Here is a 51,267-nt window from a genome sequence, read left to right as displayed (position 1 = left end):
TCATTCATTTAATTCAGCCTTAACCTCCCTCATTTTATGGCCTCCTCAGTTCATCAACTTCATTACTTCACCCAAATCCATTCTAATTACCAAGTATTTGATTCTCATTTCAATTTCGATTTCGATTTCTATATTCAAACTAAACACATTCTTAGATCAGTGATTCATCTTGTCATATTATACGATATAACAATTGGTGTCATATTATACGATATAACCCGATAGATCAGTGATTTATACATATTTTAAATCAGGTATCATTCATTTAATTCAGCCTTAACCTCCCTCATTTTATGGCCTCCTCAGTTCATCAACTTCATTACTTCACCCAAATCCATTCTAATTACCAAGTATTTGATTCTCATTTCAATTTCGATTTCGATTTCTATATTCAAACTAAACACATTCTTAGATCAGTGATTCATCTTGTCATATTCAAAATGGATAGCTCGTTTCCATTTTATACAGAGAGAGATTGGGGGCAGTGCTGGCATCATAAAGATCTGTGGTGGGTTTTAATGACCCTACGGGCTTGGCCCACTCAAACACTGATCTGGACCATTCAAAATTCTTGTGGGGCCTCTGTTAATGGGCTCACTGAATGATTAGTTTCAGAGTTAAGAGAAATGTATAGAATCTAGAGGGTCTTTTGAGCCCCCCATGTCTCCCTTCCCAAATAATTTTTGGATGGCAAATTGTTACCCCCCCCCCCCCCCCCCCAAAAAAAACAAAGTTATATTGTTCAAATTTTAGAGATACTTCTGACTAAATAGAGGTTGAAATCTTATACCGCACGAGTTTAAGTCACTAGTTCAGTAAATAGTATTTGGAAAAAAAAGATTGAAATTTTACGGTCTTCTTATTTTCAGGTTATGCATTTTGTTTATAGGTTTACAAATTAGAACAAAGTATTCTTTTAACAAAATAATTAATGCTATATTTAATTTTTAGAATATGTGATATGTTTTAATATTTGGTAAAGGTGAGACAATAAAAAAAAAAAAAATTCTTTTTAATGTTTTTGAATAAACAATGACCATTATTAAATCATATCACATCATGCATGTCACTCTGCATTAAATAGGGCCACGAAGGGAGGAAAATCATCTTGCATAAAATATATTGCTTAATTTAATTTTATAATGATGACTTCTGGCATTGCCAAGTTTAGAATTTATAATACGATATTCGCCAAAGCTGAAATAATTAAATTTTCCCTTTTTGAAAAATAAAGAAGCACCATTATAAAAGAAAAATTTTGATAATAATATTGTACATGGTGGTGGTGCATTATAATAAGGCGATTGAGCCCGCATGTGTAGCTCAGTTGGTCACATGGATGATGATCTGGGATCGAGTCACACCAGCGACAGTGTGGGAGAGATCTCTCAAAGTGAGGGGAGCTCCTTGGGCTCCTCTGCATGTGTTCAGCTGAGTTACCACGAAACGGCACATGTTCCGTGCCATTCTGCATAAAGTAGCTCTGTTTGTATAACATATTCAATTTCATTTTATATACACTGCGGTTTCATTTCAACACAACTACAGTTTCGTTTCGATATAACTACAGTTTCATTCGACATTATACACTCAAATATGTGAAACTGTTATTCAGTTTCATTGGACAATATACACTCAAATATGTGAAACTGTTATTCAGTTTCATTTTATATACACTGCAGTTTCATTTCAATACAACTACAGTTTCATTTCAATTCAATTACAGTTTCATTTGATAATATAAAAACAATATATGGGACGGTTTCATTTTAGATACACTGTAGTTTCATTTTGTAATTAACACATAAAAAATACAGGCTCCGTTAATATGTAACCGCAGATGTTTCTTTACTTAAAGAAACATCGTTGTTTTTGGATCATGGTCCACGATATAATGACTGGGTCGGGTTGTGGGGGCTATTGAATTGGAAATTCAACCTTTTAGGAATAATAATAAGGCCATTAGAGGAAAAAAAAAAAAAAAAAAAAAAAACTTTTTTGCAATACAACTTTATTATATTGACCAAAAGTTTTATTATAAATTTTATCAATTACGCATATGGCATTATGCTATTAGCTAATATATCATTACTATTATAAATTAGCTAACGAATTGATTGAGTAGGCAAAAACTAATCGCTTCACCAAAATGATTTATATTTTTTCTTAATTGGTGGATAACTGATAATAAAATTTATCATAATTTTTTTAAATAGACAAGGGAGACCTCATCAAAATTAAATGTTACAGAGTACACACTTAAGACGCGATACACCCTATGAATCTTCGTGTCCAATCTCCAATATTAGATTGAGTAACCTCCTTATTTTCAAGTAAACTTTTATTATTATTATTATTATTATTATTATTACTAGAATTCTACTAGTGTGATGCACGGACAAAGAATAAAGTGTGTGTGCGTGTGTGTGTGTGTATGTATATATATATATATATATATATATATATATATATATATATATATATATATATATATATATCGAAATCAAACAATTGTTGACAATAGAAAAACTCAAACAATATGCGATTGAATCTCAATACAATTGGATGTCACATTATTTGCATTTGTAACCATAAATATAAATTTCAATTAATTATTTAATTATTAATTCAAATTGTAGCATTTTAAAACAAATTTTAAAACAAAATGCTTAATGTGATATAGAATAATCTATACTAATGTGATTTTGTTTTGTTTTTTATTAAAAAAAACTTTGAATTTACATGAAAAATGACACATCAAATTGATATATAAATACCCAATTAATTTTCCTATACGAAGGACATATATATTTTAAAACTACACATGTAAAGAAAAACAAATGTTTATAATAATTTATAGTAAGACTAATAATTTTACATAGATTTTTCATCAATAAATTGAGTTTGTAAATTTAAATATAAATTCATAAATGATATTTACAAATTGGAACATAAAAAATTTTAAAAAATTATTAATTATAAAATATATTTCAATTGTAGTTACCATTATTATTAATGGGCGCTATTATTATTATTATTATTGAAAGTCTTTGTAAAGCAACAACTCACTGTCCACATCAAGTGGTACATAAATTAGAAAGCCAACCTATCATCTTTTTGACACCCCGAAAAAGGAATAAAATCTAATAAAGATTTAAATTTAAATTCTGCAGCTGTCAAAATATTTTAGAATTCATTATTAATACAATATTTGTTTTGAATTTTCAAACCAAAAATATTTACATTACTATACTGTATTTGTACACTAATCTAGGGTGATAATTAATTATTAATTTTTTTGAGGGATAATTAATTATTAATTGTTCATCAAATGTCCACCAAATATGAATTCTGATGTTAAATGTAAGAGTGACTTTCCTGTGAGACCGTCTCACGGATTCTTATTTGTGAGACGAGTTGAGTGAAGATAGAAATGTAATACTTATACTAGAAAAATGTAATACTAATAATGAATAATGTGTTTGTTAATTATCATGTAAAGTGTAAATGTTTTTCAAGAAAAAATGTACTTTTTAAAATCAAAATGAAAAAAAAAAAAATATTACATTTTTCTTCAAAAGTGTGAAACTTTCCCTTATAAGTAACAAATATTTTATTTTTCATTAGTATTACATTTTCCAGTATAACACTGTTGGAAATAATGTAATTTTCGACCACCTGAAAGTTATCTTAAATCAAGTCAAAAGCCTTAGCTTGTTCCGACCACTTTTGGTATTCGGAAAAATCTTTGTTGCTATTTCTGACCACTTTTTGACTTGATTTTTTTTTTAGGTGGTCGGAAACTCCATAATTTACAGTAGTGTAAGTATTACATGTTCATTTTGACCCTACCCGTCTCGCAGAAAAGGATTCATGAGACGTCTCACACAAGTTTTTGCCTAACTGTAAAAATTATACAAGTAGAAATATTGTAATTAAAATAAAATCAAATTTCAAATTGAATAGAGTGAAGAATTACACTATGTGAGAAGTCAAGCTCACACTTTTAACATCGAAGTTAATGGACCTATCTCTTGTCTACTGAATTTGAAGTCATTTTTCATACATTAAAGTTTAGTTATTTAGATGATGGGAGGGCATCTTGATCTACGACGCTGACATGCCACCTATCTAAGAAGGTTTATAGCAAAACTTATAATAATTTGTCTCTCATCATAAAAGACGTTATTAATCATAATTGAATCTAAATCATTCTGAGTGAAGTGAACTTAACTAATTCCTGGGCTTAATCTCGAAGCCTTTGGCGGATGGAATGTATAAAAGGATCATAACATTTTCAAATTTTGTATTTAAATAATTTTTTTTTTTTTTTTGAGTTGGGAGGAGTTATTATTGTTGGAGGTGTCATAATATCGAAATAGAAAATTGTCATGGTAGTACAAAAAATGGCACATGGGTTGAAAGCACAAGGTACAACACAGTGGTCCCCTAGAGAGAAAATCTTGTAAACCTTGAAATAGTATGATTGAAACTTGCCCAAACCCTCCCACAACTGTCTGGTTATTGGCACGTAATCCAACAAATCGGCATCCAATTTGGGAGCAAAAATCCCCCTTTTTATCTCCTTAATACTCATCAATTTTGCTAAATTTGGCCTCCTACCCTAAAGATACCTATTAATCACCCCCACCCCCTTATTATTATTGACTTGATGTATGTCTCACTTGCTCCTTAATCTACATTTTTGTTTCTACATGTTCCCATACACCCCTCCAAACCACAATGTAATGTCACAATATAGTTTAACATTCTTTTCACTATTTAATACGGAATATATGTTAAAGCAATGTTGAAGAAGGGGCTAGTCAGACATCAGGGGATCGCTTAGCACTTAGGCGGCTAAAATTTAAAAAAATGAGCAAATGAAGGGTGTATAATAACTAATAAGGTCTACCAAACTAGCACTTAGCAACTACATATGTGATATTGCATTTGCTTGTTGAGTACTTGCTGGAGGGCTATCGAAAAGGAGCAGTCGAGCAGGCGAATTCGCGCGCAATGGCTGGACGGTTGGACGATTGGGGGACGCCAAGTCAGCGACTAAGCTTTGCTGCTTTGGTAGTTTTAGCCGACTTAGACACTAAGGTTTTACTATTGGTTTAAAAATTAGAAAAAAAAAAAAAAAAAACACTCGACTGACTCGGCCAAGGGTGTCTAGTTGGCTGACCGACTAAAAGCCACCTAGGATTGAAATCCACTCAGTCTAGGGGTGCTTTGTACCTAATCAGTGTCTAGGCAATCACCTAAGTCGATTTTTACAATACTGTGTTAAAGTAGTACTATACGATTTATAAAAATTTCACTCTCAGAGTTACGCCATTGTGAGATTATAAGATCAATATATATATGTCTACTCAAAATTGGTTGATTCACAGACAACCCCACTATACAGTGTTATGTTATACTAGTAGTAGTGTAACACAGTGTTGGTGACATTTGTTGAATTCCATCAAAGATAAGAATTTCACATGGCATTCATTCTCTCTCTCTCTCTCTCTCTCTCTCTCTCTCTCTCATGTATAGCATTTAAAGTGAATATAATTAAGTTAACCTACTGAAATGTGTACGAGTGCGAATTCATGATTGTTAGGGTACAAGACAATAGAAGATGCCCTACCAGCTAGCACCACCATATTGTACACCTACTTGCCCTGCACTTGAAGCTGTCTGGCACAAGGACTCTTTCTACCTCTTACTCCACTTGCCTCATCTACATGTGCCCTTATTTTTACAAATTAAACCTAATTCAATACCTTCAACTTCATTTTCAGGTGGTGATTATATCTTTTTAACGTTTTACATCTTACTCCATCCTAAGTTTAGTAATCTAAGGTTACAATGCAAGTTTGAATGCTTGAGCGGCATATTGGCTTTCTTGGTTGAGTCATGCCAGTCAGCTATGTATAACCTAGGCTGGTTTAGGCTGTGGCGGTTTCTCTTGCCACTCTCTGGTTTATTACCCCTTCTTGGTTTGATCTTGTCACTCTAGTTTACCTCTTCTTGGTTTGAGCCTGGCCAACACGTTCAAATAGTGGTTGTGGGTTTCTCTTGTCACTCTCTAGTTTATTGCCTCTTCTTGATTTGATCTTGTCAAACTCTAGTTTACCTCTTCTTGGTTTGAACCAGGCCAACATGTTTAGATAGTGGCTGTGAGTTTCTCTTGTCACTCTCTGGTTTATTGCCTCTTCTTGGTTTGATCTTGTCACTCTAGTTTACCTCTTCTTGGTTTGAACCAGGCCAACACGTTTAGATAGTGGGTGTGGGTTTCTCTTGTCACTCTGGTTTACTTCTTCTTGGTTTGAGCTAGGCCAGTGGTTCTTAGTCTGCTATGGTCCCAAGGCGGGATTATTAATGGGTATATATATTACACCAACAAGCTAAATTAGGCGCAACTTTATACTCTTATACCACTTGCTAAGATTCGAGTGCTTACCCACTGCACAAAAAGTTATAGCTTACAGATAAGACGCAACTTTATTTCCTTATATATCATTACCACATTTTCAAGAGGCAGGGTACTGGACTTAACACTTCACCGACCTTTGTTTAACAATCTCCCTAGCCACTAATTACTGGACTTGTTCCTTTACCGGCCTCTATCCAACACTACCTTATTAAAAAATAAAAATAAAAATCAGTTTACAATAAATAAATAAATGAATGAAAAGGTGGTTGAGAATGCTTGGTGAATATCATGTATGTCTGACATCCTTCATGTTAGCTTCAAATTCACTACTGCAATTCTGACGTGAATGTTTGTAAATTGACCATTTTCGATCTGGAGTGACCGAGGCTTGACAAGAAGTATTATAATTGTGTAAATTTGAAAAGATGTAACAAACCAATAATGAATATATAAAATAAAATTTTCATCATTCGAAGAAATTAAGAATGACTAGCATGTCTGGAGAATATCATGCCTACATTTGACAAAAAGTAATATTACATTTTTCAGATCTTTTGTGTCCAATTTTACATCACATGATTGTGCATGATACATTAGGTAATTTACGGATAATTATTAATGGTAAAAAAAAAACACATTTATTTTTTACCGTAAAAAGATTTAATTAACTTACGTGACTATTTATTAAATGAGTGAGTAACTTTACAATTTCTCCTAAATTTATCTTACGATATGATTATTTATGTATTTAATTACTCAATATATTATATATTTTTAATTCATAATAGAATCAATATCTACTATACTATATATATTATATACTAATAAGAGCCCAAGAAAGTTAGGCCTATAATGGATAGAAAAAATGGCGGTCACAGATTTTAATCAAATGAATGGCTCAGATTGATTAAAAGATTGATCAGATTTAAATTTTACACTAAAATTTCCTAAAATACCCACACACCGTTACTAATTCCGTTAAAATTTTAAGAATTGCCGTTAGTTCACCGTTAACTTACTCATTGATTTCAATAAAAAAAAGGTCTTAGGTTCGAACCTCATCCAAATCAAAGTTGACATAATTAGTACTCTATTTTACTCTTATTAAATTATATAAATAATAATTTAGTAGTTACAACAAAAAATAATACATATGCATTTCTTTAATTTAGAATAATGTGTCCACAATGCCTTTATTCAAAAAAAAAATTATTCATTATCAATAAATTAAATAAGAGAAATAATTTTATTAGTTATATTGTCTTTATTTTTCTTCAATATAAAAATTCTTTATATTCAAATTTATTAATTGATTATATTAATTAAAAGAAATATTTTCATTAGTCATATTGTCTTTATTTTTCTCAAATGTAAAAATTTTTACATTCAAATTCATCAATTGATTATATTCACTACATTATCTATTATCTTTTTTGTGCACTATTTTTCTAATTAAATATCAAAGTTATAATACAAAATAATGCTATATATTTATTTACCAAGTATTTTATTAATACCATGAAAAAATTAAAAAAATATAATTAATAAAGCCAACCATATTAACTACTTGAGAGATTTTGTGACAAAGAGAGTATTCAAATCACACAACAAATTGAAGTAAGAACTACCTCGCAATGTCCTTGTTTGACAATCAGCAGTTAGCGGTTAGCGTTAGCGGATTATACCAGCGGATTTGACCAGCGAATTTATTTAATTATTAACATTGGGTAGAAAAAATGACCGCAAATTATTAAATCAAATGAATGGTTCATATTGTTCAGGTTTTAATTTTTTTCTTTTAAGATTTTCTAATTTATCCTTAATTATATGATTATCCATTTAACTTTTCCGTTAATTCACCGTTAGCCTAATTCTAATATTAAAGTCTAATATAGAATTATAACTACACCATTAATCTAATTCTAATATTAAAGTCTTAATAGAACTTAACCACAAATCCTAATGTCGGAATCTCCTCAAACAATATTAGTATATATTTAATATTTTATGCCCTAATTTTTATTTGTTCTCCCTTATGTCCCGTATTTGGTTTCAACCATACCTATACAATTATTTTATTGACAATTATAATCAATCTTGACTATATTATCTTGCATTTGTAAATTTAGAATTACCTATTTAACCCGCACGGGCTTAGCTCAATGGTTTAGTGGGTAGTATTTGGGAGAAGAGACCAATATTTGAACCTCGGCGGCGGCAGTGCGGGAATTATGTCCAAAGTGTGCAGATTCCTTGTGCGTATCAGCATTTGGCCCTGTCTGCTGAACCATTGAGTCACCGTGATTTACAACTTCCCACAATGCTCTGTCAGGTCGGAGTGTGGGGGGTCCCTTGGGGTTGGGAACTCAACCTTTGGGAGAAGAATTACCTATTTAAATACGCAAATTCAACCTTCAATTATCTATGCATGAACAATTTCAATATAATCCTGCCTTAATATACTTTAAAATACTTATTTTAAAAAAAAGTATTGGGCATTATCCCTTCGCACAATGCGCGTAAAAAACTAGTTCAATTTATAAGCAACAAGCAAATATAAAAAATTTTATTATTATTTCAAAAGAGAAGAATATTTGAAATTAGATTCAACTCGGAAATTAATATTTTCCGTATCAAATTATAATGCCATTTAATTAAACATTCATCAAAGTTTGTACCACTCTTTGTTTGAGGTAATGATGAAATCTTTATAGTTCCGATTAAAAATAAAGGGTAATTCTATTTACACCACCTATTTTACTATTTGCACCACCTACTTAGTAGGTCAAATAGCTTTATAGGTGGTGTAAATGCCAGCATTAAATATGGTCAAAGATTTTTATTTATTTATTTATTTATTTTAATTACAAAAAAAAAAAAAAAAAAAAAAAACCTTCTCCATCCAGTCACCTTCTCGGGTGAGAAGGCAACTGGGCTGCCTTCTCCGGTGAGAAGGCAGCCCAGTGGGTTGCCTTCTCACCGGAGAAGGCAACCCAATGGGTTATTTAAAAAAAAAAAAAGATCCGTCACCTTTTCCGGTGAGAAGGCGATGGACTGCCTTCTCACCGGAGAAGGCAAATGGGTTGTCTTCTCCGACGAGAAGGCAGCCCACACAGTGGGTCGCCTTCTCGCCGGAGAAGGCAACCCACTGGGCTGCCTTCTCACCGGAGAAGGCAGTTCGTCGCCTTCTCACCGGAGAAGGCAATGGTGTGTTCTTCGTTTATTTTTTTATTTTTTATTTTATTTTTATTTTAAAGAATTAAATTTTGACCTCATAAATGCAGTTTTAATAGGGTGGTGCAAATAGCATTTTGACGACCCATTAGGCTATTTGCACCACCCATATATTTATTATAATTTACCACCTTTTTACATTTTCAATGATACTTTATACCATATTTGGTCAAAGGGTGGTGCAAATAGCAACACCCAAAATAAAATAATAAAAGAAAACTATTCTTACCTCTCAGCTTCTAATATTTTGCTTCTTAAATTTTCTCTATGACATGGATTATAATTATTGGATGTCATTATTGACTATTTCATTAATTTTTAATAAAAAAGTAAAGTAATCAATCAAACTATGTCATGTCATGAAAGAAAATTATAAGGAAAATTTTTTTATGAGTAGCATTACTCAAATAATAAAACAATAGTTAGTATATCTCCGCTTTCTAGCGCTCAAACATCTCCGAGAAAATATATATATATATATATATATATATATATATATATATATATATATATAACTAGTAGCTAAATTATCAAGCATGTAAAGTTTCAAGCAAATCTCTAAACGCTAGGGCATTTGGTAGTCAGTAAAGTTCAAACTTTCCTGAAAATTTAAAAGATAGAAATAATTTCCACGTTTGGTACAATCTTTTAATTTAGAAAAATTTTGATCAATGCATTGTGCTCAGATGGTATGTAGTGACCCACCTAACATATTAATTAATTTTTCAGGTAATTTAATTGTTATATTTCCAGTGTAACACCAAATTAAACATGCTAATTAATTTTCCTAGTAAAGTTATTCCCCTCAAATATATTTATGAGAAACATTTTCTTGGGAATTTAATTGATAGAAAAGTACCAAACTCTCTAAGTGAAGTTTATTTCAAGTTATGTAATATATACTATGTAGTTAATGTAAATATAGTGATGTTATGTATGTGATTCCTCTTTCATCCTAAATATTTTTAGTCCCTTGATTATAGCGCGTCATTTGTTAATTTGTGTCATCGTCTTTTTTAGCTTCTTAGTTGTCCTCTGACTATAAAATTAAATTTGTACTAAAGTTTGGGTGAATCAAGTGTTAAAATGAAGGACAAATCCATCATTTCAGTTGTTCCCCTCCATTTTCCTCATTTCTATTGGTTTATAAGACCTAAAGCAGAATGATAAACCCTAGAAAGATAAATGTTCATCTCTTCTCAATTTCATTAATTTCTCCAACATTTGCCTCGTTTCTCCACTATCACCGCTTCTTCTTTCCAAACTTCATCTCTATGACCAATTGAGCTGCCCATGTAGGCTCTATCTCCTTTCTTTATTATATTGCACGATTGAGAGCAAAGAAATCTAAAAATTTTAAAATTCAAAACCAAATTAAAGTAGTGCATAAGTAATTGTCATTCAAGAACTACCAGTTTACATAGAGTTTACCATTGGCATTCAAACTAATGGATTTCTAACATATCCAAAACTAGATATTACTTCGATTTGTCTTTAACATAGCAAGGCAAAATATTTGATTACATTTGAAATCATTCAAGTTCAATATCGGGTCATTGGCATTCCCAAATAACTTGGTTTTCAAGCTTGTAGAATTGAAGCCCTTGTCTGATATTTTCTTTGTGGAGCAAAATTTGCCTTTGATGTTGAACCACTTGATTTCTTAGGCATAGCATTTGTCTTCTTAATCAATCCAAGTGTTTTTTTGTTTTTTGAAGATGAAGGGGTTCCTTTGTTTGTTGATATCTTTGTAATTTGTACTGGTCTAGTTGTTTCCCTTTATGTTGGGGCAGTCCTAACCACTTCTGGTCTAAGTAATTCATCTTCAGAGCTATGTTCGATCAGGTTCCTATATATGGTTGTCTTGACACAGGTATGACTTCAACTATAACTTAAGTTGGTATTTCAAGTACCTAAATCAACAAACACCAGAATTTGGGCATAATTCTATATGACTTTTAATCAAAGTTCTATATTTATTGATTACTCTTGTATTATTAGAACACTTATTACACAATGTGATGTTATTGATCCTGGTGTTGTGCTTTGAACAACTTGTTCTACAGTTGGTGTTTGTGGTGATGTGCTTTGAACACTTACTTGAACCTGATGCAGAGTACTTTAGTTCACACAAAAGAGAAAAGAACAATTATATTAACTAGAACATGATTGACCTTGCTGGGTCATTTTGTTGTCTTAAATTATTGGCAAAAATATAAAATTCCAATCCCAGTGAAAATAGAATAATCAAAGACCTAAAGTCAGAATACAAGTCCAGTTGATGTACGAGAAAGTGATGGTGAGTATACGGGTGTAAATTGTCGTTCCGCTAAGAATTGGGACTATGACACGTACTTGAGTGACAGCTAAAGTTCTAGGCACCAAAGCATTGGAACCCACAAGAATCCAAGCAAATTCATAATTAAAGTTGAGTAAATGTCAACCATTAGAGGCTAAAAGTCTAGTTAAGATAAAGCAATTTAAACACGAGTAAACACAATAATAAAAGATGGGATCAAATTAGGGGAATATGCCTTCTAGATGCTTTAACAACTTAGGGATTAGGGAGAACATCAACCAAAGGTACATAAAGGCAATGCACATAGAAATCATAGCTTAAAGCCACTTTCATGAGCTAAATAACAAGGATTAGAGCAAGGATTGCCCCACTCTCGTGGTGTATCAATCCTTAGCTCTTAAAGCATACATAAGCATTTAGGCACCCAATTCTTCCCTATTTTCATAGAAAGAAAATGGAGTTTGAGAAAGGAGAGGCTTAAGTTCTTCACCCAACTTTCATTATGGAGAAGAACTATCCAAAAGCAAGTTAATAAGAGTTACGTACCAAATATTAACAAGATTCAACATAAATCCTTCACAAACAAATGAACCCTAGGTTAGATATTTTCCCCCTTATGCAATAATCACCTATTTAGCATCTAGGTTGGCAATAACTCCCTAATCCAAGCCCAAAAATGGACTACTCACACTTCATAAGCATAAATAACAAGAAAGCACAAGAAAATATCATAAACATTGCACAAAAGCTTAAAAGAAGAGTAAGAAACTTCTCTATTGAAGATGAACTCGTGGTTCAATCCCACTCCAATCCATGATTACAAGCTTCGTAGATGAATTAGAGATGAAATACTAGACTAATCTAAGCTATGGAAATGAAAGGAGGTAAAGAGGAATCTAATTTCTAGAGAGAAGGTAGAGAGAATTCTAACCTAAAAACCCTAGAGTGAGAAAGTTGCAAGATGAATAATGAAGTGTAGAATGATGCAAATCTGAAAATTTTGCCTCTTTAAAACTGCCTTCAGCCCATTATTTTTCATTTACGCGCGCCTTACAGCGTGACGCGGTGCGTAAATGGGAAATAACATTATTTCCCATTTACTCCGCCGTTACTGCGTGACAGCTCGCGTAAATGTGTCTTCTGATGCTTTATTCGCTGAGTTCAACTGCTTATATGTCCAAATCAGCCTTTGTAGTCTTCATAAAAGTTGTAGATCATTTCGATGCCGATCCATGACCACCTGAATCACCTCGATCGAACACTCCTAGCTTCAGATATGTTCATATTACCAAACAGTGATCAGTTTTAAACTGTAAGTTTGAGACTTCAACTTCAAGGACGATTTTGACCCTTGTGGCTTCCTTTTTAGGATTTTATGACTTTATAAGAATTGTAGCTTACTGAGTCTTCTTTCCAATGACACAAGAATCACTTAATTTGGTCATTTCTAGGCCGAGATATGGTCCAATCACTAAGGTGTCGACGTGCAGGTCGGGAATCTCAATTCCATGATCTTTTGCTTCTCTTTTGCTTTAGTTTGTCCAAATGACTAAAACCATTAAAAGCACCAACCTAGATTCCTTTGGAAGTGTTACATCCATCTCCATAACTTCACATTTGGCTCTTATTGACTCTCAATTCATCCAAAATTCCTCAAAAGCACACAATTGCCTTCAACTCTACAATTTATGCATCAAAAGATATAAACAAGGGAATTAAAACACTTCTTGCATAAAATCAAAGTGTTTATCACTCAAAATATGTCTATACAAGGGGTAAAAATATAAACATAAATGCACTTATCACCAGTCAATTATTGTAGGAAATCACATTCCCATCCATACGGATTAAAGATAAAGGATCTCTTCAAAGACTATATAAAGATCTCCAACCAGCAAGGAAGGGTGGCCCTTCAATTCCCAATATTCTGTCTAGAGAGCATAGAAGAATTGAGGTGAGAGAATTTCATTTAGGAATGGTATTAGAGTTAGGTTTCAATAGAGAGATCAGATACTGAGATCTAAGATTCTATTGTGTAAAAGTATTCCTTAGCTATGTACTTTCAATTGTGCTATCCACTCATAGTGGATTTAAGCTTTTTCTCAATACGAGAAGTGTCTCGAATATTAGGGATCTCCCGAACTGCGTTAAAAATCTTTTGTCACAATCGGTGTTTTAAACAATCACGTGATCCTCACAAATTTTCAGACCTCAACAAGTTGTATTGATTCTAATGGTAGAACTGATTGAGGTAGCCTATGATCTGTAGTAGACACTCTTCTTGGTGGCATTCTATTTGCCTATAAGTAATAGATGTAATGCAGTAAAATCACGTCTAATAAAAGCAAATCAGCTACTTGTGTGGGATTTTGAGGGCACCTCCTACTATTGTGGTCTACTTGTTTACATAATTACATTGATTGCAATATAAACTCACGTCTTTATTCTCACAACAATAAAAATTTAGGCTTGATGCGATTATAGAACCTCTAGTCCTAACGTAATGCTCCAATGAAAACGGAGTAATAAACTTCTACTCCTAAAATATCTTCACTATCCTTTTTGGGTCTAAATGGATTATTATCTTCTTCAAAAGATTGGACAATTGTTAAACAATGAACTCAACTTGTATATTTTTATATGTTCTGTGTAGATGTACAAGAAAGTATAGAGCTATTTATATAAGACAAGAGCTAATCCTAGCCAAAGATTTCAAACACCTAAACCTAAGGCTAAGAGATATGTCCTCGACTAACACCCTATTCCTCTAACACTCCCCCTCAAGTTGGAACATCCAACTTGTTACATATGTATCACATGAACCATAGGACTCCACACCTAGACTCATAACTTCCAAGGCTAACGCCCAAGTCTTGAACCACTCGAACAACCTTCGAACCATGCTATGCCAAACCAGTCCATAACGCACCTTGTCGCACCAACAACGCTTCTATGGAGCCAACCAAAGCTAGGCCAATCACCACAGTGCCGCACCTGCCTCTCACACCCCACACCCTTATCATCGCTGCCTAACACCACAACGTACCTACCTCTCACTCCACAAACCATTAGCGCGGCCAGACCATAGTGCACATGTCCCTCTCACCATGCACCCTTATCAACGCTGCCTAACACCACAACGTTTCCCCGGTGCATGCATGTAAACCGACTCACTCTGAATCATTCTTCAGCCGTCGGCCTCCCCCGCGGCATATGCCAGGTCCGCCCCACTCCTGGCACCTGTGCTGCCCACTCCTGCAGCACCCCTGTTTACGCACACTGAACAAGTTGCACTTGACTCAACTCAGACCCTAGAATTGCTCCCATACCAAATTAACTTAAAACAAGCGACAAACTATGACAAACCAAACACAAAGCTCAATACTTATTAATACGATGAACAAAAGAACCTACTGCATAATTATTCCTCATCAGCAGCACAAACCTAACCACACATTATGCTTCCAATTAATTTCCAAAAGTACTCATCAACTAGACCTCCACGCTATTTTTTATTTGTAGCCATGAGACCACCCAGCTTCGTGGACCTACCCTACCATCTCTCTCTCGGTCGTCTCTCTCTCGCTGGTTTCCCTCCATCTCTCTCGACCAGTAGCAATTCCTCCGACGCGCAGCTCCCTCCGACAACCTCTGTTTCTTCCTGGCGTGCACAACAAAATGGGCTTGGAAGCTTCTCTCTGGCGAACTATGCTGCCTGTGTTGCTTGACGAAATGGGCTCACCAAAATGACCTCACGAGCCTCCACCACCACCCCAGACCTCTTGGGTTCACAGAGACGAGCCCGCCGGTACCAGCCTCGACCGGAGAAGGTGTCGGAACAGTGTGCACGCGCTGGCGCGTGGCGTCGGAACCCTAGGACTGCGTCGGCACGTGGTGGAGCGTTAGAACTCCAGTGGCTGCTCCGCCTCTCCCGACGGCGTCGCCTCCTCTTTCCAACCAAAACCCACTACCCACTCACCTCAGTCTCGCTTTGATACCATGTTAAACAATGAACTCAACTTGTATATTTCTATATGTTCTGTGTAGATGTACAAGGAAATATAGAGCTATTTATATAAGACAAGAGCTAATATTAGCCAAAGGTTTCAAACACCTAAACCTAATGCTAAGAGACATCCTCTCAACTAACATCCTATTCCTCTAACAACAATCATTAATGTGCTAAGTAAATTATATTTATTCATATAAAACACCCATACAACATTTTTCACAATGGGCTAACTTGTGTATAAAATTTCTTTAGGGGGATACTTGATTTTTATGTTAAGACAATACTTGATTTTTTCAAGTCTTTCATTTCATACTTTGTGTCTAGGCACAAGCTAATACCATCACGGTCTTTATGTGTTACAATATATTTATATCATCAACATATACTAAGACAATAAATAAATAAATAAATACTATTATGCAACTCTTTAATGAACACACAATGACATATATTATTTTTACCCAGTCGTTATATCGTGGACCGCGGTCATAATCGATTATGCACCGCGCATCAAAACGACGCTGTTTTTTTAAGTTAAGAAACGGCGCGCTGTTAGTGTTAACGGAGTGACACTACAGTGTATCTAAACCGACACTGCCTCACATATTATTTTTATATTATAAAATGAAATTGCAGCTATATCAAAATGATACTGTAGTTGTAGTGAAATGAAACTGCAGTATATATAAAATGAAATTGAATAATATTTTACATATTTGAGTGTATATTGTACAATGAAGCTGTAATTATATCAAAATAATCATGTAGTTGTGTTTTAATGAAACTATAGTGTATATAAAATAAAATTAAATAACATTTTCACATATTTGAGTCTATCAATATTGAATGAAACTGTAGTTATATCGAAATGAAACTATAGTTGTGTTGAACTGAAACTGCAATGTATACAAAATGAAACTGAAGAACAGAGTTATTTTTTGCAGAACGGTGCGGAACGGCGCGAAACGGATTCCGTTTCTTTTCATTAAATAAAATGACGTTGTTTTGATGTGCGGTATATAATCAATTATGCACTGCGATGCACGATATAATTTACCATTTTTACCTAATGAGTAATGATACTTACTTTTTCAAAAAAATTTCCTTTTAAATTTCTCTCGTGATACAGCGTTTTCTTGTTGGGTGTTTAGTCTTTTGATACTTTTGATAATAAATTAGCAGGATCAAGTGATCAACTAGTTCATGACACCGTAATAATTATAAATTATATCATAAAATATCTTAGAAGACAAAAAAAATTTAATGTATTATAACAGACTCGAGTTAGTAATACTCAAAAGCAAAAAAAAAAAAAAAAAAAAAAAAAAAAAAAACACTCTTGACTCTTCTACGCGTGAGAATGTGAGATGCATCACACTCTTGACTCTTCTACGCGTTTGCGAAGTAAAAAGGAGGTGGTTGGGGAAGGTGGGAAACTGGTAGTTATGGTCTTCTTCACCTATTGACACCATCACACGAACCTTTTCACCTAGAGTTTCCAGATCGCATCTAACATTTGAGGAAGGAAATCACCTCAAAATAAGAAATATGAAAATTCCACTACTGATTGAATTTTGAAACAAATAATTACAATGGCTCGGATCAGGAGTTGGTGCTCGAGATCCAGACATTCGATTTTTATCTGGTTCGTCTGCGCTCTTACCTTCTGTACTCTCTTCAATATGGCCCTTCGTAATTCTTCAGGTATATTCAATTATGTTTAGTTTTATCGATATTTGTTTGTTATTTTGGAATGTATTAATTCTCCGCCTATAGTGCTTGGTTGCTTGCGCTCATCTTGTTCTATGTTCTATGAGTAATTTATTTATTCCAATTTGATTTTTTTCTACTGTAGTTCATAATGCACTGTGAAGTGTGTGTATTTAATAACTGCAATGCTAGGATTCAAAAAGAAGTTGAACTTTTAGTGATTGTTTAATGCTGAGATGCTAAGTTATAGTAACTAGATACTTAATAGCGTGAATCTGAAATCAGATAATTCTATTTGCTTTTAAATTTGGTAGTCGGCAAGTTATACTTTTGAACGATTTTGCATTATTAGTTTATTGTTAGAAGGATCAATTTTGGATTAAATTTTAGGATTTAAAACAAAAATTCTGGGAAATTTTCAATTTTTTTTTGGGTGCAAATTTTATTGTTTGACAGTTTGACCATAAAGGAAAGAAATTTAAATGAACCAGTGAATCTTTATATGGAAATTTTGAATATTGGAGAGACAATGGACTGGAGTTTGGTCTGTTTCCATATTCTGCTGTAGGGCAAAGTGCCAAACTGAATGCTTCTAAGGATAAAATTAGAGGAAAAACCGTTCTAATCTTGTTTTCGATTGCATTTCTGCTTATGAATCGTGGTTTTCAATTGTGCTTAATGATAATTTGAATCTTGAAATCAAAGCTGGACATGAGCAATCAAATGGTTACAGAGTGGTCTATCTCGAATTCTGATAAGCGATTGAGATTGTATGATAAGATGGAGAGGGATTTGGAGGAACATGGAGCCAGTTTCCTTAAACATGGAGAAACTTCTCAATCACTGGCCCTGTCAGATCTATTCACTCTCAAGGATGGGATTGTCACTCCTGTGCTGAAGGTAAATTTAACTGCCTAATAAGTTAATTGCTCCCAATAGATGAAGACTGTGATTTTGATTTTTCTTTTTAATCTGTAGGCTGCAAACCCCTCTGTACGAGCAAATGTTTTGCACCTGAGCACAGACTATTCTGTTCCTATAGCGTAAGTGTTTCTACACTCTTCTTCTCTGTATTCTTTCGAGGCTCAGCAATTTTATTAAATGAAACATAATTAATTACCAGATGCTACCACTTGACAATGTTTTGGATGTTAATGTGCTTATCAAATTTGTGTAATTTATTCTAGCTTTGATCATCATTACTAGAAACAGTGATTTGTAGTTATTTAATATGCAACCAACTTTTCTATTCTAAAATAAAAAAACATTCAAATTATATTCAATGAAACATTTTGGGAACTTTTTGAACATGTATTCAACTAAACCATGAACCCTATACATTATGAAAGTTGCTGTTAATTATATGACAAGCTTAAGAAGAGAATGGTTGAAGACATGAAAATATCTACTTTCAATTTGATTGAGAAAATGCTTTATGAATAAATATTAGAGGTTTAGAGATGATATCTTGAATACATTTTGAAAAAATCACATTTGATGTCATTTATTTAGAAGAATTTTCTTTCTAGGATTCCTTTGATATAACTAACTTAGCCCCTTTATAGGGATGAATGCAGGGAGGAGGGGTGTCTTCTGATTTCCTTATTTAATTTGTTAAACTTTTGAGTTTTGATTGTTCAATTTGTTAAATGTAGCTTCTGATTCTTAAAAGGTTGTCTATGGCCCATTTTCCCCCTACGTATATTAAGCATAAAAGTTTTTCTCCCTTTTAGTAACATCCCTTTAACAGTTCTATTTGGTTGGAGATTATCCCCTGCTGGAACTTGGTTCTTCCTTGCATATGTATTAATATTTGTTTGATACTATTATCTTTTAGGGTGGCTGTTAGGTCTATGTTCTCACCATACTTTGAAAGAGGTAAGCGATCTTTTTAAATTATCTTGATGTCTAAACTATTTGCCCCACTAGATTTTTTGTTCATGTATATGTCTGTGTGTTAGATAGATAGCATAACAACCAGGGGTATACTTGTTAGAAAGATGAGAAGAATTTTGTTGTATTACTCATGTCTCAATAGAGAGAAAACATAAAAATTGTTATGATTCAGAAAATCAGAGCAAGAAATTAGGAGATTGATTAATTGATTCTAAAAGAGTTAATTTTACTTTTGGTCCTATGATTATTGGGTGTTGTCAATTTTAGTCCCCAACTTTCAAAACTAACAATTTAGTACCCTAACTATTCAATTTTTATCAATTTTAGTCAGTACGGCACAAATTGCCGGCCAATTGTCGCTAATTTTTATCCACATCCCACCTGCCTCTATATTAATTCAAACAATGATTCACAAATTAGCTTCCATTTTAACACTGAAATAAAAGATTTCGGCGTCAATTGGCCGAAAATTTGGCCGGATAGACTAAAATTGATAAAAATTGAATAGTTAGGGTACTAAATTGTTAGTTTTAAAAGTTGTGGACTCAAATTGACAACACCCTAATAGTCATAGGACCAAAAGTGAAATTAACTCATTCTAAAATATCTTTGTTATTTGAATTGATTTATTTCCTTTATAGATAGTGAATAATTATGGTAAGGAGCCTTAATGATTCTCTTTTCCTTTTTTATATTTTACTTTGTCTTTGTAACTCTCTTATATCGAGGGGATTTTCATTCTAATAAAGTGGACAAGCAAGCAAGAAAGCCAATATAAAATAAGAGGTGGGAAAACACTCAAAACATTCCTAGTATCTTGTTCTCCAGTTAAAGTCAACCTTTGCCTTTTCTCTCATTCCTTTAGTTCATTTATCAACATAGGCAGCCCGCAGACAACCTCCAATAACCCTAATCGCCCTGCGACACATGAGTTTGCCCGAGTACATAACACACACACACACACACACACACACATATATATATATATATATATATATGTATGTTGTATGTATATGTACTCAATATCTGAGACCTATTCTTAGACAAACACAACTTTTTTGTGTTTCAACACTCTCCCTCAAGTTGGAGCATGTATATCATATGCACTAAGCTTGCTACAAATAAGAAAAATTGTAATTTATGCCCCTTACAAATATGCCAATTATCAATGTCACCCCTGAATTATTAGTGGTGTAATTGTTGTCCCTTAATTTCAAAACGTGACATATATTGTCCCTTCCCTAATAGGGAGAAGGAGAAACATTGTTGTCGGCAAAAGGAGAACAAAAGAAGAAAGACAAATGGATGAAAAAAATGTGGTCTTCGAACAGGGAAAACGGCGGGTAACCACATTTACACGACTAATAATTCAAAGGAGGAGCAATATATGTCATGTTATAAAAATTGAGGGGCAACATTTACACTACTATAATTTAGGGGTGACATTGATAATTGACATATCTATGAGGCCGTGAGGGTCATAAGTTACAATTTTTCCTTACAAATATATTAAATTCTATGACTTCTTAAAGATTTAGTAAGTATATCATCTAATTGATCATTTGAGCCTACAAAACTAGTAATATCTCCAAATGCCACTTTGTCTTGAACTAAATGACAATAAATTTCAATGTGTTTCATATGAAAGCTGGATTTGATGCAATATGCAGAGTTGCTTGATTATCACAAATGAACTTCATGAACTCCATTGTACAAATCTTCAAGAGAAAATTGAAATTTATGCCCTCCGTAATATGTCAATTATCAATGTCACTCCTGAATTATTAGTGGTGTAAATGTTATCTCTCAATTTTCAAAATGGTACATATATTGCCTCTCCCGTAGTGTAAATGTTGCCCCTCAATTTTCCTCCCGTATGGTACGGGAGGAGCAATATATGTACCATTTCGAAAATTGAGGGGCAAAATTTACACCACTAATAATTCAAGAGTGACATATTATGGAGGGCATAAATTACAATTTTCCCAATCTTCAATTTAGTAGGGAGGTTTTTCAACCACATAAGTTCACATGTCTCGAGGGCCATGGATTGATATTCAGCTTCTACACTTGATCGCTGCTTTTTTACTTTTCTAAGAGATTAAGTTGCCACCAAGGAAGATACAATATCCTGATTTGACTTTCATCCCATGCACATCCTACCTAGTTTGCATCTATATAACCAACAATTTCAAGGTTTCCATGGTCTTTGTATAACAAATCAGTGCTTGGAGATTTCTTAATATATTGTAAAATCCGGATGGCAGCCTCCCAGACTCTCACATGGAGATGCTAAGAATTGACTAACAACACTTAGATATCAAGTCGGGTTACAGTTAACTAAAGTAATTTCCCTACCCCAGCCGTCGATATCTTCCTAGATCTGAGATAAGCTCTCCTTGATTTGGTAGGAGTTTGACATTTGAATTTATAAGAGTGTCAAGAGGTTTGCAATTCATCATACCTGTTTCTTCCCGTATATCCAACTCATACTTTCTTTGAGATATGCAAATTCCATGCTTAGATTGTGCTATTTCAATTCCCAAAAAGTATTTTAATTTTTCGATATCTTTTGTTTCAAAATGTTGGAATGTGTTATTTCAACAATTGTATTCTCATAGCATCATCTCCTGTAATAATAATATCATCAACATATACAACAAGATAAATGCTCTTACCCTATTTACGTTTACAAAAGACAGAATAGTCAACTTTGCTTTGATTTAAACCAAAATTTTGCACTACTATGCTGAACCTTCCAAACCAGGCACAAGGAGACTATTTTAGGCCATAGAGAGAACATTTGAACTTACAAACCAAGTCACTCCCCCTTGAGCAACAAATGCAAGAGATTGCTCCATGTAGACTTCTTCCTCCAAATTCCCATGTAGGAATGGATTTTTAATATCTAACCGATTAAAGGCCAATGATGAATGGTAGTTATAGAAAGAAAGATTCTAACTAAAGCAATTTTTAGTTATTGGTGAAAAGTTGTCAGTTTAATCAATCCCAAAAATCTGTGTATATCCTTTAGTGACTAGTCGAGCTTTAAGTCTATCCACCTATCCATGGGGTCCAACTTTCCCAGTATATATCAATCAGCAACCAACAATTGTGAAGAAGTTCTGAAATTCTAACGTAAAAGTGTAAAAAAAATGGTAACAGCATCTATACAAACTACTCTAATAAAGGAAAAAACTAATTAGCTTAATTTTTTCCTCAAAATCAGGAAACTGAAAATTAAGAAATAGAGTCATGGGAGAAATTGAAAATCATCACCAATCTCATTTATTCCTAAAATAAATTCCGTATCTTTCACCCTATTATTCAACACTCCTTCTCAAGCTGGAGAATATATATCATGTAATCCCAGCTTGCAAATTATGTCTTCAAAGTTAGGTCTTGCTGTCTTGGTAGAGCTTCGGTGAGGATGTCTGCAGTTTGTTGCTTGGTAGGAATGTAGTTCAGTTTAATAGTCTCACTAGTCACTATCTCTGTGATGAAATGTCGATCAATATCAACGTGCTTAGTCCTATCATGATTATCAGGATTCTTTGCTATGCTAATAGCTGCCTAATTGTCAAACATCATTAGAATAGGAGATGAACTCACTTGTCCCAGTTCACTTAAAACCCTTTTTATCCAAAGCCCTTCACAAATTCCTTGTGCTAGTGCTCTGTACTCGACTTCTGCATTGTTTTTGGCTACCACTAATTGCGTCTTACTCCTCTATGTAACAAGATTACCCCAAACAAAATAACAATACCCAGAAGTTGACCGTCTATCAATGATGTCTATTGCCCAATCAGCATTTGAGTACATTTCAATGTCACGATTCTCTATCTTTCTGAAAAATAAGCTTTTCCCCGGTGTATCTTCAAGTATCTAAGAATTCTGTAGATTGCCTCCATGTATCTCTCTGTAGGGTTGTGCATGAATTGACTCACAACACTTGTTGCAAAACCAATATATGGTCGAGTATGTGAAAGATAAATCAAGCATCCAACAAGTCGTTGATATTTCCCCCTATCTACCGGTGTGCTTTCTTTCTTAGTGCCAAGTTTCTTTTGACTATCCATAGGAGTATCAACTAGCTTACATCCAAGCATGCTAGTTTCCTTAAGAAGATCTAAAATGTATTTCCTTTGATTTTGCAAAAAAAAAAAAAAAAAAAAAAAAAGTATTTCCTCTGAGAAATAATAATGCCTTTCCTTGATCTAGCCACTTCCATCACAAGGAAATATTCTTATATTTCTTTGATCTTTTAACTTAAAATTCTTTTGACAAACACTTCTTCAAATTCTATAATTCTTCCACATCATTCCCGGAGAGAATAATATCATTGACATAGACTATCATTACAACAATTTTCCCTGTATGAGATTTCTTAACAAAGTATGATCAGCTTGACCCTGAATATAGCCAAGCTTCAAAATCACCTTTGTGAATCTGTCAAACCAAGCTCAGTGTAATTGTTTAAGTCCATACAAGGACTACTTGAGTTTGCAAACTTGATTCTTTTCCAAACCTCCTTCGAAACCAGGTGGGATTTCCATTTAGGCTTCCTCCTCAAGGTCACCATTTAGAAAAACATTTTTATGTCCAACTGTTACAAGTGCCAACTCTTCATTGACTATATTTCTTTCTGGTTTAGAGGCAGAGTTGGCGAACCTTTGTGGTCGGAGTGGCTTCAGGCATTAGTTGCGTAGATGACCGGGTTCTCCACAATTGTAATAAACCCTTTGTCCTCCTCAACCTCCTTCGCGCCCTCTACTAAAGCCACCACGTCCCCTGAACTGGCTTCCTCGATCACTATCACTCTCATCACCATTTTCTCCTTGTGATAAAAAGACATGTTTCTTCGATATACCATCAGTATTAGGATTACTTGATGCATTTTGAACCATAGCGAAAACTTGATCTATTGACTCCAACCCCTTATTCTCGAGTAACTGGGATTTCAAACACATCATACTCCTTATCCAATCTAGAAATCCAACTAAAGACATCAACTAATCACGTTGCTTTTTCATTTTATCCACGTCATTCGTAATCGGCATAGCAGTACACAATGCCTCACTCGCACTTTTGAAGTCGTAATAATAGTCCCTGATGTCTCAGCCTTTTTGAGATGGGCAATGAACATCATGAAACAACTTTTACAACTTTCTCAAATTGTTTGTCCCACTAAATCATTTATTTACTAATTCTCATACCTCCTTCATAGTTTTACAATGTTGTATGGATAAAATTATTTTCCTATTGTTAGGAAAGTAAAGAGAGAGAGAGTTTCTAATGTGCTGTCATATATTATATCAAACTCACATAGGAATAGAAAATACAAAGCCCTATAAATAGGTATTAGAAAACTACGAATAGGAAACAAGTTTCCATATACACTACCTTCCTAAATCCCTAAGACTGCCTAATATATAGGGATTCTATATATCAAATATATATTCTATATTCCATAACACTCCCCTCAAGTTGGAGCATATATTTTAATAATGCCCAACTTGTTACACAAATGAGCGATAACCCAAAATAACTAAATAACAAATAACTCAAGTCCATTTAGGACACTCCTTTGACCAAACAAGCTTGAGATTGGATACTCATACTCCCCCTCCAACGAAAGCTTCGAACACCACGAATCCCACGAACAATGGGTGAACACAAAGTGACCGAACAAGCTTGAAATTGGATACTCCCCCTGAAACGAATGCTGTGAACGCCACCAATACCTACGGACAGTTGGGTGAACTCAACGTGGTGGACCGAACAAGCTTGGGATTGAACCCTCCCCTGAACACGCCACCAATACCGCAACTCCGGGTGAATACAAAGTGGACCGAACAAGCTTGAATACAGAAAGTAAAGAAGACAAACTCCAAACTGGAGCACACAAATTCTTTACTAGCAAAAGGGAAGTATCTTGACTAACAAAAAGGAAGCATGCTCCAATCAACGAGCATCAAAAAGGAGAGACAACACCAAAACGAAAGGGGAGAGAGGACTAAAACAAAATAGACAGCATCAAAGCGAGATAAACTAACCGTAGAATAAAAGGTAATGGTCCAAACTAAGTCCAGAACCAAGACAAACTCCAGAACCAAGACAAACAGACTTAGGCGACCCAGGAACAAGTTGACCAAAATGTTTTTCAATTGTTGGAGGAGCCTCACGTGTTGGCGGCACGTGAGGCTCACGCGCTAGTCAAAACGTGACAACAACGGAGCGAAAAAAAAAAAAAAATTATCGTAAAGGCTCAGATACCATGTTACGAAAGTAAAGAGAGAGTTTCTAATGTGTTGTCATATATTATATCAAACTCACATAGGAATAGAAAATACAAAGCCCTATAAATAGGTATTAGAAAACTACGAATAGGAAACAAGTTTCCATATACCCTACCTTCCTAAATCCCTAAGATTGCCTAATCTATAGGGATTCTATATATTAAATATATATTCTATATTCCAACACCTATCAATGCAGTTTAGTATACATGATAACAAGACTTCGTCGTCTTTCTTCAATTCTTGGGCTTTAGTAGATTCTACTGGACACGTTTCAGTTAAATCTCTGTCTTTACCCATACCTCCCAAGTTAATCTCAACTAAAAACTTCCATTTGCCAAAATTGGATCCATCTGGTGCCAACAACACATCAATCAATTTAGATGGGTTGACACCTCAGTAATGGTCCTAACTTCCGCCATTGTATTTCGGTAAAACAAAGGAAATCGCTACAGTACCTTATTACACCACTACTCCAAACCTACTCGGCTTACCGAGATGAGCCCGCCGGTACCAACCTCAACCAGAAAAGTTGCCAGAACAGTGCACACGCGCCGGCACGTGGCGTCGGAGCCCCTAGACTGTGGCGGCACGCGGAGACTCCGGTGGCTACTATGCTTCTTCCGATGGTGTCGCCTCCTTTCTTCGACCAAAGCCCACTACCCACTCACCTCAATCTCGCTCTAATACCATGTGGACTACGAGTATATATGTATTGAGTGTGTATAAACTGATGAACTACAACCTGTACAAGAAGCCTATCTATATTCTAACAGCAGGACTCTGCCACTCATTTGAATTTCAAAATAAGTAGCTGAGAGATTATTCCTAACAAGCTTCTAACATCGCTCTCTATATGTGTGTGTGTATTTATATGTATGCATGTATATGTATATATCTGTTTGTATGTATGTATATTGAATTATTGAGGCAATTAGCTTTTATACTTAGTTGAAGAAATAAATTTTTTACATACTGCAGCTCTTTTTCACATGTTTTGATGCTTATTTGTTTTCTTAGCAATTTGGTTTCAGAACTCCAGTATATACCACTGTAGCATGTTTCACGCCTCACACCATGTTGCACCGGTCCCTGCCTCAGAAGCAGAGGTAGATATGCTTATGGATCTGATGCCTTTATTTCCTTTCATCTTTTTGATACATTGTTTTTATAGCACTATGCCCCTCATGGTCTCTCAGATTGAAGCTGAAGCAAATTCTGTTGAAGCAGTTGCAAAGGCCAGCTGTCCATTAGATGTTGTTCTCGACAGGGTGGTTCTCACTTCAACTGGTGTACTTATTGGCTGCTGGCAGGTCTTTTTATGAAATTCTTTTCTTCCATGACAGCTAATTATTTGAAGTTAATGAAATGGTGCACTTTATATTCTTGAAATGCAAATATCATTGCTGCAGAATGTCCTTGCCCTAAGTCTTTTATTTTGTTTCCCTTTTAGTTTCATAATTTCGAGGACCTTCATAAAAAGGTGACTCAGTGATGTTACATTTAAGGGCCTAATTCTTAAGGAATATTTATATGAGGATTTGATCCTTGCTCTAGGCTTGTTAAGAATATTTCTCTGTCTGAATGCATGCCTGCGGCCTGCCTATGTGTCTCTCTGTTGTATGTCTCAATCTCTTTGGTGGGTATTTTTCAACATTTTTTTATGTCTTTGACCATATCATCTAGTCCATTTACTTTCAGTGGAAACTTCAATAGCAAGTTAGCAACCCATTGAAGTGATTTTTCTACGGTGGCTCATTTCATTTTCTGACTTCACCATTTGAGGGTGCTTAAGTTGCTTTTTCTTTTTGTGTTCTTCAATAGTCAGTAATGCAATTTGAGGCTATGTGCTGGCTTAAGTGAGTTGTACAGGACAAATTGGCATTAATGATTCTCCAGTTTGGCGATAGCAATTGTGTAGAGAAGTAAGATTTAATGATTCATGAGATAACAAAATATTTTTCAATGCATTTTGTTACAGGTTGTCTCTGGTACCGATCCTGTAACTATACGTGAGAAGCTGAGAAACGCTCTTCCACATGCACCAGAGAAGCAATTTGTAAGTGCTACATAAACACTTAATTCCTTATTACTCTATATAGAAGCTAACGTTATACACACTCTCCATGAGCAGCATCAAATAATGTAATTTGACAAACCTTAATAAGCCGGCCCAGAAAATACTGCATAGCGATTATAAATGTTGTCTCTTCAGTAATTTTTCTTTTCCATTAAGACTGGGCTATTACTTTCAACTTGATAAAATATATTTGCACAATTTAGACTTTTATGTTATAAAACGAGATTTTATCATGCCATCCATTTATCAAGCATACCTCCAACTGTGCTTGGCAACCATTGGCTTACTTTAGATATTGGTTGTTAGCAGATAACCTGCTTAACTGGTCAAATCTTTTTTTTGTTTTTTAAATTGGAAAAAGGGTCAAATAATTCATTGAGCTACACACAGAAATACAAGTAGTTCAAAGGCTCAATTGCACGTCTTTTTAGTTCAATGGCCTAGTTGCATTTCTATGTTGGTTCGATGGCTTATTTGTCTCCTTTTCCTTTTTTTTTTTTTAATGAATGTTCAAGAAAACTATGTGCTTCCTAGAATTTAACATTCATATAATTGTCATTGTTTCTGCAACAGTACGATGCTGCTATTCTTCACACATCATTTGCAAGGCTTTTGGGTCCTCCTACTAATTTGCCTGAGGTAGTTATCTGCAGCATGAAATTTTCTCTCCATGTTTTTTTTACCTCATAGTGCTCTGCTAATATGATTTACCAGCTCCCAACTTGTGGCTTTATCTCAGTTACAATGTATCTGTAAAATCATAAAATTGGGGGAAAAATGCAGCATTGTATTTGAATTCATCTGCCCTTAGTTATAATACAAACATGCTGGAATGACACTTGTAGATATCACTACCCTGGAAGATGGGTATTTGCAATTTCTAAGATCATGAATACTTACTGATCAAGTGTCCCAGAAACAAATTTTCTCGATCAACTGTGTCCCTAAATTTTGAATTAGCACTCCAACTAAAAGTATTAACTTTGTGATTTCCTGTGGAGTATATTTGTTAATTAAAATAACATAAATGTGGGTTTTCTAGTTTGTATTACTAATTGCTTTGCACAGTCTTAATATGAAGTTATGACTGCCCTGATTCTTTACCATCATTGTAGTCCAAGCAATATTATTGTTTCTAAACTTTTGATTCAACCACTTGATGCCATGCAGAATGGGCAATTTTGATTGTTCTGAGATTGTCGTTTTTGACTTTTTTGACATTATATTCTGCAGGAGGCAAAAAATCTCTCCGTGCTCCAATTTTTCCATGAGCTAGTAACTAGATTAAACAGCCAAATTCGTGGATTTAAGGTATTCCTCCTATAAAGTCTTCATACCTTTTTATCATATTATTTATACATTTAATTCAATCTTGAGCTTTTTAGGCGACGATCACTGAGCTCTGGTATGTAGAAGAGCATGATTTGCTGGCGCTTGCAGTTGATGGAAAAATGACGATTCGCAAGTTTCAACTAGGCTGTTCAAAAGCCTGATGATGGTATTTAAGTTTCAACAGGCAGGAGTTTTCCCCCCGACAGATATGCATCCTCGTTATCTCTACAATTATGTCGTACTGAGATTATAGTTTGCGTGTGCATATATATATGTATATACTGCTACACCAATAACCAGTTCTGAAGCACATATGAAGTTATGCATATCAAGATTGAAGCTCTTGAAAGCTAGAAGCAATGGAAGTGAATGTTCCAGGTGGTAATTTGTGCAGAAATGCTGTGGTTTTAGAGCTCAATCCGGAACTCGTGAAGGGCTACATATGTGTCACTTTTTGCTGACAAAAACTTCCATGGGGTATAATTTTGTTCCACTTACTTCCACCATTGTAAAACATGTTGTTAAAATAATTATCTGGGTGTAATGAGAGAGATAAATGATCAAACACTAGTAGCATATGATCACTTTATTGTAAAACAAGTATGTTGTTAAAATAATTATCTGGGTGTAATGAGAGAGATAAATGATCAAACACTAGTAGCATATAATCACTTTGGCCCTGTTTGGTAAAAAATTGGCCTATAGGCCAATTTTGGCTTATTTGACCACTATTAATTGTTTGATTTAGTTAAAATATCAATATAAATGTTTGGTTAATTAGCTTTTTGCAACTTCAAAAGGCTAAAATTCAAAAAGTTACTCTAAGCAACTTTTTCAATTAGCTTTTTGAAAAAAAAAAAAAATTATATCAAACAGCTATCGCTAACAGCTAATTTACCAAACACTTTTCTACAATTAGCTAATGTTATATCCTCTAATTAACACAATCAACTAACAACTAACAGCTATCAGCTAACATCCATTTTACCAAACAGGGCCTTATAAGTTTTAAATATTCTTCGTACAAGTAATGACATACAAAAAGATACTAATATAATTAACTAGAGAAAACAGAATCACTCACCAACTGTTCACGTGTTTAGATCTAACGGATCAAAAATACTAATTTTTAAAAAATATGGTGATATTTTCGTAAATAATTGAACATCGAAGTGCAAATAACAGTTTCGTATAGTGCACCTAAGTGCAAGTAAAATGTATTACAAGTGCAAGTAAAATGTACATTGATTATCAATATTAAGTACACCTAACGGGTAACGTTATCATTAAGTGCACCTATGTGAAAGACTTTATCATTAGGTGCACGAATATTAACACGGTAAATTATTTGCACTTGTAAGTTGATAGTGTTAATTCCCACGTAAGCGGTGAATAAAATAATATAAGACCAATTAAAGCAAATAAACGTCTTTTATTGATCCAGGTGAAGGTCCTAAGTACAATCTACACTGGCTATTCTGAGGGCCGACTGACTGCGGTCGGGATGCTCTAACAATAGCCTTTCGATCGTCCAAAAGTCTCCCACACTGTTGCAACTGCGGGTATTTGTAGCCTCTGGGCCAGAGACACAAGTCCGGCCGTATGGCATGTCATCCACGTAGCAATGACGTGTCTTCTCCCCGTAAGCCCTGCTTGTCAACGCCTAACGCTGCCACGTGCTTCTTCTCAACTCACTCATCTAAGGGCCACCAACCGGGTATTGAAGACGCTGGTCGGGTGTTCTACCGGTCGGGTACGACCGGGTTCTTCTAAGAAAATCCGACCTGTAACCTGCATAAACAAGAATAGAAGACGAAGGCATGTCGGTCGGGGTATTCCCTACCAAGAACCCCCCAGCCCGGGCCTTTTTGACCGCCCGGGAAAAAACGGGACGGGATGAAGAAGTCCAAACGTCCGCCGCCAAACCGACCGGACAGCTGTCATTCCCCCGCACCACGTGTCGACCTCTGCACGCCTCTGCGAGCGCAACGGTCAACTCGGAGTCTAGACTGGTCACATCGAGCAAGTGGATCGTTTCTCGCCCAAATGCTCTCCTATAAATAGGCCTTCATGGAGTTCATTTGAACTTTTACCAATCTTCTGAGTCGATCGGAGCATCCAGTGCATCCCGAGCGAACACTCCAGCAAGCTGGTCGAGCAATCAACTTTCAGCTTTTCTCCGTCAAGTACTATCAATCGGTAAGTCCTTCTTCTTTAGATTTTTATTCGCTTCTTTCACATTTTCTTTCCATAGCCAACTCTAGGCCTTAGCTGACCACGACCCGGATATCCCGAGCCCTAACATAATTCCGATCGGCCTTTAGGTAGACCTAACGTCGGATTCAGATAGCCAGAACGTCTCCATCGCGGATTACGACGACGCGGTCGAGGAAATCAGCGAAGAGGTGGACATCATGTCCTAATCACCAGAGGTCGCTCAACGATCACAAGAAATCCCCGAGCGACGAAGGTCATCCAGCTCAGAGGCAACGTCAAGCTCGAATGAATCAGGCAGCTCGAGCAGTAAGAGCGGTCAAACGTCAACGAGCGGGCAAGGCTCCCCGACGGGTAGCGTTCGGGAAACACCGACCCGGGTAATTGGGGATTACCCTGAGCCTGCACCTCTGACCAGCGTTCGGGAAGCCACCCCGGAACCGGTCGAAGAAGACCCGGCTGGCCCGCCTGCACCGACCAATGGGGAATTTGTATTCTTGAACCGGGATAGCATCGAGCAGCAAGAAAGCCTGCTGACGAAAGCAGAAGCCGCGAAGATCTCCGCGCTACTCACCGGCCGGGTTCGTTTTGAGATCCGCCGTAGCTTGGGGAACGTCATCGACAGGCATGAAGGCAAATGGATCGGGATGCATTACGACTCGCTCCTAGCCCTGATCCAGATACCCTTCTCCGCCCTCCTGACCGCTTTCCTTGGTTACTACCGGGTGGTTCCGGCCCAAATTTGCCCGAACGCGCACAGAATTTTAGCGTGCTTCCCGCAAATATGCGCCCGGCACGAAGTGGCGTGCACGATGGAGTTATTTAACTTCATCTACCAGGTGAAGACCCTGCCGGCCAAATATGGGGGCTGGTTCCTGATGATACAGTCCCGGGCGGATATGTGTGCAATTGAGAGTCTGCCCGGGAACAACAAAGGATGGAAGAACAAGATCTTCTCGATTGAATACGACCCGTAGATCCTCCCGGTCGAGAGGACGTAGAGCAGCCACTATAGGAAACAAGTGGTGCCAGTTGAGACAAAGGCCCTTCAGGACGCCGCTACAAAAATCTCGAGCGAAGTGCACGAATACAAGATTTTTCGCTCGAGGGAATGCTACGATGAAACCCGACTGCCACCGCCAAGATACGACTTGGAGGATAAATACCTGCCCGTACTGGGCGTGACGATAGCGAGGGCGGCTGCTCGGGCTGAGGCAGAGAGCGAAGGTCTAACACTAACCGATTGTCCCCGACCCTAACTCCCCGATCATTTTCCGTCCTTAACCTAACCAATTTCTTTTTGTTTGAAAAAATGGCAGGATTCTAAGAAGATGAGGCACCCCGAGCACCCATAGCGAAGATCGTGCTCGGGAAGAAAAAGGTCAAGGGCAAGCCGGCCGGGGATAAACAAGTCCCGACCGTCCGGCCAAAAGGCACATCAACAACCGTCACCACAGCCGAGGGCTATGTGGTCGACGCCTCGGACATCCTTGTCACCCGGGTGACTGCCCCGAAAGGCAAGGAGAAGGTGTCCGAGAAGGGGGTCGCAAAGAGCGACGCACTGAAGCGCCGAAGAGAACAGCGCAGCCCGAGCCCCCCAGCTGAGATCCTCAAGGGCGACGCATCCGTCCTTACTTGGATCGGCAACGCCGGGCCGATCAAGGAAGATCTGAGCAAACTGTCCCCGACCCAAGTGGTCGAGAAGATTGGCCACAATCTGGCCGAGGTAAGGATATTTCGTCTTCTTAAATTTATACAAGTTCCTCCGCTCGGGCTAATTCCGAGCGTCTTGCTTGTTTTGCAGATCTCCCTAGCGACCCAGCTTCTCCAGCGCCAAGCCCTGCTGGCCAACGAAGCTGACGCCCTAAAGAAGGTCGCCGAGCAGCGACAAAAGGAGAACACCGACCTCCGGACCGAGCTGAAGAATGTCAAGGAGGAACGGGATACGGCCGAGAAAGCGGCCCGAGCTGCTAAGGGAGCCCAGGAAGTGGCCGAGAAGGCCGTGAAGGAGGCCCTTGGGGAGGCGAAGACGTTGAAGGCCCGACTGGCCAACCTTGGGGACTTGGCGCAGTTCCTCTTCCGGGATGAAGCGTCCGGGATAAAGTTCCTCAAGGCAGTCCGGGGAACTACGGTCGGGGAGGCTCTAATTTGGGCGTTCGGCCGCTGGGGGTTCAAATTCGGCCAGCGGAAGATGCGTGAAAAGACCCAGGCCTACATGCGGGAGGCCCTTGAGGGTGAAGATCTCGAGCTGGTCCTGACGACCCTTCCAACCGGAGTTGCCGACCCCGGCCCGCCGCCATTCGACCCCAAAGAGGACGTGGTCGAGCCGAGCGATGCCGCCGCGAAGAAGTAGCTAGGCCTTCTTTATTTTTGTTTCAAAGTAGAACTGATCGGGAACCCGGTCCCGAGCTGTACCGGGCACTCTTTAAATCATTTTAATGAAGTTGTTTTTTGTTCATCTTGTCTCGTTCGTTATTTATTTTTTGTCCGCTTTTTGATTTATTCGTATGCCGATCGTTCACTAGCCGACCCTTTGGCCTGATGGCCTGGTCGTGCGTATTTCGACCGAACAGTCTTGGCGTTCGTAATGTCGAAGTCTTTGGCCTGTCCGTTCGGGATTGTCCCGACCATACGGCCTTGTCGACAATTCCAAAAAAGATTTTGGCCTTGCTGTTCGGGTTGTTCCCGATTGCTTGGCCTTACACACACTTCCTTCCTCCTAGCCCCCACATTGTTGTGCGCCCAAGGCACGAGTGAGTGCAACAATGGAAAGAAATTGGACGGATCGGGAAAATTTTGCTGTAGCTCTAGCTTTCCCAATCGGTGGCGTGACCCGAGTGTCCGCCGAAGATGAGCGCATTAGCCGGTCGATCAATTCGCCCGACTGAGATGTAAACGGCTATTAAAGCCAATTCGAGAGATGGATATTAGAGCCATTTTGTTGCACACCCTTATCGTTGGAACCGAGGGAGAGGTGTTGGGTTGGGCGAAGAGCCCGTCTTCATTGTTGTTGCCGAGACTCGATCGGGTAGATTCCGAGCACCACTGGTTGTGAAAGCAGATTCAAAGCAACCTACTTTAGAATTAAAAAACCGATCGGGCCGCCGTATGCAAACGGTCGAGCAATCACCGATCGTATTTACATTGGAAAATCCCGTTTGCAGACGGTTAAAAATATTTACAACAAATAAGTTACAAACAGGACGATCAGGACCCACTCGCAGGTTGAGCCCCCAAGTCGTCAATAATTACAATAAATAGGCTAATGCCTGAATAAAACGAGGTGCTCGGAATTCCACGTTCCCTCGATCTGCCTACCGGTCGTCGTCTCCAGTCGGTAGGTTCCCGACCGTATAACAGCGGTGATGACGTACGACCCTTCCCAGTTCTGAGCTAGCTTTCCTCCTTCCAAAGGTTGACTGGCTTCCCGTCGGCGTAGGACGTAATCCCCGACCTGAAAATACCGAGGGTTAACCCTGACATCCTTCATACTCTTCACTCGCTTCTGGTACTCGGCCATACGCCGAGCAGCTAGCTCTCTCTTTTCTTCGACCCCATCGAGATCCACGACCATCGAATGTTCGTTCTCTTCTGCATTGTAAGTCCGTTCTCTGGCGGTCGGGATCCATGCCTCGATCGGGAGTCGGGCTTCAGCACCATAGACAAGGGCAAATGGTGTCTCCAAAGTAGCTTCCCTCGGAGTCGTCCGATAAGCCCATAGAACATATGGTAACTCCTCGGCCCAACTTCGACCAGTCGAGTGCAGCTTCTTCTTTAGGCCTTCCAGGATTGTCCGATTGGCGTTCTCAACCTGACCATTTCCCTGGGGGTAAGTCACCGACGACCGGATATGGGTTGTCCCAATCGTGGCAAGAAAGTTGTTGAAATATTGGCTCACGAATTGACGGTCGTTGTCGCTGATGAGATGCACGGGCACACCAAACCGGGAAATGACATTGCGCAATAGGAACCGGGCGCATTGTTGGGAGGTGATTGTGGCTAACGGCTCGGCCTCGATCCACTTGGAGAAATAGTCAATAGCGACGATGACAAACTTTCTCCGACCGGCCAGTTGCGGAAAGGGACCCAAAATATCTACTCCCCACCTTGCAAAAGGAATTGCAGTCGTGACCGGCTGATAGAACGTAGCCAGTCGTCCGGGCATCCGAGCGAATAACTGACACGTCTCACAATCCCAGGCAAGCTTCTCACAATCTAACTGGAGAGACGGCAATAATAGCCGATCAACATGATTCGACGAGCCAACGATCGGCCTCCTTGATGCGATGAGCAGATGCCCGAGTGCAATTCCTTCATCACCAAATCAGCTTCAAAAGCGGTCAAGCAGCGCATGAGAGGTCCACCATACGATCGTCTATATAGATGACCATCTTGGATCTGAAACCTTGGAGCTCTGAGCTTGGCCTTCCGAGCACGGTGGGGGTCGTTTGGGAGCCGACCGTGCTCGAGGAATTCCATCAAATCGGTGATCCAATTGTCTTCCACCGGTTGGATAGGTGCGACCGACAATCGATGGATGCTGTACCTCGGGATCACCAAAATCCAAGTGATCTTTGACATATGTTCCGGGGCGTCTTGAGCCAACTTGGACAAGATGTCCGCATTGACATTATCCAATCGGGGTACGTGTCGAACGGTGTATCCCCGGAACAAGGCGAGCTTCTCCATTGCGAGGTCCGGGTAAGCTTGTAATCGCTCGCCATTGACTTCATAATCTCCTAGGACCTGTCCGACCACGAGCGCAGAATCTGTTTGAGCCCGGATGTACTCAGCCCCCAAGTCCCGAGCACACTGCAAGCCATTGACAAGGCTTCGTACTCGGCTTCGTTGTTGGTCGGGTGGAACTGATACATTAGAGCAAAGTAAACCTTGAATCCCTCCGGGCTCGTTACAACCACTCCTCCTACTGCCCCTTTCTTGCTGCTTGACCCATCTGTGGCCAGCGACCACCACTCCGCCTCGGGGTCCTCAACCTCCGGAGGTCGAGTATCTCGAGCGGTGCATTCGACCAAGAAATCTGCAAGGGCTTGACCTTTTATGGTTGGTCTTGGTCGGTAGTCGATCGCATATTGGGTCAACATTAACGCCCACTTGACTAGGCGTCCGGATGATGAGGCAGTGCGGAGAACTGGGCCGATCGGCTGATCGGTCAGCACACGAATGACTCTACCTTGAAAATAGGGAGCTAGCTTCTTCGCGGCAATATATAAGGCGTATACAACCTTCTCTAGCCGGGAGTACCGGAGCTCGGGACCATGTAGCGTGTGGCTTACATAATACACCGGTCGCTGGACCCCTTCCGGATCGGTTCAGCACAATACTGCGCTTACTGCTCGATCGGATACGGCGAGGTACACGTCTAGCTCTTCCCCGAGCTCTAGCTTCGACAGCACAATTGGTGACATAAGATACTCCTTCAGCTCGTCGAAAGCCGCTCGGCACTCGTCATCCCAGACGAAACCGTTCACCTTGCGCAATATCTTGAAAAATGGTAGAGCGCGCCCGACTAATTTGGAGAGAAATCGGCTTAACGCCGCCAACCGACCGGTTAATTGCTGGACCTCCCGAACGGTGGTAGGTGGTTGCATGTCCAGAATCGCTTTAACCTTGGCCGGGTTGGGCTCGATCCCCCTCCTGGTCATCATGTAACCGAGGAACTTCCCAGTCTGAACCGCAAATGTGTACTTGGTTGGGTTCAAACGCAGCTGGTACCTCCTCATGATCTGAAAGCATTCCCGGAGGTCCCGAGTGTGGTCAGATCGGTCCCGACTCTTGACCAGCATGTCATCGATATACGCTTCCATCGTTCGGCCTAGTAGATCAGCGAAGAGCATATTGACCATTCTCTGATAGGTCGCTCTCGCGTTGCGGAGGCCGAACGGCATCACTCGATAGCAATACAGCCCGTCTGGGGTCACGAATGCTGTTTTGCTCTCGTCTTCATGGTGCATCATTATTTGGTGATATCCTTTGAAAGCATCCATGAAACTCATCAACTCGGCCCCAGCCGTCTCGTCGACCATTTGGTGAATGCTCGCGAGCGGATATGGGTCGAGTGGACAGGCCTTGTTGAGGTCGGTGAAGTCTATGCACATCCTCCAAGCTGGGGGCTCAGGAACAAGAATAATATTTGCCACCCACTCGGGATAAATCACCGGTCGGATGTGCTTGATCGCCGCCATCTTCTTGACCTCTTCTCTAACGAACTCGCGGCGATCGGAAGATAGATGCCGGGTCTTCTGAACGACCTGCTTGGCTGCGGGATCGATGGCAAGCTTGTGACAGATAACCGTTCGGTCGATCCCGGGCATGTCCTTGGGCCCCCACGCGAAAATATCAGCGAATTCGCAAAGAATCGCTAACACTTCTGATCGTAGCTCAGGGGTAAGGGCCCGGCCAATTTTGATCTTCCTGTCCGGTCGGTCCTCGGACAGGGGAACTTCTTCAATTTCTTCGGAAGGCTCGGGTTGCTCCTTCCGGTCACTGGTAGCTTCCTTGATGATCGTGTTCACATGGGAAGAGGTGCCAGTATCACGCTTGTTCACAGCCCGGGTGTAACACTTCCGCGCGGATTAAACATCTCCGCGAACTACACCGACCCCATTGGGGGTGGAGAATTTCATGCATAGGTGGGGCATGGAAATTATCCCACCGATCTTCATTATCGCTGGTCGGCCCAAGATGATGTTGTGGACAAGTGCAAATTCACCACAACAAACTCCATCTCGGTCTTGACTGATTTCGGCGAGGTGCCGATCTCGGCCGGGAGCACAATCTTTCCTTCAAGGCGAACAAGAGCCCCGGTAAATCCCGACAATGGTACACCGACCGGAATCAGCTCTCTCTTGTCGAGTCCAAGTTTCTCAAACACGTCCAAATACAGGACGTTGACACTGCTCCCAGTGTCCACCATAACCTTCTGGACATCGGTCCCGTTTACATCAATGGTGACCACGAGAGCTTCCATGCCATGATCACCGCTGTTGGGCTGGTCCTCCAAGGTGAAGGTTATGGGCTCCATCTTTTGTCTTTTCCGGGTATCACGGGAGTCTACGATCGCGACCGGGCAGTTCTCCCTCGGTCGGGAAGCATCATCCAATCCACAAAAAATGACGTGGATGGTCGGCTTGCCTGCCGGTCAACTGCTAGATGGAGGGTCGGGGTCCCAGAGGTCATCTCGGCGGTCGTCCCTGTGGTCATCCCTGTGGTCATGACCCGACCGATCTGAACGTTCACCACGATCGGAGCGATCAGAGCAGTGATGCAAACGTCGATGATCTCTCCGATCGGTATTCTTCTTCGTTTCTTCTCTCTTCCCCACGCACTTGTCCAGCCTTCCAATACTGAGCAAATCTTCTAATAGCTGGCGTAAGTGGGTACACTCTTCAGTGTCATGCCCGGCACACCGCTGATAAGCGCAATGCTTAGATTTGTCCGGGATGGGGGAGTTGGATAAGGTTGCAAGATTGGGCGTACTGCATAGCTTCCACCGCTGATCGGTTCAAGGCCGTAAACTCGCCAGGCCTGGTGCGGGATCGGGGATGCTCATCACCCGACCGATGTTCCGCCCGGCCGGCTGGTTTACGAGATGAAGTCCTGACCTCCTGCGATCGTTTGACGACATTCGCTTCTCCGGCATTAGCGTAATCCGTCACCCTTCGAAGGGCTTCTTCATAAGTGGCCGGGGGATGGAGGATGAAATCTTGATAGAGATAACCCGCCCGGAGAGAAATGTGGAGCATATGGGTGGCGGTGGCGTCATCCATCGGTTCGACTTCCCCGACCGCGGCCTTCCACTTGACAAGGAAATCAGTCAAGCTCTCCCCTTCAAGCTGCTTGGCCTTTTCCAAGTACATGTAGGGCTTCATCACTATCTTGGAAGTGATAAACTTCCACACGAACTTCATAGCCAGGGTAGGAAAATCAGAGATAGAACCCGGCTGCAACGTTCGGAACTACTCCGCCGCCCGACCGGAAAGCGTGGAGTAGAAAGCCCTACACATCACGGCGTCTGACACGCCCATCATCATCATACTCCCGTAGTAATCGTTAACATGGACCTCAGGGTCCGTACGGCCATCATTGTAACACCCCGTGTTACGACCCCTAAGATCAATTAAATCGTTGATCAATTACCCAAAAGAAAGAATTAAATCGCAATAATTAATTAGGAAAGGCCCACCATAGTCCACGGGCCCTTATCCCTAAACCCAATCCTTAGTCCCAAAAGAAATAGAATTAGCAAGCCCATAATATTAGTTCCTAACTAGGACTCCTAAATATATAAATAGGGGACTTAAGAGGCACCTAGAAACCCCTCCCCACCACAAGAATAACGCCCCACCTCCCCGAAGAGCTCCAAGAATCTCCCTAGAAGAAATCAAGAAAGCAAGAAAGCTTAAAGAAAGACCCTTCATAGCCAAGGAATTAATTAAGGCTAAGAGGTAACCCATGTCTCAACAAAACCTATTTTCATAGCTATGATTTCCCCCGTAGGATTTCCCCGTATTATTGTGTATTGGTGACTTGTGATATTATTATTGATGATTGATGGGATAATTCCATGGGTGATCTTGATATTGGGAGATTCTTGATAATTATGGTGTTCCTGATGATTATGTAGAGTTCTTGATGATTATATGTCGTTCTTGATTATTGTATGGCATTCTTAATGCTTATGTGTTATTTGTACCGAATCTTGTAATTAGAAGACGAACCGTATTCTTGTTGATATAAAAGTGATTAGAACCCTAGGTTGTATCGTATGATCTTATTCTTGGTTTATCGGGTGGGGAAATCGCATGTTTGGGTGTTGATTATATTTAGAAAAGCATGATAGGTTATGTGCCGTTCGTTTCTTGTATTTGATTCGTTAATTGTCTACGTGTTGCCGTTAATTGCATTATAAAGTGTCTAAGTATGATTTCGGGTTCCACAACGGTTCCCGGGGCGTAAAGTGTGTGAAAAGAGTCAGTGGGGGGTTGGTGGGGGGTACGGGACCCGCCACCTACCCACGGCCGTGAAATACCGCCCGGCAGCGGGTGGCCGGCGGGCGGGCAGCTGCCCGCCGGCGACCCGCTGCCCGGAACAGTATAGTCCGGCGGGCAGCCGGCGGGCCCACCCACCGGCTACCCGCTGGAAATTATCCCACCTTGGGATCCCGGCTTCCCCGTTTGATGTTCCCCCGTTCCCCGTGGTGTCCCAACGGATTCCGTTTATCGTGCCTATGTCTAGTTTGATATTTCGGGTACCGTTCGTAGGTTATGGGTCTATTATATTGCATGCTAGTTGAATTGGTATCCCGTTGACCTAGGTGGAAGAAGCATGAACCCCTTAGGACTATTCTTAGTATGTGAGAGATCACGCATAGGTTTTGTTATACGTTTTCTCCCCCTTCCCAACATGTTAATGTGGGTTGCATGTACTTGCTATATGTTATGTGTGTGTGTAACCCCGAGTTGGTTGAGATCAATCGGGTTATACGGGCAGTCGGATGGGCTGAGAACCATACCGGCTGTTAACCAGGCTGGTAGAGACCGGTCAGGTATATAAATATTATATAGGACTAAGTTCCACTATACGGGCAGTCGGATGGGCTGAGAACCATACCGGCTGTTAACCAGGCTGGTAGAGACCGGTCAGGTATATAAATATTATATAGGACAAAGGTCCACTATACGGGCAGTTGAATGGGCTGAGAACCATCTCAACTGTTAACCAGGCTGGTAAAGACCGGTCAGGTATATAAATATTATGTAGGACAAAGGTCCATCAGCCGGTTGTGATCGGCTCCTCCGTAATGTGAGACGGGGCAGGGTGCTGCGGGGCCGTGTCAGAGCTATATGCGCTGACCCTCATGTATGGGCATGCGATTGGTCCTGTGGCGCCAACAAAGTGTGCTATTTGATGAGATATGGATGAGTTGTGTTTATGAGTATATTGGGGATTTGACTATGGGATTTATGCTAGGGATTGTGTATGATGGGTTATGATTATTATTCGTGATCAGCTTTATCTGTCTTGCCTGTTCTGGATTGTATATGCTTGATTATAACTGTTGCTTGTGTCTAGCCTTATCTGTCGAGTCATTCCCGGTTTTAAAAGCTAGAGTCTCGTAGGATATATCTTCATGCTTCAAAATGGTTTTCGTATATCTATATATATCTCTATATGTATTGTATTTCAACGCGTTGGAGTGGGTTACCAGCATCTCTCGCTGAACAGATATATTTGTCTTTCAGGCACAGAAGAATAAGTCACTGGAGCGCGCTAGAACTTGGAGCGTAGAAGTAGATAGTTTCCCTTCCGGCCTGTGTGCCATGTTTATGCATTTACATTACTAAGGATATTAGATAGTTAGCCTGTGCACCTGAGTTCTCTAGCTCAGGTGTGGCATAGCACCCCGCACTCTTGTATTATGTTTTGGGATTTAATGAGATTTCACCTTTATTTTATAAGTTTTAAGTATCTTGAAAATCTGGGGTGTTACAATCATAACCTTTATTCCCCGGGACTTGTAGATCGAGCGGGTATGGTTGGGCCATAATCTTCGCCATGAAGGGTGTCCTCAAAAGCGAGGATGATTGGTCGACCGGGGGCCTCGCTGCTTGCTCGTTCTGAAACCGAGTGAATTCTGCCAGGAGATCATGGAGCAATCCTCGGGTCTCGTTGAGCTCGACCTCCTGGGCCTGGGTCGTCTCCCGGGCGCGTCGTCGTCGATTCGATCTCGACCCACTATGCCCGGATGAAGCCTCCTGGCTAGCCTCCTGCATCGGTATATCTCCTGAGCGCCGGCTCGGGTCCTGCGGTCCTAATCGTTGCCGCATTGCTGGTCGGAGGCGCTGGAATGCCACTGCCCGATTGACTTCTTCGGGGTCCTCCGCTTGGGCTTGAACTTCCGGCTGCACCTGTGGAACCTGCCGTGGTACCTCCATGGCCTCGGCACCCTGCGACCCCAACCGCGAACGAGCCGAGCGTCGAGCCCGAGAAGTGGGCTGATGCTCCGGCTCTATTTGTGCAGTCGGGTAAATCGGAGGGGCGGGGACTGGAGCCGTGTACGCAGGCGTGTAAGGGGGATAACCGGCCGGTGGTGTATAATACATCGGTTGATGATGTAGCAAAAATAAGTGATGGTGAGTGTACGGGTGTGTAATGTCGTCCTCAACGGATTGGGGGTTATGGCACGTAATATGCAATCACAAGAAACTAACCACTAGCATAAGGAAATCAACAAGAAGCTAAGCAAATCATAACAAGATTGAGGCTACGCTAACTAAACAAAGTAAGACAAACACATATTAACAAGATATAAACACGAAATAAAGAAATAGGACTCAAGCTAGGGAGCATTATCATCTAGATGCTTTAACAACCTAAGGGATTAGGGAGAACAAGTAACCAAGGAATCAAGATGGAAAGCACGTAAGCATCCTAGTCTACGAACCATTCTCGTGATTAATAAACAAGGATTAGAACAAGAAATTGCCCCACTTTCGTGGTGAATCAATTCCAAGTCCATCAAGCACACAAAGCATCTAAAACCCCCAATTTCTCCTATTTTCGTAGGAAGAAATCGGGTCTATGCAAGGGGTGGCTTGGATTCATCACCCAACTCTCGTTGATACAAGGAATCCTCCAAAAACAAGCTAATGAATGTGTACATCAAACATTAACAAGATATAAATACAAAACCTTCACAAACACATGAACCCTAGGTTGGAGTTCTTCCCCTTTTTTGCAATAATCACAAATCAAGCATCAAGATAGATAACACAACCCTAACTCAAGTCCATAAACTAACTGTTGGAAATTGGTGAATAAATCGATACACAAAAATATATATATAATATATATTTGTCCCAAAAAAATGGAATTTAATTTATAGAAAATTAATTCCAACCAATTTTGGTACGAAACCAAAATTACATATATATACAACGTATATATATTAACCAAATAGGGATTTATTTTATCAAAATAATCCCACCACAACTAGTACGAAACTAGTACACGGGACTTAATTTCCACGAAATTAATCCCACCACAACTAGTACGAAACTAGTACAAGGATTTAATCTATCCGAGATTAATCCTACCACTTGGTCCGAAACCAAGAACAAAAAATAAGCAAGAACGGGTTTCTAACCTGAGGTTTCAACCCAACGCGAAGAAACAAGAAGAAGCAGAGGAAGCCTGAGTCGTGTGTACACACACTCTCCTTAAAACCGATTCGCCACCTCCCGAGGGTGCTAGGATCGTTGTGGCGTCAGTCTCCCAGGATAAAACGGACTGCGACTTTGGCGTTCGAGCACTCCAACCCAAAGCCCGACGAACTAGAACACAAGTTGAGCACTCCGACGGTTTACGGAAGTGTTGGTAGAATCTCTTTCCAAGAAACAACTTTTGAGAGAAGATGAGAGAAAAATATGATTTTTCAAGTTCAAAAAAAAAAAATTAGACAAAACATTCTACCCAACACATAGGTTTTTATAGGGGAGAGAGGAGTTAGTAGCCCACTAAATGACATATTAAACCAACATAAATCCACGATTTAATTATTGGATAATAACGTTTGAAACGGTCGTAATTATTATCGTAATAATTCCAACGGTCACGAACTTAATACGCGATTAATTCGTACCGACCACAACGACCCGTTTCAAAATATCTGAGTGACCGAGAAGTCCGTACAAACCCGAAGGTTTAACGAATTGGGATTGGAAACCACACCCGAGTGGTCCACACGCACCGAAACGGTGCAGCACGAATCAATGCAAATAGCATTTGATTCGTGCTAGAAGCACCAAATTGGTGCTGCACGAAAGCTCACATGCACGAAAGGAGCTAAAACTCCATTTCACCAATTAAGCCTTCCAAGGCTTAATACACGAATGCATCCCAATTCAATTAAGCTTTTCAAGCTTAAATTACACTTAAGCTTCCAACCAACTTTCGTGCAAACGAAAGTTATTAAAATGCTAATTTCCAATTAGCATTTAAACTTAAGTTTTTTGACTTCTCTCAAATAGGTTCACTTTGAGAATCAATTTCTCATTCACCTATTATCCATTTTGAGCGTACATTATATCAAATTTTTCATCTCACTACGAAGAACCCGAATCCACTTTGACCCGACCCAAATGGGAAGTGGACCCACATATATTTGTACCACAAAATAATCACTCAAAATGCCATTCTTAGCTAAAAATTCCAACAATCCCCCACATGAATGAAAATTGATTTTCGGGACGAGGAAAAATCGACACGAACGTGCTCAACGGTCGATCCCTGCATAGCATAGGTAGGTGTTACCCTTTGAACCTTGCCTTGTGAAAATATGTTTACTCTACTGGCTGTATGGTAGAACTTGATGTCTTTGAACCAACTGCCGTTTGTGTAGACGATGACATATCCCACACAGGAACCTTCCAACCTTTGTTCTGTTCTCATGGGTGTGCCCGTTTTGGTCATGGGTCACTTTCCTGATTCTGCGAGAGTTTCTAAAGAATTGAGCCCATCAATTCTCCTTTGAAGCGACCCCACTTCTCTCTAACATAGGTGATTCTTTATCGAGTATCCCGCATACTCACACATGTCAACCGACATTCGAATCATTAAAGCATCAACATGCTAGCCTCGTGCGGGAGTCACTGTTCTAACGAGGAATGGTAGGGAGTCCGAGACCCCCACAGTGACACGCTTCGTTCCATAATTTAGTTGTCCCATTGAACCTAGGTGCCAGCTAGGTTGGGTGTCCACTATAGAACTTTTATTCCATGGGCTTCAAACCCATTCCTCGTGCCAACTTCTCAACAACATCTTTGCTCAACCCTTTGGTTAGCGGATCCGCTATATTGTCCTTTGACTTCACATAGTCAACAGAGACAACACCCGTTGTGAGTAGTTGTTTAATGGTATTATGTCTTCGACGTATATGTCTAGACTTACCATTATACATATGACTTTGTACTCTCCCAATTGTTGCTTGATTATCACAATGCACACTAATTGGAGGTACAGGTCTATCCCAACAAGGAATATCCTCCACAAAATGGCGTAGCCATTCAGCCTCTTCACAACATTTGTCTAAGGCTATCAGCTCAGATTCCATCGTGGATCTAGCTATCAAGGTTTGTTTTGAGGATTTCCAAGAAACGGCTGCACCGGCTAACGTAAACACGTAGCCACTCGTGGACTTAGAGTCCTTCATATCCGATATCCAGTTAGCGTCGCTATACCCTTCAAGTACAGCAGGATATCGTGTATAGTGCAGTCCCCAGTCACGAGTATACCTCAAGTATCTCATAACTCTCACTATTGCCTTCCAGTGCGTATCACTGGGGTTACTCGTATAGCTACTGAGTTTGCTAACCGCAAAGGCAATATCAGGCCTGGTACAACTCATTAGATACATCAAACTTCCAATAATCCTAGCGTATTCTACTTGAGAGATACACTTTCCACGATTTTTGGACAGATGAACGCTAGTATCTAATGGAGTCCTAGCCACTTGATAATCATCCTTGTTAAACTTTGCAAGGATTTTATCAACATAATGAGATTGGCTTAACACGAGACCATCAGGTCTTCTCACGATTCTAATCCCAAGGATTAAATCTGCCAAACCCATGTCCTTCATGTCAAATCTCGAATTTAACATGTCCTTGGTAGATTTGATCATTCGATCGTTACTACCCACGATGAGTATATCATCCACATATAAACAAAGAATGACATAACCGTCTATCGTTTCCTTAACGTAGACACACTTGTCACTTTCGTTTATATTGAACCCATTGGTTAACATCGCATGGTCAAACTTCTCGTGCCACTGCTTAGGCGCTTGTTTTAAACCATATAACGATTTAACCAATTTACAGACTTTCTTTTCTTGGCCCGGAACCGCAAAACCCTCAGGTTGTTCCATATAGATTTCTTCATCTAACTCGCCATTCAAGAAAGCTGTTTTCACATCCATTTGATGAACTTCCAAATTCCGCAGTGCGGCTATGGCAAGTATCATCCTTATGGAATTTATTCTCGTTACGGGAGAATACGTGTCGAAGTAATCAAGGCCCTCGCGTTGCCTGTAACCCTTAATTACAAGCCTAGCCTTATACTTCTCAATGGAACCATCAGGTTTCAACTTCCGTCTAAAGACCCACTTGGATCCCAAGGGCTTACTACCCGGAGGAAGATCAACCAGTTCCCAAGTGTGATTCTGTAGGATAGAATCCACTTCACTCTTTATAGCCTCTTTCAACATTGGTCCTTCCATAGAAGTCACAGCTTCTACATACGTTTGAGGCTCGTTTTCTAACAAACATGTCAGAAAATCCGGTTCATTTTCTAGTAAACAAGTTATAATGTGCGTATCACATTCTAACATGTACGTCAGAAAATCTGGACCAAATGATTTTTCAATCCTAACTCGCTTGCTACGTCTAGCTTCGAGCTCGGGTTCTATTTCAGACCCTCCACTGCCGTTATCCACAGCCTCGTCGAATGTTCGTTTCGACGTACTAGGTCCCTCACTGGACCTATACGGAAATACATCTTCAAAGAACAATGCATTCCTTGATTCAATTATCGTGTTCTTATGTACGTCCGGATTATGGGACTCGTGTACTAAGAACCGATACGCACTACTGTTATGTGCATAACCAATAAAGATACAGTCCACCGTCTTAGGACCTATCTTTATTTTCTTAGGTGTTGGCACCAAAACTTTGGCAAGACACCCCCACACTTTCAGGTACTGGTAGGAAGGTTTCCTACCGTTCCACATCTCATAAGGAGTCTTATCGAGCTTCTTGCGGGGAACCTTATTTAAAAGGTAGTTACTTGACAAAATCGCCTCACCCCACATACTTTGAGGTAGGCCCGAACTTATCAACATCGCATTCATCATCTCTTTCAATGTGCGATTTTTCCGTTCGGCAACACCGTTCGATTGAGGTGCGTAAGGTGCCGTACGCTCGTGTATGATACCTACACTTGCACAGAAGTCACCAATAGGTGCTTCGTACTCACCACCTCGATCGCTTCTAACCTTCTTAATCCTCCGATTAAGTTGGTTTTCCACTTCATTCTTATAAAGAATGAATTTATCGACGGTCTCGTCTTTGCTCTTAAGCAAAAACACATAGCAGTATCGTGTGCTATCGTCGATAAACGTGATAAAATATTTATTACCACCGCGCGATTGTATTGATCTAAAATCACATACATCGCTATGAACCAACTCAAGTGGTTCCGTTTTCCTTTCAATCGATTTAAAAGGAATTTTCGTTTGTTTTGCCTCAACACAAATCTCACATTTGTGCTTATCAACTTGAAATGCAGGAATATGGTCCAAGTTAATTAATCTACGTATAGAATTAAAATTAACATGACCCAGTCTACCGTGCCACAAACACGAAGACTCAAGTAAGTAGGCTGAATTAATAACGCTTTTATTAATTACGGTTATTGCATCGAGCTTGAAAAGCCCATCTAGCACATAACCCTTGCCTACGTACGCTCCTGATTTCGACAAAACAACCTTATCTGACTCAAACACTGACCGGAAGCCATCTTTGTTCAACAATGAACCAGAAACTAAGTTCTTTCGTAGCTCCGGTACGTACAAGACGTTGTTCAGAGTCAGCTCTTTCCCAGAGGTCATTCTGAGAATTACTTTGCCCATGCCTACCACAGTAGACTGAGCAGAGTTTCCCATCCATACCTTCCCACAATTAGTCGTCTCGAAGGTAGTAAACAACTTACGGTTGGAACACATATGTCGGGTCGCACCCGTATCAATGAACCATTCCGTTTGGTTCGAACCAACCAGGTTTACCTCGGTCACCATTGCCGAGAGGATGATTTCGGACTCATTCTGATTGACCCACACCACGTTAGATTCCGAATAATCATTCTTCCTCTTAAGTGCTTTACAATCAGTCCACTTGTGACCCACAATGCCACAATTGAAGCATTTTCCGTAGAATTGCTTCTTGAAGTCCTTTCTGCCCAAAGGCAACAAATGGATACTAGGTTCCACTTGAAAGACTTCACTCACGATCGTTCCTTCGTCAACTTGACTTAGGACGATCCTGGAATCCACCATCTTGTATTCAAGTAATCGGCTAACGACAAACATTTTTGCCTTAGCGTCATCACTATTATACTTTAGGTCCAAAGATTCCCACAACGAGTCACACAAACCATTCAAAACATAGTTTAGGTATAGGAAAACCAAATATTTCCAAATCCTCACTATGCTAATGGTTTGAGCGTTAGACTCATGTTCCTTTCCACTAGGAACCATCTCGGTCAAGAACCATGACATGCCGAGAATCATTAGGTTGTACAACATTTTAAGTTGCAACCCTTCGAAATTCAACATCTTGAATTTCCATGGTCTTTCGACCAATCCACAAGGTACCGTCCCATGTACCTTCATCGTAGGGATATACCCTTTGATGCCACCACCGGTCTCCGAACCAAAGTTCACCGGGGTTTCGGATTGTGCAACTACATTGCCGATCCGACCAATCGAATGTGCACCACGAGCAACATTCACAGTTCCACCACTTGTGGAATCCATCGATTTAAATCACCAAAAAATTAATCGGTTTTAAGATTGTTGGAAATTGGTGAATAAATCGATACACAAAAATATATATATAATATATATTTGTCCCAAAAAAATGGAATTTAATTTATAGAAAATTAATTCCAACCAATTTTGGTACGAAACCAAAATTACATATATATACAACGTATATATATTAACCAAATAGGGATTTATTTTATCAAAATAATCCCACCACAACTAGTACGAAACTAGTACACGGGACTTAATTTCCACGAAATTAATCCCACCACAACTAGTACGAAACTAGTATAAGGATTTAATCTATCCGAGATTAATCCTACCACTTGGTCCGAAACCAAGAACAAAAAATAAGCAAGAACGGGTTTCTAACCTGAGGTTTCAACCCAACGCGAAGAAACAAGAAGAAGCAGAGGAAGCCCGAGTCGTGTGTACACACACTCTCCTTAAAACCGATTCGCCACCTCCCGAGGGTGCTAGGATCGTTGTGGCGTCAGTCTCCCAGGATAAAACGGACTGCGACTTTGGCGTTCGAGCACTCCAACCCAAAGCCCGGCGAACTAGAACACAAGTTGAGCACTCCTACGTTTTACGGAAGTGTTGGTAGAATCTCTTTGCAAGAAACAACTTTTGAGAGAAGATGAGAGAAAAATATGATTTTTCAAGTTCAAAAAAAAAAAATTAGACAAAACTTCTACCCAACACATAGGTTTTTATAGGGGAGAGAGGAGTTAGTAGCCCACTAAATGACATATTAAACCAACATAAATCCACGATTTAATTATTGGATAATAACGTTTGAAACGGTCGTAATATTATCGTAATAATTCCAACGGTCACGAACTTAATACGCGATTAATTCGTACCGACCACAACGACCCGTTTCAAAATATCTGAGTGACCGAGAAGTCCGTACAAACCCGAAGGTTTAACGAATTGGGATTGGAAACCACACCCGAGTGGTCCACACGCACCGAAACGGTGCAGCACGAATCAATGCAAATAGCATTTGATTCGTGCTAGAAGCACCAAATTGGTGCTGCACGAAAGCTCACATGCACGAAAGGAGCTAAAACTCCATTTCACCAATTAAGCCTTCCAAGGCTTAATACACGAATGCATCCCAATTCAATTAAGCTTTTCAAGCTTAAATTACACTTAAGCTTCCAACCAACTTTCGTGCAAACGAAAGTTATTAAAATGCTAATTTCCAATTAGCATTTAAACTTAAGTTTTTTGACTTCTCTCAAATAGGTTCACTTTGAGAATCAATTTCTCATTCACCTATTATCCATTTTGAGCGTACATTATATCAAATTCTTCGTCTCACTACGAAGAATCCGAATCCACTTTGACCCGACCCAAATGGGAAGTGGACCCACATATATTTGTACCACAAAATAATCACTTAAAATGCCATTTTTAGCTAAAAATTCCAACACTAACTACTCATGATTAAATAGCATAAAGAACACAAAAGCATAAGTAACAAACATAAATCTTGCAAAAGAAAGAGATAAAAGGAAGGAAAACTTCTCTATTGAAAATGGATGGTGGAATCTTGAAATGTTGGAATCCAAGCTTCAAATCCAAGATTACAAGCTTCAAAAGTGTTAAGAAACATAAATCTAAGTCTATTCTAACCTAAAAATATGAAGGAGAATGAAAGAGAGTGTCTAGGGTTCTAACAAGAGTCAAAACCAAGTAGAAATGACCAAAAATCGTGCTTTAAAAAAATGCAGAGCACAGTGACACTGCCAGGGACATGGCCATGTCCCTGGCCGGCCATGTCCCTAGCCGTGTCCAAAAAAGCAGTGCACACTGGAATTGCACAGAAAATACACGGCCACAGACACGGCCGTGCACTTGGCCGTACCTTTTGGCCTTCAAAACGTCAGAATTTGGAACTATGATCTTCATGAAAGTTGTAGCCCTTCGAGTCTTCTTTCCAATAGCGCAAGAATCACTTCATTTGGACATTTCTAAGCTGAGATATGGTCTAAAAACCAAACAGTGGTTAGTTTTGAATTGTAAGTTTAGAACTTCAACTTCAAAGATAATTTTGAACCCTATGGCTTCCTTTTTAGGCTTTGATGTCTGAATATGAGTTGTAGCTCTTTGAGTATTCTTTCCAATGGAACAAG

The 51,267-nt window shown here is 39.4% G+C and overlaps 1 protein-coding gene across 3 annotated transcripts; it reads left to right on the top strand.

Annotated features, from left to right (window-relative positions):
• Window positions 1–17,405: 17,405 nt before the first annotated feature.
• On the top strand, window positions 17,406–29,865 carry LOC109191911. 3 transcript variants are annotated; one of them, XM_019342595.1, is made up of 10 exons: window positions 17,406–17,676; window positions 18,416–18,582; window positions 18,661–18,725; window positions 19,520–19,560; window positions 26,898–26,986; window positions 27,077–27,190; window positions 27,859–27,936; window positions 28,531–28,599; window positions 29,194–29,268; window positions 29,343–29,865. In XM_019342595.1, exons 1-10 carry the CDS (start codon window positions 17,565–17,567, stop codon window positions 29,448–29,450), a joined length of 918 nt encoding a protein of 305 aa, XP_019198140.1. In that variant the 5' UTR covers window positions 17,406–17,564; the 3' UTR covers window positions 29,451–29,865. The 3 variants fall into 3 exon arrangements, with proteins under 3 accessions (XP_019198140.1, XP_019198141.1, XP_019198139.1); XM_019342596.1 differs by having other exon boundaries at window positions 17,408–17,676; window positions 18,388–18,582; window positions 28,531–28,596; window positions 29,191–29,268; XM_019342594.1 differs by having other exon boundaries at window positions 17,409–17,676; window positions 28,531–28,596; window positions 29,191–29,268.
• The last annotated feature ends 21,402 nt before the right edge of the window (window positions 29,866–51,267 follow it).

Source organism: Ipomoea nil, unplaced genomic scaffold (genome assembly GCF_001879475.1).
Source record: "Ipomoea nil cultivar Tokyo-kokei standard unplaced genomic scaffold, Asagao_1.1 scaffold1721, whole genome shotgun sequence".
Lineage (NCBI taxonomy): Eukaryota > Viridiplantae > Streptophyta > Magnoliopsida > Solanales > Convolvulaceae > Ipomoea > Ipomoea nil.
Note: the sequence above shows the minus strand (reverse complement) of the source record. Positions and strands in the feature narration are given on the sequence as shown.

Bases quoted from the DNA above. Each gene is read 5' to 3' on its own strand.
- LOC109191911 (XM_019342595.1), top strand. From the start codon at position 17,565: ATGGCTCGGATCAGGAGTTGGTGCTCGAGATCCAGACATTCGATTTTT. The intron at 19,561-26,897 runs GTAAGCGATCTT...TTGTTTTCTTAG, and splicing joins CTCACCATACTTTGAAAGAG to CAATTTGGTTTCAGAACTCC. The intron at 29,269-29,342 runs GTATTCCTCCTA...TGAGCTTTTTAG, and splicing joins GCCAAATTCGTGGATTTAAG to GCGACGATCACTGAGCTCTG.